This window comes from Armigeres subalbatus, chromosome 3 (genome assembly GCF_024139115.2).
Source record: "Armigeres subalbatus isolate Guangzhou_Male chromosome 3, GZ_Asu_2, whole genome shotgun sequence".
Lineage (NCBI taxonomy): Eukaryota > Metazoa > Arthropoda > Insecta > Diptera > Culicidae > Armigeres > Armigeres subalbatus.
In genome coordinates, this window is record NC_085141.1 from 369,644,478 (window position 1) to 369,716,566 (window position 72,089).

Sequence of the window (72,089 nt, forward strand, 5' to 3'; positions counted from 1 at the left end):
GATCCGATTTGCATGATTTTATCTTTAAACGAAAGCTATGGCTTTGCCATTGAACGCATTGATTTTATTTTGCAATCGGACATTTAGTTTCAGAGATATTCGTGAAATACGAATCTTAAGTGTATTTTCAGATAACTAACAAAATAATGTCACATAATCAACTCAGCCGTATGTGATCCGATTTGTACGCTTTTATTTTTATACGAAAGCTATTGCTTCGCGATAGAACACATTATTTTTTTCTGCAATCAGATATTGGGTTCCAGAGATATCTGTGAAATACGACCATAAACCATTAGACGTATTTTGTCACAACATTGGCAAAATAAAATCACATCATGATCTCAGCTGTCTGTGGACCGATTTGTACAATTTTATGTTTAAATGGAAGGTATGTCTGTGCCATTGAACGCGTTGATTTTTTTCTACAATCGGACATTTGGTCCCAGAGATATGTGAGAATTACGAACATGGAGCATATTTCCAGAAAATTAACAAAATAATGTCACATCAAGATCTCAGCCGTCAGTGGACTGATTTGCATGCTTTTATCTTTATACGAAAGCTATGGCTTTGCCATTGAACCACTATTTTTTTGCTATCGGATATCTGTGAAATACTAAAATGAAATATCCCTTTTTACCCTTCTTACACCCTAAGAAGGGTATTAAGATCACTTGAAAAATCGACTTTTTATCCGAGACTCGGAGACCCAAGTCATATATACCAATCAACTCAGCTCGACGAACTGAGCATGTGTATGTATGTGTGTGTGTGCGTGTGTGCGTGTGTGCGTGTGTGCGTTACAAAAAATGTCACATCTAGATCTCAGCCGTCTGTGAACCGATTTGCATGATTTTATCTTTAAACGAAAGCTATGCCTTTGCCATTGAACGCATTGAAATTTTTTTGCAATCGGACATTTAGTTTCCGAGATATTCGAGAAATACAAACATTAAGTGCAAAATAATGTCACATCAAGATCTCAGGCGTCTGTGAACCGATTTGCATGATTTTATCTTTAAACGAAAGCTATGTCTTTGCCATTGAACGCATTGAAATTTTTTTGCAATCGGACATTTAATTTCAGAGATATTCGTGAAATACGAATCTTAAGTGCATTTTCAGAAAACTAACAAAATAATGCCACATAATGATCTCAACCGTCTGTGATCCGATTTGCACGCTTTCATTTTTGTACGAAAGCTATGGCTTCGCGATAGCACCCATTAATTTTTTTTCCAGTCAGATATTGGGTTCCAGAGATATCTGTGAAATACGAACATAAAGCATTAGACGTATTTTGTTCACAACATTGGCAAAATAATGTCACATCAAGATCTCAGCTGTCTGTGAACCGATTTGCATGATTTTATCTTTAAACGAAAGCTATGTCTTTGCCATTGAACGCTTTAAAATGTTTTTGTAATCGGACATTTAGCTTCCGAGATATCTGTGAAGTACGAACATGAGGCATATTTTTAGAAAACTAATAAAAAATTGCCACATCAATATCTCAGTCATCTATGGTTCGATTTGAACTCTTTCGGGCTTCAACGGTTGCAAATCATCGGGCTTGGTTGCAAAGCAAATCTGCAACCTTTGTGCATTTTTATTGAAAATTTAAAAAAATCCATAAATATCCCTTTTTTATATTGAAGACGATAAAAAATTATCACAAGCGTTTCCTTAGCGACCAATGTTTGCTTTATGTTTATTTCGCTTTCTATTAATATACGACTTTCACACTTGTGTCTTGATGCTGCTTGAATTATTTTATTTGTGAAAATATTAAATAATATTTTTATAAAACTAGATTTTTTTTCCTTTTACTATTACCATAATCGCATACCTATCAACTCAGATCAAAGAACTAGATATAAAATGTGTATGTTACAAGATAGTGCCACTTCAAGATCTCAATAGTTTGCTATCTGATTGAGCTCTCTTAACTATAAGCGGAAGCTAAAATATTGCCATGAAATGCATTTTTTTCAATCGGATGTTGGATCCTGCTGATATCTCTGAAATCCGAAAAAAAATACCAACTGTAGATTCGAACTTTTTTTCGAGCATGAGCATGAGCATGATGACCGTGCATTTCGTAGTTGCTACTCCGTGATCGACCAGAACAATCGCAATTGCACAGGGAACCAATGGATGGAAGCATGGGATTTGCTCTCCAACCTCAATGTGCACAGTCCGAGAGCTCTAGTATTTTGGATAGTCGATAACGGCGCTGGCCACGTCCTCACGGTCATCGGGGATGGGAAGGAATTGATGATGCAGTCACTCGCCCACTGCAAGCCGAGAACACCTCTGCACTCGCCACGAGTTCCTGCGGAATTTTATTGGAATCTTGGGGTTAAGGTTTTATGGCAGAGGTTCGTCTTGGTTAACGGGTTGCCAATGTGATAGTTATGAAAGGGTGGTGTAGTATTCTAATTGGATGCCGAAACGAACTTTTTCGCTCATTTCGAATTCAGTTACCTGCTAGAACTAATCAAGTTGTAGGTATAGGGATAGAAGATGGAAACGGTATGAAAGCCCATTTCCCATATGACCCATATGAAAAGATACAAAGTAGGAGGAATGGAACGGGCCTGGGATTGAACCCATGACCTCCTGAGTATGAGGCAGAAGCGGTAGCCATATGACCACCAAGCCCGTTTTTATTATTATTATGTAGATTTTATTATGTAGATTTGAACTTTTTTCGAACATAAAACTTCATTTATTTGTTATCCAATCAAAGTTCATGTTTATGCAAATTGTAATATGCAGTGCACCCATAACCTTTCAAAAGTGTAAGAAGGGTTCCATTCACTGTAGGTGGATTAAGTCGGGTTTTTAATTAGGAGCACAATCGCCATTAAAAAATCTAGGCCATAATCAATTAGGCACATTTGATAAAAGTTCCTAGAATTTATTATTCACAACTATTTAGCGAACAGAACCAAATCCACGAGCCCACTACTATTTAGCTCTTCACATGTAGTAATACGCTGTTTGACAGTTGGCTGAGACTTTATTTCATTACCTCTTGCTATGTAACAGGAGAAAATAGAATAGAATTTCAATTCCAAGCCGGGTCAGGTAATACATAATTACGGTAATGGTAATTACAATACTGGAAAAGACTCAGAGACAAGTCAATAAAGTTTTTTTTTTCTGCATAATTCACATCAGTGAATTCAAAACCGCAGAAACCAATTTATTCATGGGACATTTAATATGTTAAATCGTATGGAAATTAGCAGATTTTTATGCAAATCTAATAACCCGGCGGACGGGTTTGGCCTACACATGCTGTGCAGATCGAGTACGGAGCAACCGTTTCACATGCACAAATAATTGCAGAAGACGTCTGCAAACACCGGGTCACCGATTCTTTGCATAGCTCAAATTTTCGTCTTCATGGCATGGTGCCGTATTTTTTTTTCGCGTTTATCAACCCAAACAATCCACGTTTGATAATGGTGGCTTGCGGATATGTGAGAATCAATCGATTATTATACTCTAGCAATAAAATTTAATATAAAAATTGACAAGAATGTACCATACTTGATGTTGCACGTTACGTTGATTAAGATATCACACAATACCTTTACAACTCACATCATTCACATCACTGATTGAAAAGCAATCGTAAACATTCCCAAACGCCTGAAATGCAATTGGCAATATGTAGGGTAACTATTCCCATTTCCATCTCGTCTCTTCTTTTTGCAAACATGTGTGCTCACTGATGAAAAAACACAAGAACTAGAAATAAAATTCCTTTTCATTACTTTGTTATTGTTGGGATCAGCATAGAAGCTTCAAGATGAATCCCAGGAGCAGTAACCCTCTAAAGTAATGACTCCAACAACCCTTACTGTTCGTTTTTAACCTAATTGTTGCTAACAAATTGTCCAAACGAAACTTATGGGTTTCCTGGTTATTGTTCTCTCTCTTGCATGCGCAACATTCGGTGCAGACATTGTGCAACAATTTAAACCTTCTCGCCTGCTTCGTTTTTCACTAAATACAAAAAGGCTGACATAATGAAACACATAGCGGCCTTTTTAGGTTTTGGTTTCAATCTTTGCTTGACATAACTTGTTTGCCTCATAGTTGTCTCTGCGGTAACCAGATCGAAACGACCAAAGTGAAAAAAAAAATGCAAAACACCCATCCAGGCAACCAAAAGAGCCAAAACCCGTGACGTTAATTACGAGCAACAACTATGAAATACGATAATCGGAAGCCGCATAAATTTTGCAATACCGGGCCGAGGAAATCTCTTTCTTTTCATCCACGTTGCGCCCTTCGAGTCTCGGTCGACATCCATCATGACAACGAAATGTCTGGGGCCCGTCGACATAACAACGAACACCACCGCCGGCTGCCTCCCTCTGTAGTCGAACGATTTTAAAATCCAAGCATCCAACAAGTAACCACAGCCAACCAACCAACCACCACCCCCACATTGCAATGCTCCATTGAAACGCTATGCAATGCCGAAACATGGTTTTCCTTCTACGCAAAACCAGTCGCAGCGCGCAGCACAGTCTCCCTTGAGTCGCTCGCCACGTCTGTACTGCAGTCTGCAGCAGCAGCACAGCACCGCATCATCCATTGCCATTCGTGGTTCATAATCGCGCGCTCCGATTAAAAGAAGTGCAGAAATGTTTGAATTCGATCCATGAATTGCATAAGATGAAAGCAGGGTCGAGAGAATTCAATACAAAGTGACATCTAGCATGTGTATTGAACTGGTTCCAAGAATATGATATAGCGTTTTTTTTTTTGCAACACTCTAAAACAGTCAGTTTACCATTAATTCAAGTTTCAAGTACCTGATCAACAAATCTCGAGTACATAAATACTTCCATTCAAGTTTAGAAAAATATTCTTCTTTTCATTCTTATGGAACATGTCAAGTTCCCATGACAGAAATGTCTATCTTTACTCAATTCCAACCATTCAAACCAACCGAATCTGATACAACTGTAACTGTCAAAATATGAAGAATTTATCGCTTTGTTATGAAACTTTTTCGAACGCACTAATCATAATGTATTGCATAACTCTTGAAGATCCCCACAACAACCAGGCAACAAAGAAAGAATGACACACCAAGTGATTTAAATCTATATTCTACCGTAAGCTCGTCTCCATTGGCTCATGGTCAACCGACTAACGGCTTCTTGGTGTGATCCCGCCCGATCGGCTTCATTATCATCCATGATATAACATAATATCTTATGATGGCACACCCCGCACCGCGCAACATGGATTGAAACCGAAAACTCCCAACCGAACCGCATAGCCGCCGCAATAACGGTTCTTCTGGCTGACCATGAATGATGCTGTTGTTGCTGCAGCAGCATTGAAGGCATAAAACAGCCGCTCTACGTTCCGTGCCGGTTTGTTTCACTTTCAGCAGCACACGCTAATTCATTTGTAGACGTAGACAGATAGGCAGGGGGCTGCTGTGATAGCGAACGGCCGCTGCTGTCCAGCAGTAGTGCGGTTCTGGATCTGGCTGGCTGGCTAGGAATTCCCTTTCGTTTGGAAGTTGTTGGCGATCCCTGATGTAGTTACCCGCTCGTCAGCGAGTGGAACGTGGGTTCGTGCACGATCTGGCAAAGTGTTGCATTTTATTGACTCGTGATAGGCATCTCACATGCTATACGTTTAATTTATATGCGACGTTTTGATATTCGAGAAATGATCAAGGAATGCCCGGTGGTCACTTATCTAGAGCTGTTGATCAGCAACAATAGTAAAAATATTACGAATTAACATATCCAACTATGACTGTAGTCAAGCTACAACTAGGATTCTTTTTATTGATTAACTGATTTCCAGCGTGAGTTCTATGTAGATAACTGTTTTAGCTTTTTCGTGTTTATATATAAACTAGTCTGTTGATGAAGTGCTCGCATTATTGAAACATATCCAAAAACACGTATCTTTCGTAGTCGTTAAGAATCCTAAGCAGGGTTAGATATTATGTTCGTATGTTCATATCATCTCAGTCGTAGTATTTTCAGATCATGGATGGAGGTTGGTTGCTTGTCAGACTTTTGTTTTTGGATTAATAGACTGTTGTCTTGCTTTCCATTAACTTACTTACTTACATGGCCGGGGTTCTGCCAAATCGCACCAAGCGCCAACAAAAAATTACCTATTTTTCTGCCCAAGCTTGCAGATTTAATAGATTATAAATTGTATTGAATTTTCCACTACCCCACAACTAAGGATATCCTACAACAGATGTGTGGATGAATTGATATGAAATAATTTCCGTTTTTCTCTTACGGTCAAAATATCACAAGTCATCCAATAAGCCGCTTTGTGCATTTTGGCAGAAACCCGACCACATAAATCAGTACTTCAAAAGAAACGTTTTTATTCAACCGACGTGCAGTATTGTAAAATTTTAGTAGAACGAAATTTCCAATTTATGTGTTAGGTACTTTATTTATCTGAAAATATGTAAATCTGATGCGAGGTTTAAAAATAACAAAACAAAAGATTGACCTGTTGACCTATTGTTGAATAAATAGATTATTTGCACTGTAAACGGAACCTGGAGGAATAAAATAGACCCCATTTTTCGGTCCTTGGCCTCTTACCCAGCAACTCCTATCCCTACCTCCTCGAGGCGCTGGCCGGGATACGAGCAACTTTAGGGAAGATCGGGTAACCAACCCCGGTGGGAACTATGGTCGTATGCTGACAGGGAAGGGGGATTTGCTCCTCTTCGGAGGTGCAAATCTGATCGAGCGTCTGTTCTCCATGTTATAAGCGGCTCACACCATCTTCTGTCCCCCATGTTAGAGGCGGTTGATCATCGTCCGAGTGCCAGCGATGGACTCTAAACTAAACTGTGCACATCATGCTGCATATACGGGCAGCAGGGGTGTGTTCCGATGGTTTAGTGGTATAGCAAGCGCTTCCCACCCCAGAGGTCAGCGGTTCGAATCTAGGTGAATTCAGCATAGAACATTTTGCTATTTTTTTGGGGCAGCAGGGACAGCAGGGACAGCATGGACCATGTCCAAGGGCTTGACGACCCCTCCCCAGCTGTCTGCGAGTCAGGGAGAACTGCCTAGGGCGTGGTGGGATTTAGCAGTGGGCTCTGCTAAAATCCCTCCCAAAAAACCACAAGTGCCCGTAAGCAGACTCTATCAAAGCGACTGTGTGCCGCTTCAAAAGCACAAGCCCAGGGAGTGCCATTTGCACATCAGGATTGATCCCAGTAAGATCCTGATTATGGTATACTAATTGCATGTTATTGGTCTTGTTTTGGATATTGAGATATTGTGAACGCGAGGGCTGGTAGTCTGGTTATTCTATTCTCTTAGTAAGGCCGGGTGACACCGACCTGAAACGGCGAATGGTCTAATGGCCAGGCTGTCTTCCGTCCCCTAAAACCGTGGCTGGCCTTGCAGCACGCGGTACAATTCTGTCGCTCAGCTGGCAGCTGAGTGGGAGTAAACTCAGATGCTTTTCCCTGACTAGCGCTGATCTGACTCTGAACACGAAAGTGTCAACCCTCGCATGGCCTCCCTGCATGTGCCGCTATGTATGTATAGGTTATCATGGGATCGTGAAGGCGACTACACCAGCAGGATTCGACAGCAGTCGCAAGGGGGACCCATCAGACATGAGTAATCCCAATAAAATAAAATCGACGAAAGAAGGAGGTGAAGCGAATGGTGGTAAGGAGAACCCTTTCACCAGACGTAGCGGCCTGGAAAGGTCTCCCCAAAGATCGCCGAGGGAAGGCGATGGTGAAGCCCGTGGAGGGTCTGAGGAGGTGCCGGTTGAAGTAAAGATGGACGGCCCTACCCTGACCCGCGTCATCAAATCTGTGATGGCGAACCACGAAGAACGCGGTGGTCACACGATGGAAGTAGTCACGGAGGTATCCGACGTGATTATGTCCTTCCTAGACAACCGGGTTAACTACAGCAAGGACTTGAAACTTGCTGTACATGCACTCTGTGCCCTAGTAGTTGAGGCCAAAACGGAGTGGAGGTCCCTACTAGAGGCCAGTAAGAGTGCGGAGAAAGAGCTCCGCAAACTCGTCAAGGAGCGGAAGCAGGCGGATAAGGACAAAGAGGAGGCGGAATTGAAAATTCGTCTCTTGTCCGAGGGCAAACGACTGGCGGAGAGCCAGGTCGAGGAACTCCGAAAAAGGATGGCTGTAACGGGAGCGACCCCGAAGCTGAGTAAGGTTACGCAGGAGGCGAACCTGAAAGCAGCTGTCGAGAATTCCGCAGCCCCGAAGTCAGCGAAAAGGAAGAAGGTCGAGCAGAAGGATGGCCATCCCAAGCCGTTGAACCCAGTGCCTCCACCAGTGAGGACCACTGAAGCTCGCCGGGAGGAAGACCTACCCTGGAGGGAAGTCGTGAACCCCAAGAAGGCGAGACGACAACGACAGCAGACCGCAGAGAAAGCGGCAGGCGGAGCGATACGCGCCACTGTTAAGAAGGGTAGAGCCCAGAAGACGACGGGTGAGCCTTCCAATGTCAGTGGTAAGCGTAAAGATAGAGGTGAGGCGATTATCGTCAGTACTGACGACAAGAGCTACGCCGAAGTCTTGAAGGCCATGAGAGTTAATGACAAACTCGCTGGCCTAGGAGAGGATGGCAACTGCATCCGAAGGACGCGGAGAGGCGAGATGATTCTCGTCTTGAAGCGGGATGCTGCTCAGAAGAGTTCTGAGTACAAAAAGTTGACAGAGGAAGTCCTGGGCGATGGGGTTCAAGTAAGAGCCCTATGACTGTTATAGTTACTTGCGCACCCCTATGCGCTCTGAAATGTCATTTGACGTTTGTCGCTCGGACAAACGAACTGAGTCGAAGGGCTCGAGTATATAATTAATAAAACCAGATAGTCAGTCTGTTCTGAAACCTCAACTGAAACAGTTTATTTCATTTCGCCGCTCTTGATCGAGGAACCCCTTTAGTGAAGTACCCTTATTCATTTTAAGTATCCTCTTTAAAAGTGGCGACGAGCAGAAGAACATAACGCGTGTGCAAAAAGAGACTAAAACCCACTAGTTTATTGATTGCGACGGTGCAAATTGGAAGCGAATAATCATCGGAAACTAGCAACCGCGCACATCGTTGGTGTAGCCATTGTGTGCTGAACTATCTCCTAACGCCGGCGAGAATTAAGATATTGAGTTTATTCTACAACCAATCATCCGAAACCCGCAGACGTCGCTGAATCGTAAGTAAAGTGTGTAGCTGAAAGAAAACTCAAAAAGAAAAGTTTTCTTTTCAGCGAATAGCTTAAAAGCGTGGAAAGATAGCGTCATTTTGGTAATCGCGGTGGTAAGAAGCGAAAAGGCCTTTTCACTGTATTGTGTGGTTGGAAATAATAGGGTGACCAGAATAAAAATCTTTATTCGCATTGACAGAACAAATGTTTTATTGTGTTGTCTTTTGTTTAACATATTGTTAATAGTTATTCTCTTTTATTGAATAAAGGTTTTTTTAAGCAGCGTGCTAAGCATCGAGCCTCGTTCCGGTATTTCAGGCAAAAGGGCTCAACGGAGTCGGATAGCTGGATTCGAGATAATTCTCTCCATCCGCTGAGGAATTCAGTCCCTTTGGTTTTCACGGAAATTTAGTGGTGTTCGACGGAATCTAAAAGCAAGCCGCAGACTGGTTAATTGTATTTCAGGAAACTTGTTGGCTTTGGTAGTTCGTACAATGAGCTCCAGTGTAGCCTTCTCACTAGAACCCTACCGTAGGGGAACATCGTTTAACGATTGGTTCACCCGGTTAAAATATTTCTTCAGGGTGAATAAGGTGAAGGAAGAAGATCAACTGGCCTATTTCATCACCATGAGTGGTCCAGTAATATTCGCAGAAATGAAGCTTCTTTTTCCGGGGGGAAACTTTGAACATGCAGCACTAGATGATATTGTGTCCAAGTTGAAGAATCGTCTGGACAAAACAGACCCTGATCTAGTACAAAGGTACAAATTTGGTACCAGAGTACAAAACCCAGATGAGTCAACGGAAGATTTCATTTTAAACTTGAAACTTCAAGCAGAATTTTGTTGCTTTGAAAACTTTACGGAGGTCGCAATACTCGACCGCCTTATTGCCGGCATTACTGATAACAATCTTAGGCAGCGCCTATTAAGTGAAGACAAATTAAATCTAGCAAATGCAGAGAAAATAATCGCTACATGGGAAGTAGCTAGAGCGAATGCAGGGACAGCTAATCAACCGAACTTAGTGCATCCAGCTATGATTGCCGCAGTTGCAAATAGGCCAAATGTACACATGGGCGTGGCGGCGACAAGATTATCCAAGGTTTATGATTTCGTTCGGAAAGACCAAGAAGGAAGTGATGATAGGGAAAGCAATAGCAGAGGGCCTGTAAGGAGCAGATTAGGGTTTCGACCGGCAGAGCGAACGCACAGAATCCAAGGATCGGAGGCATGGAATTTTCGGCAGCAGGGAGGACAGTTTGGAAGACAAAGACAGTGGACACGACCTGACTATTCACAAATGATATGCAATTTTGCGGTGTGAAAGGTCACATCCTTAAAAAGTGCTTCAAACTAAAGAACCTTAACCGTGATGCAGTCAACCTAGTTGAATCGTATAGACCAGGACCCTCCGCTGACCGTCACATTACGGAGCTGTTGGAGAGAATGCGTACTAGGGACGACGAAGATGATGACGACAGCGACTCAGGTAATCTTCAATGTATGATGGTGGCGTCTATAAACAAAATTAGTAACCCTTGTTTAGTAGAAGTGGAAATAGAGCAAAAATGTTTGAAAATGGAAATTGATTGTGGCGCGTCTGTGTCTGTTATTAGTAAAGACAATATTCGTCGAATTTTATCAATGAACTGCGTAAATACAATGAACCATTAATGGTTGTTAACGGAACAAAATTGAAAATTGAAGGGGAAGCAAGGGTTTTGGTAAAAATAAACGGTAAAGAGGCGGTAATGCAGCTACTAGTGTTAGATTGTGACAATGATTTTTACCCGCTTTTTGGTCGAACTTGGCTGGACATGTTTTACCCCGATTGGAGACATTTTTTTACAAATTCCTTACAAATCAACAGAATTGATGAATCCGGCGGAATTGCCGTTGATGATTTGAAAAACAAATTCAAAAACGTATTTATGAAAAACTTCACCACCTATCAATGGATTTAAAGCAGAATTGATTATGAGGGACGAAACTCCTATTTTTAAAAAAGCTTACGACGTGCCTTATAGATTGAAGGATAAAGTTTCCGATTATTTAGACAAATTAGAAAAAGAAATGGTTATTACTCGAGTTGATACTAGTGAATGGGCTTCTCCAATCATCATAGTAATGAAGAAAAATAATGAAATCCGTCTAGTCATAGATTGTAAAGTTTCTATTAATAAAGCTCTGATACCTAATTCATATCCTTTACCTACATCACAAGATATTTTTGCTAATCTGGCTGGTTGTAGAGTGTTTTGTGCCCTTGACCTTGAAGGGCATACACCCAATTAGAATTGACGGAGAGGTCCAAGAAGTTCGTGGTTATCAATACAATGAAAGGTTTATACAAATACAATAGATTGCCACAAGGGGCATCCTCGAGTGCCTCTATTTTTCAACAAGTCATGGATAAAGTATTGGAAGGTATCGAAAATGTTTCTTGTTATTTGGATGACGTTTTAATTGTTGGAACGACAGCTGAGGATTGTAAGATCAAGCTCTTGTTAGTATTGGAACGTTTAGCTAAGGCTCGCATAAAGGTAAACTTTGAAAAGTGCAAATTTTTTGTTAAGGAGCTTCAACATTTAGGACACATTATTAGTGACAAAGGGCTTAAGCCTTGTCCCGATAAAATATCAACTATAGAGAAAGCAAATGCTCCTAAAAATGAGTCAGAGTTGAAATCATACTTAGGTTTACTAAATTATTATCACAAGTTTATACCCAACTTATCTTCTGAATTATTTCCATTATATAATTTATTGAAAAATAAAGTACAATACATCTGGGATGACAATTGTCAGAGAGCTTTCTCCAAGAGTAAAAGTTTACTGATAAAAACAAATTTTTTAGAGTTTTACGACCCTAAAAAACCGATTGTTGTAATATCGGATGCGTCGAGCTACGGTCTTGGGGGTTTAATAGCCCACGTGATAGATGGAACAGAAAAACCGATTTGTTTTACATCATTCTCATTAAACAGTGCACAAAGAAAGTATCCTATTCTACATTTGGAGGCGTTGGCTTTAGTATGCACTATTAAAAAGTTCCACAAATATCTTTACGGACAAAGTTTTACTGTTTATACAGACCACAAACCTTTAGTGGGAATTTTCGGAAAAGAAGGAAAAAACTCGATTTATGTGACGAGATTGCAACGATTTGTTTTAGATTTGGCTATATATGATTTCAGCATTATCTATCGACCATCAAATAAATTAGGGAACGCTGATTTCTGTTCAAGATTTCCATTACCACAAGAAGTTCCTGATTATTTGGATACAGAAGCCATTAAAAGTATAAATTTTAGTAAGGAAATAACCATCGACTTTAAGTTAATAGCGGAAGCAACAAAAAACGACCCGTTCCTGCAGAAAGTTAAATGTTTTATGGTCAATGGGTGGCCCGAAAGAATAGACAAACAATTTTCAGATGTCTTTTCAAATTTTTTGGATTTAGAATTGGTAGACGGATGTCTCCTTTTTCGGGAAAGAGTCATTATACCCCAGGTGTTCCAAAAAAACATCTTAAAACTGTTGCATGGAAATCATTCAGGACTTATCAAAATGAAGCAATTAGCACGCAGTACAGTATATTGGTATGGTATTAATGCAGATATAGACAAATATGTTACTAACTGTGAGGCATGTAACAGTATGGCAATAGTTCATAAGCCAAAAGAAATATCTAAATGGATACCAACTACGAGACCGTTTAGCAGGATTCATATTGATTACTTACCTGTTATTGGTTGATAGTTTCTCCAAGTGGATCGAAATTGAATTGATGAGACGTGGTACGGATGGAAACAAAGTGTTAAAAAACTGGTAGAATTTTTGCGCGGTTCGGTCTACCGGACGTCTTAGTTTCGGACAATGGTCCTCCTTTCAACTCCAGGACATTTGTTGACTTTTTAGAAAAGCAAGGCATTAAAGTAATGAAAAGCCCACCATATAATCCATCAAGTAATGGTCAAGCAGAAAGGCTGGTTAGAACGGTAAAGGAAGTACTTAAAAGGTTTCTAATGGACCCAGAGATTTCGGAGTTGGATCTGGAAGACCAGATAAATTTGTTTTTATTCAACTTTAGAAATAATAATTTAACGAAAGATGGACATTTTCCATCTGAAAGAATATTTTCATATAAACCAAAGACTATTTTAGATTTAGTTAATCCTAAAAATAGTTTTAAACGTCATATGCACGCAGAAAAAACTACGTTAAAAACAAACATATTCTAGGTAAATCCAAACATAAATTCAGTTTGTTCTGGCATCAAAAATAAATATGTTTGGATCAAACATATTGCTGCATTTGAAGCAAACGAATACTTTTTATTGAATCAAATGTGCGTTTCAAGTTGTTTCAACCAGCTAAATGTTTGAAGCAAACATGGATATTATTGTTTTGGTTCGACCACTCGTAATATTTTCTTATCAATTCTACCAATTTTTATATTCTGGTAGCATTTGACTACCAGATTTCACAATTCCAAACGTTCGTATTTTATTCACTTACCTCTCTGTACCTGAAAAACATCCTAATCATCAATTTTGAAGCAACAAAACATATGCTTCTACTCTTGCTGCTATACTCCTCTGCTGACTTCGCTGACTTTCGATCGGATCCGATCCGAACTCGAGTTTTTGTTTACTTTTGCAAGAGCGAGCGAGGGGCTGCCCACTAGTGTATGTATAAAACAAACAGGGATTTAATTTGGTTTCAAAAATAAATATGTTTGATTCAAACATATTACCATTTTGAAAATAAACATGTATATTTTTGAAGCAAATGGATGAAATTTCTATCCGTGTGGAAGTACCACATGTAGATGATGAAGGTCATACAGAACAACAGAATAGAATTTCTCCTAAAATTTACCATGATGCTATTGACAATCTGATGACTGGGGATGAAGTGTGGTACAAAAATAATAGTCCCCAACATCAGACCAGATGGATTAAAGCCACGTTTATTAAAAAGTACTCTCAACATGTTTTACAGATATGCGTTGGAAACGTGGTGATAATGGCGCAAAGATCACAGGTCAGGATCTCTAAAGCAACAACTCAATGGCGAGGGCCGAATGTTTTGATTACGAGGGAGGAGCGAGCCAGCGGAATGAACGACGATATGAGTACCCCGGGAGACGAGCCGCCCACTGGCGATGTGACGAGTAGCCCACTGGCCAGTGGCGAAGTGGAAGAGGAACAGGCTCCGAAGGGAGGGAGGAAAAGAAAACGTCGAACTTCCGAAAGTCGTCGGGTGGTGGAGCTCCGAAGATCTAAGCGCCCTAGGAAAGAACACCGTAGTGCTGATTATCATTATGATTGAATTTTGGAAATTTTCGGATTAGATTTAGTTTTTCAATGATTTGAATTCGATATTTGTTCTTGAATTGTTTGAACTCTCGTGGATTTATTTCGCGTTCCGATTATTGTTATAACATAGTAAAAGGGAAGAATTGTTATAGTTACTTGCGCACCCTATGCGCTCTGAAATGTCATTTGACGTTTGTCGCTCGGACAAACGAACTGAGTCGAAGGGCTCGAGTATATAATTAATAAAACCAGATAGTCAGTCTGTTCTGAAACCTCAACTGAAACAGTTTATTTCATTTCGCCGCTCTTGATCGAGGAACCCCTTTAGTGAAGTACCCTTATTCATTTTAAGTATCCTCTTTAAAAATGACCAGTTTCGAACATCCAGTGCAAGGGCCTGGATGAAGTAACCGAGGCTAGAGACCTGGTCGACGCACTGAGAGATCAGTGCAATGTCGAGATCCAGGAATCTACAGTTCGGTTACGCAAGAGCTACGCGGAAATGCAGGTTGCCTCATTCCAAGCACCTCAGGCTGAGGCCAAAAAGGTAATGGATAAGGCTAAACTGAAAGTGGATTGGTCGGTATGTCCGCTGAGCATAAGCCAACCACTTCAGCCCTGTTTCAGGTGTCTTGGCAACGGTCTTAAGTCTTATGACTGTAAAGGACCTGATCGCAGTAAGCCATGCCGTAGGTGTGGAGCTGAAGGCCACCAGGCTCGCACCTGTCAGGCTGCACCAAGGTGTCTGATCTGTCCCCAGGTACAGACAACAGACACCTCACCGGTGTCCAGGCTTGTCCGGCCTCTAGAAGGACCCAGACACGCAGGTAACACAGCTTAACCTGAACCACTGCGAGGCGGCTCAATTGCTGCTACAACAGTCGGTTACTGAGTGTAAAGCTGATGTAGCCTTGCTGTCCGATCCTTACCGCATCCCTGCCGGTAACGGTAGTTGGATTGCGGATAAGTCGCAGATGGTGGCCATCTGGACTTGCGGGCGATATCCCATCCAGGAGATAATATCATCACCTGACGATGAGGGTTTCGTTATAGCAAAGATAAACGGTGTTTACTTTTGTAGCTGCTACTGTCCTCCCAGGTGGAGTATAGTGCAGTTTACTAGGGTAGTAGATATTCTTGCAGCAAAACTAACTGGCTTAAAACCGTTAGTTGTAGCAGGCGACTTCAATGCGTGGGCAGTGGACTGGGGATCCCGGTCCACAAACGCCAGAGGTCATATCCTGCTAGAGTCGCTAGCGGTACTAAACGTAATCCTGCTGAATGAAGGCCAAGTGCCAACGTTCAGGGGACCGAGCGGTGATTCATGCATCGATGTGACCTTCTGCAGCGCGGGATGGACGGTGGAGCCAGAATGGGAGGTTCATGAGGGGCATACCTCCAGCGATCATCAGGAAATTCGTTTTATGATCCGGTATACCCCCGTAGCAACCAGAAGGCAGATCGGCAATGCCGATCTAGGATGGCGCACCTCGCAGTTCAACCCAGAACTCTTGGAGGAATCACTACGATGGGAGACGCGAACAACGGGATTAAGTGGCGACGAGTTAATCGATGTACTAACCCGTGCATGCGATGTGACGATGCCTAGGAGGACCAAACCTCCCGGAAACCGGCAACCTGCGTACTGGTGGACTGACACCATTGCAGACCTTCGTAGAACCTGCCTTAGAGCAAAGAGAAGGCTGCGACGTGCCAGAACAGACGCTGAAAAGGTCGAGAGACGCAGGGTCTTCCAGACAGCGAGCAGAGCTCTGAACTACGAGATCAAATGTAGTAAGAGAGCCTGCTTCGAGCGGCTGTGCAGGATGGCAAACGACAATCCATGGGGAGATGCATACAGGATGGTGATGGCTAGGACTAATACCACGCCACCTGAGAAATCTCCGGGATGTTGGCCAAAATAGTCGACAGGTTGTTTCGAGGCATGAATCATCGAACTGGCCCGCTACTCCGTACGAGTCAGTTGACGTGGTACCGCTAGTGACTAACGAAGAGCTTATCGTAGCAGCAAGAAAACTTAAGCTCAATAAGGCGCCAGGCCCGGATGGTATTCCAAACCTGGCCCTTAAACACGCCATTCTTGCCAATCCAGATATGTTCAGGAGCTGCCTCCAGAGATGCATGGACGAAGGAAACTTCCCAGATCGATGGAAACGGCAGAAATTGGTGCTATTACCGAAGCCTGGCAAACAACCGGGGGATCCTTCGGCATACAGACCAATTTGCCTACTCGACACAGCTGGAAAGCTGCTAGAGAGGGTCATTCTGAATAGATTGTCGGCCTATACAGAGTGTGCTGGTGGCTTATCTAGCAACCAGTATGGCTTCCGTAAGGGCCGTTCTACCTTCGAAGCAATTCGAGCGGTAACGGATACGGCCAAGATAGCGAGAGGTCTAAACAGAAGAGGTATTAGGTACTGCGCGTTGATTACACTCGATGTAAAAAACGCGTTCAACAATGCTAGCTGGGCAGCAATTGCTGACTCCCTGCACCGATTGAGAGTTCCGGATTACCTGTGCAGGATACTGAAAAGCTATTTTCAGAATAGGGTGCTGTTATACGACACTGATGCCGGTCAAAAGTCGATCGTAGTGTCCGCGGGTGTTCCACAGGGATCGATCCTCGGACCGGTTCTGTGGAATATTATGTACGATGGAGTATTACGCCTAAGTCTTCCGGCCGGAGTGAAGATAGAAGGCTTCGCGGATGACGTAATGCTAGAAGTAGCAGGTGACACTCTCGACTAAGTCGAACTGAAGGCTTCATACGCGATTGGCAGAGTGGAGGAATGGCTCAACTCGAGGCGGTTGTCCCTTGCACATCACAAGACGGAAGTCGTGGTAGTGCATAACCGTCATGGGCTGCAACAGGCGAGGATAAGAGTAGGGACCTGCACAGTTAACTCCGTGAGGTCTCTCAAGCATCTGGGCGTGATGATCGATGATAAGCTCAATTTTACGAGCCACGTCGATTATGCATGTCAGCGGGCTTCATTGGCGATAAAATATTTATCACGAATGATGTCCAACAGATCGGCGGTGCATAGTCAAGTGCGTAGGCTGATAGCTGGCGTAGCATTGTCTATCATCCGTTATGGCGTGCCGGCATGGGCCGTAGCACTAAAAGCCGAGTACAATGTAAAGAAATTGATCAGAGTACACCGGCTGATGTGCTTACGTGTCGCGAGCGCATATCGCACCATATCATATGAGGCGGTGTGCGTTATAGCTGGAATGATGCCGATCGACACACTCTTAGAGGAGGATGTGGAGTGCTACAACGAAAGGGACTCGGTGCAAGTGCGACGTGTCAAGAGAGCAGCTTCGTTGCTCAAATGGCAAAGAGCATGGGACACCGCAGTCAAAGGTCGTTGGACCCACAGACTGATTCCAGATGTGTCCAACTGGGTTGATAGGAAGCATGGTCAAGTCAACTTCCACCTAACACAGGTGTTGTCTGAACATGGCTGCTTTAAGAAATTCCTACACAGGTTTGGCTTCGCAGATTCTGCGAAGTGTCCTGAATGTGTATGTGAGGTAGAATCGGCAGAGCATGTGATGTTCGCATGCCCGCGATTCGAGGTAGAACGCAATACCATGCTGCTTATTAGTGGTATGGATACAACCCCGGACAACCTCGTCGAGAGGATGTGCCGGGAAGAAGCTATATGGAATGCGGTGAACACAGCATCTCAACAGATTATGTCGAAACTGCAGCGGTGGTGGCGTCTTGAACAAAACCAACGAGTGCAGTAAGGGCACCTGTGATGCAGTGAACACTTTGCTCACCCGACAACCAACATGTCGCGGGTGGGCTGCGGGGACCTCAGTATGTAGATATAGAGGTCATTGCGGTTCGCGCGCGGTGGTTGTTGTCGGGGTGCTCGTCTCCAACGTGAGATTATGATACGGACCGTTAGGTTACTATCATAGCTTGCGATCGACGGGTGGTGAGGTAGCCACCCTTGAAGTCGATGTTGTGTGTATTGACGTCAAGTGCGATAGCATAGGCGTGAGCGTTCTCAATAGTCCCCCCCTGATGTATTGCTTTATTGCGGGCCGGGGGTACGGACTGGCGAAAGGGTTTTGGTTTTAGTGGGTCGGGTAAGAGTTACATGACATACCCATCCCCACACTACCTGAGTACCTCCTCAGGTGTCTGGTTGCAGATTTCCGTTTACCCTTGCTCAAGAAAAAAAAATACGGGCAGCAGGGATTTTGTCCAAGGGCTTGACGATCCCTCCCCAGGCCATCTGCGAGTTGTGGGGCTTGCCTAGGATGTGGTGGGGTTTGACAGTGGGCCCTGTTAAACCTCTATAAAAAGCTGCATGTATCCGCAAGTAAGTAAGCGACCGTGTGCCGCTCAAAGCGCACAAGCCCAAGTCCTGGTGTTAGGTGGGATGCTAAACAGCCCTGACACGACGGCCCTACGACGAGACAGGAGGTTTGCGCAGGCCCAATAAGCCGCCTGGAAAACCAATAATTACGAACAATATAAGAGATAATGCGAATCGATATAATCGGCAAAGACCTAGGCGACGAATAAAGGATCACGATTGGAAGCTTAGAACATGGAACTGCAAGTCGCTAGGTTTCGCAGGTTGCGACAGGATGATCTACGATGAATTACATCCCCGCAACTTCGACGTCGTGGCGCTGCAGGATATTTGCTAGACAGGACAGAAAGTGTGAAAAACCGGGCATCGAGCGGCTACCTTCTACCAAAGTTGTGGCACCAGCAACGAGCTGGGAACCGGCTTCATAGTGCTGGGTAAGATGCGCCAACGCGTGATTGGGTGGCAGCCAATCAACGCAAGGATGTGCAAGCTGAGAATTAAAGGCCGTCTCTTCAACTATAGCATCATCAACGTGCACTGCCCACACGAAAGGAGACCCGACGACGAGAAAGAAGCGTTCTATGCACAGCTGGAGCAGACATACGATGGATGCCCACTGCGGGACGTCAAAATCGTCATCGGTGACATAAACGCACAGGTAGGAAGAGAGGAAATGTATAGACCGGTCATCGGACCGGATAGTCTGCACATCGTATCGAATGACAACGGCCAATGATGCATAAACTTTGCAGCCTCCCGCAGAATGGTAGTCCGAAGCACCTTATTTCCCCGCAAAAATATCCACAAGGCCACATGGAGATCACCTAACCAAGAAACGGAAAACCAAAAAAAAATCTTCTCCGGCATCACGAACGTCCACACTTACCACAGTGCGAATATTGAATCCGACCACTACCTCGTTGCAGTATGTCTGGGCTCAAAACTCTCGACTGTGTACAACACGCGTCGAAGTCGGACGCCGCGGCTTAACATTATTGGGCGGCTACAAGACGGTAGACTAGCCCAAGAATACGCGCAGCAGCTGGAAGTGGCACTCCCAACAGAAGAGCAGCTAGGCGCAGCGTCTCTTGAAGATGGCTGGAGAGATATTCGATCCGCCATTGGTAGCACCGCTACCGCTGCACTTGGCACGGTGCCCCCGGATCAGAGAAACGACTGGTATGACGGCGAATGTGAGTAGTTAGTAGAAGAGAAGAATGCAGCATGGGCGAGTTTGCTGCAACACCGCACGAGGGCAAACGAGGCACGATATAAACGGGCGCGGAACAGACAAAACTCGATTTTCCGGAGGAAAAGCGCTAGCAGAAAGATCGAGACCGTGAAGAAACGGAGCAACTGTACCGCGCTAATAACACACGAAAGTTCTATGAGAAGTTTAACCGTCAGGTTGCTTACTTGCTCGGTAAAATTTATATCCTTCTCGGAGACGGATACGCCGCACAGTACACCGTTCGGCTATCCATTTTTTCGCCAAATCATAATCCAAGATGTTGGGATCAGCCTTAATTTTCCGTATGACCTTCGGCCGTAGTTGACGATCAGCAGTTCCACTTCGATGCTTAATTTGCATTTTGCGGGCTTTTTAATCACACGCGCCACAGTACACTGATCCCACATATATGGGTCACTTTGTAGCAATTATTAGTCACTCCATTTTGCATGTTGATAAAATGGAAATGACCCATATTAGTGTGAGGCCCATGATTGTGGGGTCAGGGTACTTTTAGGATAATCCGGCTGTTTTGCTAGTTCCCGAGTTGAAGCAGACGGATTTTGCAAGTAACTGTGCACAATTATTTTTCTCTTCTCTTCCTGCATGGTGAATATCTTGGAACCACGTAGTTATTAACTGTGAAACACATAGGCAGACCAGAACTGTTTACAATGATTTCATCATGATTATTCATGAGTTATTTTCGTGTAACGCAACCAATGCGTTACGATTTGGTTGTTGAGATCGAAAAATTTAAAAAAAATAGTTTGGATTTGGGGGGATTTGAACTCGAGTACACCGAGTGAGAGAGTACGGCGTGCTACCTGTGTTCGAAGTATAACCGGTTATGTATTTTGTCGACTGATGAGGATTGCGTAGTACCATGAATAATGTTCCTGAAATCATGAATTATGATCATGGTTTCATGAACTGACCTGATTCACGATTTTTTATTCATGACCCGACGAGCTTCGTTTTGCCTAAAATATATTTATTCTCTGATTAGTTCTCGAGTTACCGTCGTCGGGGGTGACAAAATGGGTCAAATGGGGGTGAGAATGAATCACTGTTTCAACTACTTAGAATTCTTGTAGAATGGATTGAATGTAACTGAGGGAAAGAAGACTAAAATATAAGAGACCTTATTGGACGATTTTTCTCTACGACCTCCAGGCTTCCGGTGAGAGCGATGACCCATTCTCACCCCCAGGCCCATTGTCACCCCTGATAGCGGTATGCAAAAATGTCTGTTTTATTTGTATGGGAGTCCCCCTTTCCAAAGTGGGAGGGGTCTCGAACCATCTTAAGAACCTTCTCCGGCCCCCAAAACATCTGCATACAAATTTTCACGCCAATCGGTTCAGTAGTTTCGAAGTCTATAAGGTTCAGACAGACAGAAATTCATTTATATATCTATACAGATAGATAGATAGATAGAAGATAGATTGTGGGTATGCATTTGTTTCCGTGTATGGGAAAACGTACATTTTCACATTTTTGCTCTTAGCGGCTTCGATTTATCGTCAATCACGTGACTTAATACGTTAGCATATAGTCTGAAAGATGCCGAAACACTTTGCCGAAGAAGATACGTAACTGGAAGGTCTCCAAAAAATGTTATAATGCTTCAAAAATTGATTGTTCAAACCATATGCAAGAAATCAATGTTTCTGCCAGCACTACCAGACAACCTTTGGTTGTCAGAGATCTAAACCCATCTTCCTTTTTGTCGGAATTTTTACTTTGTGAAATCATTTCGAACAACTCCCATTAGATCCATAGCCCCTTAAGATCAATATTTTTGAATAACACCTACTTAAAGTTTTTTTTTTACTAATTTCCAAACTTCAAACGTGATGCCCAAATTCTGCACAGTTCTTTAGGACCCAGAATGGCTTCAAAAAACCATAGATTTGAAAAAAAAATGGCCATGACACCCCATTCTGTTATTTATAATATATCTCTTTACAAAATGTCTGGAGCTTATAAGGATCAGAGGGAATATAATGTAATATGACATGTTCACCATTGTTTTTAAATTTTAATTAAAGTAGGAAGAGCTGTAGCCAAAACTCGAAGGAAATCTTCAAGAACATATTTCAAAATAAAGGTATTTTATTACATTTGATTTTCTACTAAAGAATATTGGATGATGCAATTTATATGACCTGTTTGTCCAACTGTAAGAACCACATTCATCCCCCGATAACAGCGCCAACGCAATGTGCTGAACAATTCAAAAACAAATGTTGAAAATATTAAAAGTATCGCCTTCACATGATAAACAAAATGCTGACCTTCGAGCAGGCGGTGACACTGAAACGATTATGAGAACGAAACCAGAACGGTTCCCGCATTCAAAAGTGACTTTACACCAGCTATCACCGGCACTATCAAGTTACCATTACAAAGTTGGAGAACCCTGAGAGGTTATCAGAACGATTGACGGCAGCAGCAGCAGAAGCGGTCTCCGGTTCATGCTGATTCGGTACTTTGCCGCCATTGTTAGTGCGATGACACGCGAGCTGGCGTCAACCTCTCACAAAGACGAAGAAATTCGCACAAAACGCCAAAGTTTGCCGGCATTCTAGCTATCAGTTGTACAGCAGTATTATGCACACAGCTCGACTTCCTGGAATTGAGTCGACTAACTTGAAAATTAATATTACCCGTGGTTCCGTGATGTGGTCTTCGATTTGGTGTAGGGTTATGCACTGATTTTCTTATTTTCCAATAACGTAAATTTTGGATGCAGTTGAAACCATGTAAAAAAGGAGAAACTGATGGCACTGAATTTAGTAAACTTGTTTGTTATCACTGAGCACATTAACGTAAATTCTAATGTTGGATTTCGGCAAAAAAATTTCACGCATGGGGACCAAGAACATCGCATAACCCATTAGCAAATTTTCCAGTTACCGCCACCGTGGCCATTTAGTGGTCGTGCCACACAGATGTATGATTTATGCGACGATTGTCCCCGGTTGACGGTTGCTGAGAACGCTGCTGGTCATACACTTCTAGAAACGAACGACGGACTGTTCTTTGTTCGATTCGCTATGCCCTTGATGGACGGATGGACGGTTTGGGGCCCCCAAGGCGGTCGGTTAGACGGACGGACGACGGCGTCGGACAGAAATGGCAGTTATTTATGCCCATATCGCCTATCCCGTCCGTGTGTGGACCGGTATGGAACACTCGGTGGAGACCCCCAGCAAGCAACTTGTTTGAATATGCAAATTCCGTCAGAATGTTTGCGATGGGAACATTTTTCCCCAGCTCCATTAAATGGTATTTAGTCGCTATTTGTCGCCCGACGGGTCGCGCGATCAGCTTTCAGCCTTCGGCATTGGGCGCGGAGCGTGGGCCGCCGTTGATACGCAGATTGCCTTACTGTAGACAAACAACAACATCCACAACCCTACTGTTGTTGAGCAAACACAATGAAGGTTCTGTCGCGATTAAGATTTTCTCACATCATCGTCACAACAACGAGGTTGAGTCGGTTGATTGCGTTGGAGGTCATATGAAGCGGATGACCGTTTGGAAAATATTCGCTTGAAAAACTGGACACAGCAATGTGCTTTTTATTCATACAATTCGTTACTTTCATTACTATTCCTTTACTATTACTATATTATTCGTTGGGACCTTCCTTAGCCGTGCGTCAAGATGCGTAGCTACAAAGCAAGGCCTTGCTGAAAGTGGCTGGGTTTGATTTTCGGTCTGGTTTTGGAAATTTTCGGATTGGACATTTTCTCGACTTCCCTGGGAATCAAAGTATCATCGTGTTAGCCGAACGATATATGAATGCAAAATGTGGCTCAGAAACCTTAATAGCAGTTAATAACTGTGAAAGTGAACACTTGCTACGTGGAGGCAATGTCCCAATGGGTGATGTAATGTCAATAAGAAAAATAATCTATTGGGACCATATGAAACTCCTGGAGGAACTTTCGGAGGAATTCCTGAAGGAATTTCCGGAGGAATTCCTGGAGGAACTTCCGGAGAAATTCCTGGAGGAACTTCCTGGAGAAACTTCCGGAGGAATTCCTGGAGGAACTTGCGGAGAAATTCCTGGAGGAACTTCCTGGAGAAACTTCCGGAGGAATTCCTGGAGGAACTTCCGGAGGAATTCCTGGAGGAACTTTCGGAGAAATGCCTGGATAAACTTCTGGAGGAATTCCTGGGGGAACTTCCGGAGGTATTCCTGGAGGAACTTGCAGAGGAATTCCTGGAGGAACTTCCGGAGGAACTGGAATTCCTGGAGGAACTTCCGGAGGAATTCCTGGAGGAACTTCCGGAGGAATTCCTGGATGAACTTCCGGAGGAATTCCTGGAGGAACTTCCGGAGGAATTCCTGGAGGAACTTCCGGAGGAATTCCTGGAGGAACTTCGGAGGAATTCCTGGAGGAACTTCGGAGGAATTCCTGGAGGAACTTCCGGAGGAATTCCTGGAGGAACTTCGGAGGAATTCCTGGAGGAACTTCCGGAGGAATTCCTGGAGGAACTTCCGGAGGAATTCCTGGAGGAACTTCGGAGGAATTCCTGGAGGAACTTCGGAGGAATTCCTGGAGGAACTTCCGGAGGAATTCCTGGAGGAACTTCCGGAGGAATTCCTGGAGGAGCTTCCGGAGGAATTCCTGGAGGAACTTCCGGAGGAATTCCTGGAGGGACTTCCGGAGGAGTTCCTGGAGGGACTTCCGGAGGAATTCCTGGAGGGACTTCCCGAGGAATTCCTGGAGGTACTTCCGGAGGAATTCCTGGATGTACTTCCGGAGGAATTCCTGGAGGTACTGCCGGAGGAATTCCTGGAGGAACTTCCGGAGGAATTTCTGGAAGAATTCCTGGAGGAACTTCCGGAGGAATTCCTGGAGAAACTTCCGTAGGAATTCCTGGAGGATCTTCTGGAGGAATTCCTGCAGGATCTTCCGGAGGAATTCCTGGAGGAATTTTCTGAGGAATTTCTGGAGGAACTTCCGGAGGAATTCCTGGAGGGACTTCTGGATGAATTCCTGGAGGAACTTCCGGATGAATTCCTGGAGGGACTTCCGAAGGGATTCCTGGAGGAACTTCCGAAGGAATTCTCGGAGGAACTTCCGGAGGAATTCCTGGAGGAACTTCCGGAGGAATTCCTGGAGGAACTTCCGGAGGAATTCCTGGAGGAACTTCCAGGAATTCCTGGAGGAACTTCCGTAGGAATTCCTGGAGGAACTTCCGTAGGAATTCCTGGAGGAACTTCCGTAGGAATTCCTGGAGGAACTTCCGTAGGAATTCCTGGAGGAACTTCCGTAGGAATTCCTGGAGGAACTTCCGTAGGAATTCCTGGAGGAACTTTCGGAGGAATTCCTGGAGGAACTTTCGGAGGAATTCCTGGAGGAACTTCCGGAAGAATTCCTGGAGGAACTTCCGGAGGAATTCCTGGAGGAACTTCCGGAGGAATTCCTGGAGGAACTTCCGGAGGAATTCCTGGAGGAACTTCCGGAGGAATTCCTGGAGGAACTTCTGGAGGAATTCCTGGAGGAACTTCCGGAGGAATTCCTGGAGGAACTTCCGGAGGAATTCCTGGAGGAACTTCGGAGGAATTCCTGGAGGAACTTCCGGAGGAATTCCTGGAGGAACTTCCGGAGGAATTCCTGGAGGAACTTCGGAGGAATTCCTGGAGGAACTTCCGGAGGAATTCCTGGAGGAACTTCCGGAGGAATTCCTGGAGGAACTTCCGAGGAATTCCTGGAGGAACTTCCGGAGGAATTCCTGGAGGAACTTCCGGAGGAATTCCTGGAGGAACTTCGGAGGAATTCCTGGAGGAACTTCGGAGGAATTTCTGGAGGAACTTCCAGAGGAATTCCTGGAGAAACTTCCGGAGGAATTCCTGGAAGAACTTCTGGAGGAACTTCCGGAGGAACTTCCGGAGTAATTCTTGAAGAAACTTCCGAAGGAGTTCGTGGACGAATTTCCGGAGGAATTCGTGGAGGAACTTCCGGAGGAGTTCGTGGAGGAACTTCCGTAGGAATTCCTGGAGGAACTTCTATGGGAATTCCTGGAGGAACTTCCATGGGAATTCCTGGAGGAACTTCCATGGGAATTCCTGGAGGAACTTCCGTAGGAATTCCTGGAGGAACTTCCGTAGGAATTCCTGGAGGAACTTCCGTAGGAATTCCTGGAGGAACTTCCGTAGGAATTCCTGGAGGAAATTCCGTAGGAATTCCTGGAGGAACTTCCGTAGGAATTCCTGGAGGAACTTCCGGAGGAATTCCTGGAGGAACTTCCGGAGGAATTCCTGGAGGAACTTCGGAGGAATTCCTGGAGGAACTTCCGGAGGAATTCCTGGAGGAACTTCGGAGGAATTCCTGGAGGAACTTCGGAGGAATTCCTGGAGGAACTTCGGAGGAATTCCTGGAGGAACTTCCGGAGGAATTCCTGGAGGAACTTCGGAGGAATTCCTGGAGGAACTTCCGGAGGAATTCCTGGAGGAACTTCGGAGGAATTCCTGGAGGAACTTCGGAGGAATTCCTGGAGGAACTTCCAGAGGAATTCCTGAAGGAACTTTCAGAGGAATTCCTGGAAGAACTTCTGGAGGAATTCCTGCAGGATCTTCCGGAGGAATTCCTGGAGGAACTTGAGGAGGAATTGCTGGAGGAACTTCCGGAGGAATTCCTGGAGGAACTTCCGGAGGAATTCCTGGAGGAACTTCCGGAGGAATTCCTGGAGGAACTTCCGGAGGAATTCCTGGAGGAACTTCCTGAGGAATTCCTGGAGGAATTTCTGGTGGAATTTCTGGTGGAACTTCCGGAGGAATTTCTGGAGGAACTTCCGGAGGAATTTCTGGAGGAACTTCCGGAGGAATTTCTGGAGGAACTTCCGTGGGAATTCCTGGTGGAACTTCCGTAGGAATTCCTGGAGGAACTTCCGTAGGAATTCCTGGAGGAACTTCCGTAGGAATTCCTGGAGGAACTTCCGTAGGAATTCCTGGAGGAACTTCCGTAGGAATTCCTGGAGGAACTTCCGTAGGAATTCCTGGAGGAACTTCCGTAGGAATTCCTGGAGGAACTTCGTAGGAATTCCTGGAGGAACTTCCGTAGGAATTCCTGGAGGAACTTCCGTAGGAATTCCTGGAGGAACTTCCGTAGGAATTCCTGGAGGAACTTCCGGATAAATTCCTGGTGGAACTTTCGGAGGAATTCCTGGTGGAACTTCCGGAGGAATTCCTGGAGAATTTCCGCAGGAATTCCTGGAAGAATTCATGGAGGATTTTCCGGAGGAATTCCTGGAGGAACTTCCGAGGAATTCCTGGAGGAACTTCCGGAGGAATTCCTGGAGGAACTTCGGAGGAATTCCTGGAGGAACTTCCGGAGGAATTCCTGGAGGAACTTCCGGAGCAATTCCTGGAGGAACTTCGGGCGGAATTCCTGGAGGACCTTCCGGAAAAATTCCAGGGGGAACTTCCGGAGGAGTTCCAGGAGGACCTTCGGAGAAATTCCTGGAGGAACTTCCGGAGAAATTCCTGGAGGAACTTCCGGAGGAATTCCTGGAGGAACTTCCGGAGGAATTCCTGGAGGAACTTCGGAGGAATTCCTGGAGGACATTCGGAGGAATTCCTGGAGGAACTTCGGAGGAATTCCTGGAGGAACTTCCGGAGGAATTCCTGGAGGAACTTCGGAGGAATTCCTGGAGGAACTTCCGGAGGAATTCCTGGAGGAACTTCCGGAGGAATTCCTGGAGGAACTTCCGAGGAATTCCTGGAGGAACTTCCGGAGGAATTCCTGGAGGAACTTCGGAGGAATTCCTGGAGGAACTTCCGGAGGAATTCCTGGAGGAACTTCCGGAGGAATTCCTGGAGGAACTTCGGAGGAATTCCTGGAGGAACTTCCGGAGGAATTCCTGGAGGAACTTCCGGAGGAATTCCTGGAGGAACTTCGGAGGAATTCCTGGAGGAACTTCCGGAGGAATTCCTGGAGGAACTTCGGAGGAATTCCTGGAGGAACTTCCGGAGGAATTCCTGGAGGAACTTCCGGAGGAATTCCTGGAGGAACTTCCGGAGGAATTCCTGGAGGAACTTCCGGAGGAATTCCTGGAGGAACTTCCGGAGGAATTCCTGGAGGAACTTCCGGAGGAATTCCTGGAGGAACTTCCGGAGGAATTCCTGGAGGAACTTCGGAGGAATTCCTGGAGGAACTTCCGGAGGAATTCCTGGAGGAACTTCCGGAGGAATTCCTGGAGGAACTTCCGGAGGAATTCCTGGAGGAACTTCGGAGGAATTCCTGGTGGAACTTCGGAGGAAATCCTGGTGGAACTTCCGGAGGAATTCCTGGTGGAACTTCCGGAGGAATTCCTGGTGGAACTTCCGGAGGAATTCCTGGTGGAACTTCCGGAGGAATTCCTGGTGGAACTTCCGGAGGAATTCCTGGTGGAACTTCCGGAGGAATTCCTGGTGGAACTTAAGGAGGAATTCCTGGTGGAACTTCCGGAGGAATTCCTGGTGGAACTTCCGGAGGAATTCCTGGTGGAACTTCCGGAGGAATTCCTGGTGGAACTTCCGGAGGAATTCCTGGTGGAACTTCCGGAGGAATTCCTGGTGGAACTTCCGGAGGAATTCCTGGTGGAACTTCCGGAGGAATTCCTGGTGGAACTTACGGAGGAATTCCTGGTGGAACTTACGGAGGAATTCCTAATGGAACTTCCGGAGGAACTCCTGGTGGAACATCCGGAGGAATTTCTGGTGGAACTTCGGAGGAATTCCTGGTGGAACTTGAGGAGGAATTTCTGGTGGAACTTCCAGAGGAATTCCTGGTGGAAATTCCGGAGGAATTCCTGGTGGAAATTTCGGAGGAATTCCTGGTGGAACTTCCGGAGGAATTCCTGGTGGAACTTCCGGAGGAATTCCTGGTGGAACTTCCGGAGGAATTCCTGGTGGAACTTCCGGAGGAATTCCTGGTGGAACTTCCGGAGGAATTCCTGGTGGAACTTCCGGAGGAATTCCTGGAGGAACTTCCGGAGGAATTCCTGGTGGAACTTCCGGAGGAATTCCTGGTGGAACTTCCGGAGGAATTCCTGGTGGAACTTCCGGAGGAATTCCTGGTGGAACTTCCGGAGGAATTCCTGGTGGAACTTCCTGAAGAATTCCTGGTGGAACTTCCGGAAGAATTCCTGGTGGAACTTCCGGAGGAATTCCTGGTGGAATTTCCGAAGGAATTCCTGGAGGAAGAATTCAGCTGCCGATCGATAGAACTTAATGTAAAACAGAACAGCACATGGGGAGATTGTTGCCTGGATCTTTTGTGCCTGTCTTGGCACGGTGGTTTCCAAATCTTGAGAGCATCGATAACTAATTTTGTTGTTGTGAAATCGCCTAATTTTGATAACATGGGTTGATGTCCTTTTGGTCGTTTTATCGGTAAAAAGATCAAAATCTACAGCAGAAAAATCTTACTGTGACATCAAATCGAAAACTATTCCTGCTATCGATGACAGCAAATCGAAAACTAATTTTGATATTGGTTCTGATAAAAAAAATAAGTACACAGTTTGCTGTTAGATCATACAATTTAGAAATCTACAGCAAAATGAGATCAAAATATGTAATCAATCATAATCATTGATATTTGAAAACAAATTATGATTTCAATTTGATGTCAAAATCAAAATATGTTTTCTATATGCTCTCATTATGTTTTCAGACTTTGCTCGGGAAGCCGTCCATAACCAGGACGTTAGGCAAAAAGATTCACGCTTCGATTGTTGTGCTGTTCAATAGATGATTTTCATGCCTCGCTGTCACACTCTATCGTTTCATACTTGTTCGCGCCCTAGCGAACGGCTTTCAATCTGATGATTTTCAATTATCTTTCGATTATCTACTCCCTTATGCTTTGAGTAGAATTGACCGATAAAGCCGATAAACAAATCATTCAATATATAATGATGAATTATATACCGAATTTAGACCTGGGTTTTACTTCTCAATCTTCTCTTGAATCTTCATGCTATTCTTCGTGCTTTGCTATCAACATGTTAAAAGCGAAAAGTTTTGAGTTATGCTCAGTATTGCAGTGATGTTATCATCACGGATAAATTTGAAATTTATCAAATTTTCACCTCTCGACCATTATGGGCGGACACTAAAAGTATTCTAAACAATTTTGAGTCACTTTCTTAGTGTGGTCTGTCGATCCGTCTCTCAAGTGTGACGGCGGTTATGGTTCACGTGTATTTTTTCTCTCACCACTTTCCAACCTACAAATCGAGTTTTGCTTGTTTTCATCAAGGAAAACCTCAATCCAAAAAGCATGCATGCAATCAAATCAACTAAACATCACTCTCTTACTCGAATCGAAGAGATTGCTAACAACAACGCCACGCGGTTCGCCAATCTTGTTTTGCTAAGTTTCCTTCTCCTGCCGCGGCCTTCGCTTCAAAGCTCGACTGACTGCACGCCTTCGTAGATTTGGGTTGGAGGGTCGCTTGAGACTCTTATTTTTCCTCGATGCGTCTCACTCTCACTCGCCGTTTGCCTACACTCGGACCACTTGCATTGATTTACTTTCATTTTCACTGGAGTATCGGATTCGATAGAGGAGGAAAAGCGTCGCTCACGGCCTTAGTCGGTGTATTTAACCGTGTTACAAATATTTCCTCCGATGCAACCTCCTTCATCCGTACGTAGATAACACAGCAGCGCATGTGGATTGAATCATAGTGGAACAAGGAAGACGGCAACCAAACAAGCTCCGCAGTCAACCAGTCTCACTCAACCATCATCATCATCATCGCAATCAACCCAGAAGTACCACCGCGAATAGATATCTTCTATGGTGCTGGAGTACATGTCTGTAGTACACACGTCAGTGTTTCTCACTCAAAATCAGGTTCAACGGAAGCCACATAATGAAAATGAAACCAAGACCTGGGTAAGGTACAAGTAAGATACTCAATGTCTAAAGATTGGGAACCCGTTACTTGTTACCACGGCAACGTGCCTAGCCTAAGCGCGATGATGGATCAGGAAAAGAGAAGCTCGTTTTTCCCTTTCAATTTCATATGAGGTAATTGCGGGCTTGTGGTGGGCTACCCGTCGAAATGTTGTTTACGGCAGTTGTAGAGACCCTATGATGCTGCTGAGTGGCTCGCGCGACTTACATACTACAGGAGAAGGAAAAAAAGCCTATTCAATGGCTTGAGTTTCTGGTTTAGCCGTCGATCGCCATCGTATTACTTATTTTGCCTAGTTCGAATGCACTGCGACTGCATCCAGTCAGTCAGCCAGCCAGCTAGCCAGGGCAGTGCAATTGCACACCACGCGAGCTCTGCCAATTCCATCAAACCATGCCATCATGGCAGTAAAACTTAACCAACTACCTCTACCTACTGTTACAGTGCCGTGGCTGCCGGAGTTGCCGTGTGTACAAATATGGAGTGTTGCATTTTTTTCATGAGGGATGGATATGGATGTGGAAAAATTATGATTATACAATAGATTAAAATCGTTACGGTAGTTACTGTTTTACTACGAGCACTTGCATTGCTGTGGCCAGTGTGGAAGCGAGCATGTGTGTACATTGTGGATGCCACATATGGGACACGAATAAAGTTGCATCTATGGGGCGATAACACATGTAATGAATGGTTGTTGATTTGTGTACATATTATTGGAATCTGATCGATCTACACTGAATGAAGGTGCAGAGGTACGTAATTTACGTGTTTTAGAAGGTTCGTAGATTGCCTATTTTAATATCTTATTAGGTAGAGAGCTTACGTAAAAGTTACTTATTCAGTTGATGGTCCATCGACCTATCACTAGTCAATATAAGATCGCGCCTAGAGATGAAACAGAGAAATAAGCGGGGTTGGGGATAAGTTTTGTGACCGTGGTTGAAAGATTTAAGAGAATGGAACATAGACTCCAAATTTGTATGTAGAACAATCAGATTTTTCAAACACGGCATTTTGGCTGTGTCGACACATTGTATAGAATAATCATATTCAGGGTTGTTACGGAGATCCTGAAATATTTTCCGCGCCAAATTCGCACCGACTAAAATCAAATCCGCGTGATTTCCGCGCAGAATGTAATCAATTTCGCGCGACCCAAAACTAAATTCTAGACGAATACACGTGAAATAGAAGTTTTAGTTACCTCATTTTACTGAATATGTTGTCTTCAAGTCCGTTTCCATAATAGGATTACTGATTTTTAATATTATTATTATATTAAACTGCAACTTTACACATCTTGGTACCAAATGGAAAATTGGACTAAGAAAATCACAGTAGTATTACACCACCAGAAGTACTTTTAAGTAAATAGGTATAGGTAAACAATGTTTGGTTCATTCAACTATTTCAAAAAGCACCGCTGTTTAGATGAGATGATGGATTTGACCAGTTATTGTCAGTTGGATTTGATTTTGGTTTATCGAACGTTATGAAACTCGGCACAAGATGCATGGATACAAAGAATGCTCCGGCAAGGGCGTAGCCAGAAAGGGGCAGGTCCCCCTCCTAAATGGTGCAAAGATTGAACGGGTACTGAAATGAATTCCCATAAACATGAGCACTTTACAATCCAATCATATTCAGAAATAGGTGATTGAAATTCAAAAGATTCCCAAAAACTTATTAAAGTATCCAGGATCCATAATATATGAAAGTTCAAAACAACTCGAAACATTTCGGGCTCAAGAATTCTCCTTAAAATCCTTCTAGAAGCTAACTTAGAAACTTCTTGATTCCTCTGAAAAACGTTCGAAAATCCTTCTCATGTAATTGTAATTCCTCCTTATCTAGAAACCCCTCACTATTTTTGTTAAGGGAATTCATGAGGAAATTCCTTGAAGATTTCTTTACTTCTCTTTAAGTTTTACTTCTAGACATTTCTTCGGCTATTCTTCCAGAAAAATCTCCGGCATTTCCTTCAGGAATGTATTCGAGAGTTCCTTCCAGAATACATACGGAATTTCCTCCCGAAATTCCACCAGAAGTTTCTTCAGAAATTTATGACAGAAATTCTCCGATTTCGCTCCATAATTTCACTTGTAAATCTATAAGAAATTCCTTCGGAAATTCTTCTAGGAACTTCTCCGGGCATTTCTCCAGGAACTATTCCTTTAATTCCTTCGGGATAACTTCCAGGATATTTTCCGGGAATACCGCCATAAATTCAATAGCGAAATCCTTTAGGATTGCATTCTGGAACTCTTTTCGCAATTACTTCAGAATATCCTGTGGGCCCTCCTTAGCCGTGCGGTAAAACGCGCGCCTACAAAGCAAGACCATGCTGAGGGTGGCTGGGTTCGATTCCCGGTGCCGGTCTATGCAATTTTCGGATTGGAAATTGTCTCGACTTCCCTGGGCATAAAAGTATCATCGTGTTACCCTCATGATATACGAATGCAAAAATGGTAACTTGGCTTAGAATCCTCGCATTTAATAACTGTGGAAGTGCTTAAGTGAACACTAAGCTGCGAGGCGGCTCTGTCCCAGTGTGGCCATGATGTAATGCCAATAAGAAGAAGATACTTCAAGAATTCCTCTAGAAATTTCATTAAGATTTTCTCCTGGAATTCGTCCAAGTATTTCCCCGGAAATTCTTTCAGGTATTTTTTCTAGGAATTCCTTCAGGTACTTCTCCAAGAATTCCCTCAGGAATTACTCCGGAAATTTTTCCGCGGAATTGTCCTAGAATTCTTTCCGGACTTTACTCCAGAATTTCATTCGGAAATTAATTTGAGAGTTCCTCCAGAATATCTTCCAAGTGTTCTTCCAGGAATTTCTTCAGAACAAACCCCCGGGAATTCATCCGTTAATTTCTTCAGCAATTTATCTGGGAATTTCTGTATTAATTCCTCCTCGTATTTTTTCCGGGAATTACTTCAGATATTTCTCCAGAAATTCCTTCAGGAACTTCTCCAAGAATTATTTCAGGACTTCCTTGTGGGAATTCCTCCGGAAGTGCTTGTGGGAGTACCTTTGGGAGCTCCTCCAGGAGTTTTACCAAGAGTTCCTCCGGGAATCCCTCCAGAAATTTCACAAGCAATTCCTGGATTCGAGGTAAGCCAGCTCTTGGAGGATATTTGGCAGAAATTTTACGGGAAATGGGATTTTAGAAGTTCATCTAGAAATTCAACTCCGGATATTTAATCGGCTGTTCCTCTGAAATTTCCTCCGGGAGTTCCACCACCTCTGGGAATTTATTTAGGCTTTCTTTCAGGAATTCATTTAGGCTTTCTTTAGGAATTTATCTACAAATTCCTCCAGAAGTTCCTCCGGTAATTACTCTGGAAGATCCCGTAAGAATTCTTCCAGGAGTTCCTCCTGGAATTTTTACGGAAGTTTATTTGGGAGTTCATCCAAAAGTTCTTACGAGAGTTCCTCCAGGAATTCCTCCAGGATTTCATCCGGAAATTCTTCCTGTAGTTCTTCAAGAAATTCCACCAAAAGCTCCACCGGCAGCTCCTCCGAGAATTCCTCTGATAATTTCTCCGGGAATTCCTCCAGAAATTCCTCCGGAAATTACTCTGAGAGTTCCTCCGAGATTTCCTCCTCTGAGGTGGATCTCCCGGAGGAGTTCCCGAAGGAACTGCCGGAGGAGCTCCCGTAAGAACTCCCGAAGGAATTTCAGGAGGAATCCCTAGAACAATTCCTCCGGGAAGAGGAACTCCCAGAGAAACTATCGGAAGAACTCCAGGAGGAATTTCTATGTAAATTTCTGAAGAAAGCCTAAATGATTTCCTGGTAGACATACTGGTGGAACTCCCGGAGGAATTCCCGGAGAAACTCCCGGATGAATTGCCGCTGGAATTTCCGAAGGAGCTCTCGGAGGAATTATCGAAGGAATTTCTGAAGAAACTCCCGGGAGAATTTTCAAAGGAACCCCCGGAGGAAATGCCAGTGAAACTATCAGAAGAATCCTCGGAAAAATCGTGGAAAATTCATCTTATAGACAAATCTTGTCTAGCTGAAACCTTTGTAGGGGTATATAGCTGGACCATTGTCATCGTCAGAGGACATCCCGGAAAATTCCCTGAGGAGCTTCCAGATAATTCTCGGAGGAGCTTCTGGGTGAATTTCTATATAAATTCCTGAAGAAAACTAAATGAATGCCAGAAAGAAAGCCTGAATGAATTCCCAGAGGAAATTCTGGAGAATTTCCCGGAAGAATTGTACTAGTGTCTTGTACTAGTGTCTTGTACCAAGTCGAGTCAAGTACAAGACACTGAAGACGATCACACAGTTGTGGTCGAAATACGTATCTGCAAAGATAACGAAAATTTAACTGGTGGAATTAAATGGACAGTACTTAATTCGTCTTAGACGGTTTTATAAATTTGTAAAAATATGCAAACTTTTGAGCATAAATTTAATTAATTTCCGCCCATTCTGTCATGAATGCAACCTTCCTACAATCTCCACTAGAATAAAAAGGGGTCATGTTTAAACTGCAGTTTTGAGATTCTCAATCTTATGAGCACTGACACTCAGAACAGAAAACATAGAGTATGTAAACATTTCGTTAACTCCACCTTTCACTTCCCCAGCTGCCTATTTCTGCAATCGAAGAGTTTATGAGAGATATGATGGCTGGAATTAATGTGCATTCATGAAGAAGCCACAACAGAATTAATCAACTGCGCAATATACAAGTGAACCAAATAATGAAGCATCCTGAATAGTAATCCGAGTGGAGAAGGAGTAGGAGAAAATCAATTTGATAAATTTTCAGCGTAGTGCGTTCTCCAGAATTTTGTCTCTGAAAATACGCTTGTTACTTTGTTGTACACTGCCCTTATTCGCATAAGAGTCCCATGTCATTTTCGCCGACTTGAGTAATATGCCGTTGAATTTATCAAACTTGTTTTACATGGAGAAATACAAAAAAAATCTAATAAATTGAAAAAATGGTATCTTTCCAAAAAATTGACATAATATTATTTATCTGTATTTATTGCTGTGGGACAATTAAATGTACCATATTTAAGTTTTTTTTTTGTGTAAAAGAGTAGCTATCATAATCTGGAATCTAATTTTTATGCGAGTAAATATCAAGATGAAACAACACTTCAAATTTCTAGAACGAAGCCTACTATTTTATTAGTTTTTCTTAAACAGGAGACAATTTCAAGCTATTTTCTGAAAGAAAATCAAAATCGTCAAAAATTTACATGGACGGACGCAATGAGAAAACAGAACTGTGCAATAAAAATCCTATTCGACTAAATGCTGATGTCATATTAGAAATTTGGAGACACTACTCGTCGATAGCAAATCCTTCCGCACGCGATGGCATATGAGCAAGTCAAACCACCTTCCTTTTGCCAGTGGAGATATATCAGCCTTCACACTGATATTCTTCCCTTCCCCTTCATACTGGAGCTTGGCAGAAGGAAGGTCGTTGTCGGGGCCGAGCGAATATCCTTAGGACATCCGTCGAATATCTGAATTATCATGGGCTGTGTACTCACATGTATGCTCTGACAGAACGAGTAGCTCTAGTGATACATAGAAGATGTACCCAATATTCGAATTAGTATCGTCTCGTTCTTTGTTTTGTTCTGTCAATCGAGTTCATATTCGTGTGCTAATGGGCGCCTACTATTCGAACGCCGATTGCTTCGATTTAGAAATTCAAATCTCATTCAAATAATCCATGCTTTCATTTCGTATCTCCGATTATTATTTTAACACAATCCGCTACTACCACAATCCCGCTCACCTCTACTCTTTTCTATGATTGTATTTGGTTTAAAAAATCGCAAAACAACACTTTGTTGAATTTTCAATTCTCTGACATGTTAGTTATCTAGTCCCAAAAACATCTATCAAACAACAAATTCAGAAAATCTTCAACCATCGTTCTTTTCATTGCATTTCATATTATTTTTGTGGCTCTACGTCTATCTCAAGCAAAGGCCAACTGTTTCCTTTCTTTCTTTCTTTCTTTTTTTTGTCCTTGTGCTCTGTCCATCACTACCAAAATTCAAAACTGTGTTTTCTTTTTTTTTTCCTTTTTTTTTTTTGATCATCTTGTACTCTTGCTTCTCCGTCTATTTCCACCGGAGAGCATTTCTCAATTTCTTTCATCGCATTTTTCTGTTTTTATTTTCTTCTTCTTTTTTTTTTATATCATCTTGTACCGTTGCTCCTCCGTCTATTTCCACCGGAGAGCATTTCTTATCTCTTTTTCTTACTCCTCCTACTTTCTCTCTTTTACACAAAAAAATACCCCGAATCATGACCAGCTACCAACCGCGCCATGTCGGGGCCGAGCGAATATCCTTAGGACATCCGTCGAATATCTGAATTATCATGGGCTGTGTACTCACATGTATGCTCTGACAGAACGAGTAGCTCTAGTGATACATAGAAGATGTACCCAATATTCGAATTAGTATCGTCTCGTTCTTTGTTTTGTTCTGTCAATCGAGTTTATATTCGTATGCTAATGGGCGCCTACTATTCGAACGCCGATTGCTTCGATTTAGAAATTCAAATCTCATTCAAATAATCCATGCTTTCATTTCGTATCTCCGATTATTATTTTAACACAATCCGCTACTACCATAGTCGTGTGATATGTGCCATCACAAATATTGCCCTCCGCTCGCTTTCAAATCGACTTCTATAAAAAACATTCTTCATGCCTGCCGTATCCTAACGGAACTATCAATTCTATACTTTCGCCTCTAATGCTATCATGAACATGTACGTCCAAGTTTGGAAGATGATATTAGCATTTCCATATCATTACATGGGACTGTTATGCGAATCCTGACAGTATTATAGTCCCCTTTACAACCTCGTGCTTATTGAGTCTCACTGAGTACATACATTTTGTTATTAATACGGAAAAATTAGCTTACGTCTGAATATAACGCAGTGTTTCAACTTGCCCCGATTCGCGGGGCAAGTTGAAATGATGCACATAAAAAAATATTTTAAATATTAAAAACATTTATAAAAAAGTTTGTTAAGGTTGTTTGTTTTTTATGTATAATATTTGGCCCGAACTAGCAAACACCGCAAACGGATTCAAAATATATCAAAGGGTGATTTTTTTACAGCACTTCGAATTTCAACTTTGAAAAAACCGTTTCAACTTGCCCCGGTGTACCTTATAAATGTTCGGAGGAATTCCAGGAGAAATTCTTTGAAATTTTCACAAGAAATTATTTGAAACTTTCAGGGAAAATTTTATGGAATTTACACAAGAAATTCGAAGATTTTTTGCGAAATTCTCAGGAATGTTTACTGGCAGTGCTGTGGAATTTCCACGGAATATTCTTAGAAACTTCACGGTGCAATTTTTAAGAAATTTTTATAAGAAACAGCACGAAGAATTATCGGAAGAAATCCCTGCAGAACTTATAAAGGAGCTCGTGGAAGATTTCTTGGAGTAAATAATGGTGAAATTTTGGATTAATTCCCGGCAAAATTAATGGTGAAATTCCTGAATACATTGCCGAAGAAGTTGCTGGAGGCATTCTTAAAGAATTCCTGATAGAACTTCGGATAGAATAACTGGAGCAATTGTCGGAGGAATTTCTGGAGGAAGCTTGCATATTGTTTTTCTGCCTATTTGATAATAAATATTATTTCAGAGCGGATTTGTTTAGAAATTCAAATATCATTATTGTTGTTTAATAAACCCACAAAGCGAACGTTGCATTGTAGGCATGAATGCGTCACGTTTATTAGCGTTGCGTTCTAGTACAAAACGCTGACTTCAACGCCCAGCGCAACGTGCTATTGTGATCCAGCCTTTACTGTTGTTAACTACGAATTAGAAGACCCAAAAAGTTGCCCCCCCCCCCCCCACCTGATCGAAATCCTGGCTACGCCCATGATCACAAGTTAGTACTGCTTGTCGATTGCTGTTCGGCGCGTCAGATACTCTGCAAGCTGCAGGCAATCTGAGTGGTTGCAGTCGATACTGCGTTCCACTTCTCCACCGCTTGACACATCCTCTGGATAAGGTTATCTTGAGCTGTGTCCCGGCCGCAAACGTCTAGCATTGTTCTCTTTCGACGTCGAAGCGAGGACATACGAACAGTATGTGCTCCGCAGTTTAGTCAACACCTGGGCAGTCAGAGCAGACGGGGACCTCCGCGTGCCCAAACCTGTGGTGGTACTGTCGGAAACAGCCATGGCCTGACATGAATTGTGTCAGATGGAAGTGAACCTCCCCATGGGGTCTCCCCACCCAGCTTGATATGTTAGGAATCAGCCGGTGGGTCCACCTACCTTTCGAGGAGTTATCCCACTCGCGCTGCCATCTGGCAACCGAAGTCACCCTGGTACGCTCGCGGGCTCCTCTGGTGCCACGTAGCTCAAAACACTCCTCATCTTCCCGGATGACCAGCCCGACTGGCATCATACTCGCTATCACGCAGGATGCGTCGTGCGATACCGTGCGGTAGGCCGATATCACTCTGAGACACATCAAGCGGTAGGTGCTCTCCAGTTTTTGCAGGTAACTTGTTACTCCCAGTTACCCCCAGGACGGGCCACCGTACCTAAGGATAGATGTGGCAATGCCTGCCAGTAGCCTACTTCTACTGGCGCACACCTTGGAGCTGTTGGACATCATCCTCGATAATGCCGCCACAGCAGTCGAAGCCTTCTTGCACGCATATTCGACATGGCTACCGAAGGTGAGCTTGTCGTCTATGATGACCCCAAGAATCTTCAGACTCCGCTTTGACGTGATCGCGACGTCTCCCACGAGGTTTAGAGTGGTCTAGATTTGATCAAGTGACTTTGACCTTCCGGAACTCGCAAGAAATACCACGTCACTTGTAGTTTCTTGATAAGATTCGGTGTAAGGTTACCATCGCAATGCCTACTAGTTTATTCAGCAAACTTTAACTTAAAAACAAAACGAATCAGTAATAAGAAAATAGAGTTATCCTGAAAAAATAAAAAAGCTACTTGATAACCAAGCCCGTTTTCACCTAATAAATATATGCGAATATCTGTTCAGGCCTCGACACTCCACGTTACCACATTGTCGATTTTGATGACCCTGCATCTATCAAACGCAGTATAACTGTAAATTTGTATACATATAGTTTGGAGTTATTATTTTTTGTTTCGTCTGTCTTTTGCTTCTCTGGCTTCTCTGCTCAACTGATAGCTTATTTCGACACGAAGTGGTTGACATTCAGCATGTCTGACATCGGCAGTTTTTTTAGCCACGCTATTAATTTTCGACTACTCGCTGCGCTGGTCGTCGATAACAATTATAAATGGGCGTTTTTATAGCGCTCGCTCAGCGCAGTCGAAATTATTTGTCAAGGTCTAAAAGAAAATTATAGGGTAACGGTACCAATAGTAGAAGTATAATTGGGGGACTCTGAGCATTTTCGATAAAAAAGGGGAAAGATGCCACCCAAAGAAACGACTCTATCCACCCTCCCCTAAATTTACAAAAGAGAATTATATGTTTAAACTTATCACAATTCAAAGAAAATCGCATTAAGACTCTACTTCCGCCATTTATACTCCCGCTAGTAAAGGAACGACTACCCTTCGATTTTTAGCCTCAGGAGTTTGATTTGCCTTAGTGTCGTCTAGTATGGAACTAACTCGCCACTTGCCTAATACCTATTTTGGGTTGGTGGAAGTTGTTTTGTAAAACTCCTTCTGTTCAAGGCATTTCAACGCATTTTGTTGGCAAAGCGCGTGTTTAAAGCGGCGCGGCATCGCGGCGGTCAGCTGCTTGTTCGTCATTATAATTTTATGGTTATCAATATTGACTGTGATGGTGCCCGCCTAGTAGAGTAAAATTTTAGACAAACACACGTCCGATCCGAAACACGTGATCGTAACCATGTAAGACCCTTTTTTCGGATTGACGAACACCGGTCATAATGAGGGTCCGCGGTTGATGGTCAGGTGTAGAATTGAGCTTGTTCGAGTAGCTCTATTATTATGTATAACCAAATGCTGATCGGAATATAAAAATAGGTTTCAATACACCAATTAACTTGAACATGTGTGAACTATAATGTTGTCATCGGGGTGATGCCGCGCAAACAAGATTTGTACTGAATTCCGAATCACACAATCAAATATTTATCCTTCGATTGGAAAATACAATTGGATCACCAACTACATATAAAAAATTACTTCAACTCCTTGGAGAACAAAGGTACACATAGTTTACGGGAGTTCGGGTAATATCTACTTGATTCCCCATTAAATCTTTTCCATTGCAAATGTCCTCACTATTGCAACTCTAGCGTCGAGTTGGATATGGCCCGATGTCAGAATTATCAAAATCTTAACGTTGTTAAATCAGATTATCGTGGATTTTGGCATAGCGAAAGCTATGTGAACGATTAGTTGACGACGAAAGCTGAATCCTTATGGCTGATAAAACTTACGCCTTAAACGAATCAAGAACAATTTACACGAAATAACGATAGAAAAATTTGAACAGAATCATCAATACTTTTCACAAAGGGCACAACAAACTCTGAAATTCATCAAAAAGAATCCTTGAAGAAAAGGTTGCTGTCTTTAAACAGAAAACTTCTCCACTCTTCATCCCGGATTTGGTATACGCGCATCTCGCAGTCTATTCTGCAGTGGTCGCTGTGGTATTCTAGAATAAGAGTGTAGCACATGAGTGAGTGGTGAGTAGGTGTGAGGTGTGCAAGTGGCACGTTAGTGTGTAAATAAACAGTGATACTTTGAGGAATATTATATACTATTAATCGGTGAAGAGAAATACCACATTGGCGATCCTGCCATGATGAATTGGCGCTGGATGAAAGGCGAAATATATTATGTGTGCAGCTCAAAACCGAATTTTTGAACTCACGACAATCAATTTTCTCCTATTAGTCGCAAGTTTCATTACTGCGCATCTGGTGCGCTGTATAGCGCATCCGGTTGCGAACAATGTGCACTAGTTGCGCAATGATGCGCTATAAGTTGAACGCAAATAAAATCGATTTTCGCAAGTTCGAAATTCGATTTTCAACTGGAGCCATAATACCTGGACGAGAGAAGCAGGAAGGATTTTATTTTCTTGTTTTTGGAACAGCGGTACACGGATAAAAAATAATAATCTAAATTGATTAAACTCTAATCTAAAACCATATTCAGTCTATCCACTCACTCTAATGATTATTTTTAGGATAAGCTTTCCAATGCTTAAACAGCGTTTATTATTTTTAAATGCTTATTCCCATTTTGATATTCGTGAGTCTTGTTTTTTGACAGGTTTGTTTTTCCAAGTAAACAAAAGCAAAAAAAAATCAAATCGGATTCAGAAAAGAACAAAGTGAACTATTCGAAATATATTAGACATTTATTGCATAAATATATCATTAAAAACTAAGATTTAGGTTCCGTTGGATGATATTCCGCTAAAGTGGCGCTGGCAGAACACCGTAACACTGCTTCCTACTTGTCAAAGCAGGATAGCAAGCAAGAATGGCAACTTCAAATTACCGCTATTTGACCAATGCACTGCGCTAATCACTTTTATTTTAGCACGCTTTTTTATTTTATTATTTTTTCTTCAACTTCCGATTTTTTCTGGATCTTGCATCTTCTGGGAATATTGCCCGGTCGGTATCGGCCGAGCTATTCTCCATGCAGGAACTGTACTTTTTAGCTGGAGAAATATGGAATTGGTAAATTAATTCTATTTTAATTTAGAAAAATTCTGTTAATTAAACTTACTCTTGGCGCCGGGAATTTTCATCAAATATTATTTTGAAACGACCCACTTGCTCTACTTATTACGACCGAAAAATGTGCAAGTCCAAATTTGACGTTTAGGGGTAAGCCAATAAATGATTATTTTATTAATAATTTTAGCTAGCCTATAAACTAATATCGCAGTGCATATTATTTAATCTTTGTAATACATAAAAAAGAAATAAGCAAGTATAGTATTAAAATATAATCAATAAAGGTTATTCAAAGTTCTCCGTGTAAGTTGTTCATTTTTTTCTTTTTTGTTATTTAGGGTCTGTCTCAATTGGATAATTAAACTGAAATTAAACTTAAAAGTGACATTTCAATAATTATCAAATAACCCTGCTCGCAGAGCAAGATTACTTTTGACAGATATCGAATCATTTTCTATCGATGTCCTATTGGAATTGCTGGGTAGCACCAGCCATTCTTGTAACGGGGTGATTTTTTAATTTTCGAACTGTCACTTTTAAGTTTAATTCTCCAAATGAGACAGACCCTTAACAGTGGGTGACAGCAGACACCACCGACACTGAACAAAGAAATGAATTCGACTATATACACGAAAAAAAAATAAAGAACCTAAAATAAGTTTCAAGTAAATAAAAATAAAACAGCCGAAACTTTTAACTAAAAATTCAGAAGCTAGCATAGTCTGGATTGAGTGAAACGAACCCAAACATGGGTTGATTTGCGGTTCTTTGTATCCTGTTAGAGGTGTGGTAGGGGAAAGAACAAAAACTAAATTACCCGTGTTTTTTTTTTTCAAGTCGGAAGCAGGAATTAATAAAACATTCGATTCAACATTATTTAACTAATTGTTGGATGCTTTTATTTTGTGAATGAAAAATTGATGTAGATTTGTTTTGGTTTCCGTGAGAAAACAGGAATGAAAAATGTTGAGTAATAATACTAATGAGATGACTACATAGCAAGAACGATATCGGTATAATTTTGTTTAATTTATAATAGTTAATTGAATTTCGAACCTGAAGTACTATTAGAAGAATACATCATGTACTTAATTTGAAATGCGAATCTGTATTGAAGCGACAATCAAAGCCTGTTCTAATTCGTACAATGCATCGCAAGGTCATCTGATGCTTGTTCAAGGAGAGCGATGAGTCGGGTTAAGCCCAAGGCCATCTGGTGTTTGTTTAGTAGCGGAGAACGATGAGTCGGGTAGAGCCCAAGGCCATCTGATGTTTGTTTCATCAAGGAGAGCGATGAGTCGGGTTAAGCCCAAGGCCATCTGGTGTTTGTTTAGTAGTGGAGAACAATGAGTCGGGTAGAGCCCAAGGCCATCTGATGTTTGTTTCATTTAGGAGAGAGATGAGTCGGGTTAAGCCCAAGGCCATCTGGTGTTTGTTTAGTAGTGGAGAACGATGAGTCGGGTAGAGCCCAAGGCCATCTGATGTTTGTTTCATTTAGGAGAGCGATGAGTCGGGTTAAGCCCAAGGCCATCTGATGTTTGTTTTATCAAGGAGAGCGATGAGTCGGGTTAAGCCCAAGGCCATCTGGTGTTTGTTTCATTTAGGAGAGCGATGAGTCGGGTTAAGCCCAAGGCCATCTGGTGTTTGTTTAGTAGCAGAGAACGATGAGTCGGGTAGAGTCCAAGGCCATCTGATACTTGTTCAATAGTGGAAAGCGATGAGTCGGGTTAAGCCCAAGACCATCTGGTATTTGATTAGTAGCGGAGAAAGATGAGTCGGGTAGAGCCCAAGGCCATCTAGTGTTTGTTTCATAGCAGTGAGTGATGAGTCTTGTTAAGCACATGGATACTTGGCTTTTGAGCACAAAATTAAAAGAGATCAGGTTGATTAACACCAAGGCTATTGTTTCATAGTCGTGAGAGATAATTCAGATTGCGCCCAAAATCATGTTAGAAAAAAAGTTTACTACATATTCAATGCTTCCAGTGAGCATTTTGCTCTTCAAAAGAAGCACCACATTATACAACATAGCTTGAGTTGTGTTTGAATAAATGAGACGGGTAAAGATCAATGGCATTTGCAAGAGTAACACACTATAAGGTAAATATTAAAAACAAATAAATCAGATGAACCCTACACTAGCCGATTACTTTTCCATGAGGACTATTACGTGGCAAATTCTAGATAAAGGGTAGGATGAAATATTCGGCTAGCATGATTGATTTGAAAATGCATTTAGCTGAATTCTGATGCTCTACTTTTCTGAATCGTTGTGAAATATATAGCCACGTTACATTTGATATGTAACTCTACAAGAGTTCGGTCCAATGTCTAAGCAAAAATAGTCAAAAAACTAGAATAAGGCGAATATAGAATTATACATTAAAAATTATAAACCAGACGCGTGAAAGGTAAAAATTAGATATTTAATATGTACATGTTGATGAAGAATATAATAGAACATCTTGAAAGTCATGGCGTAATATTGTTCAACTACATTTTTTTTTGTTAGAAAGTCGTTTGCTCGGACAGTCCATTATCAAATTGTGTTCCCCTATAAAAAGCTGATTCTACTTAGCAAAACCGTTGATTCTCTTATACAATATACATACAAGCTGCATCTCATATCATCAAGTTTAATTAATGTATAGGTATAGAACACAAAAATCCAAGCTTTTTTTTGTCAAGGGTTCATAAATCTGTTATACAGACGCTTAATGTTGGTAATTGGTATTGGCCGTTGCATCAATTTTTAGACTCTGGCGCAACATCGTTTTGCTATGAATTTTTATCGTGCACACCAATACATTCGAACTATCTCTGTAATTGTTTTGTTGTTGTCATTTATCGGACACACGTGTTTTGTTGACTCAAACAAATAGCAATCAGTATTAATTCATTTATGTGTATGACACGGGGAAAATATTCACGCAAGTAATTTTCGCACAAGGCTCTAATGAGGCGGAATCTGCGCAATTAGGTTATGCAGCGTCTGAACGTAACCTCAATCTGGTGACAGGTCAGTAGTACTTCTTGATGGACTCAGGGGCAGCCAACCAATCACGAACTCGACCCTTGTCGGAGTCAGTCGAAAGTACTACTGAACTGTCAAAAAAGTTCATTCGACGAGGACCGAATTCATTCGTGACGTCATGCTACAGAACCTAATAATTGATGCTTTATTAAAAAGTATAGCTTGCATGACTTTTGATTGGGTCTAGGAAAGTTTTCGAAAAATGAAAAATGTACAATAAGTTATTCTACACCATAAAGTTAAGCCAAACCATTCAATTGAATACACATTGAACAGTGAATTTCACATGCCATGTAAGATCTGTTCATATTAAAAGCAAAACTTGATTAATCAACCTAGCGGTTTCAGTGCTTTTTAGTGAAGTATAAGTCAAATAGTATTTTGAAATAACTTCTGAGCTGCAGGCGTTTGTCAACAGTTGCCTGAGGTACATAACTCGTGCCTGGTGGCCTCACAACTGGATCTCAAACAACGACAGCTTGGTATGCATTAAGGTGAAGGAAAAATGGGACCAAGTGAACATCTTTCCAATAGAATCGCAACCGACGGTGCGTGTTGGTTTTTTTCTCTTTCTTTTCTTTCTCTCGCAAAATTATAACTGTGGTAATATAACACTGAGCAACAGCACGAAAACCTAGTAAAATTTTTTTTTTTGTTAATTCAACTTTAAATTATGTGCTTTAAGTTATTGCAATAGCAATAAAAGTGACAATATACCTGTTTGGCGGGGGGAAACCAGGATTCTAAAAAAATCACAGTTCAAAAAAATTTAATTTATTTTATATTATTTTATTACATTATTTACGTGATTCAGATATATTTATTTCCAGTCTTTTATGTGTTAATTGTGTATTTTTTTTTGCAGCGTATCCAATTTTACTTTCTTTTCCATCGGTGAGATTACTTTAGAAGGCACCAATTATCATTTTACAAGTTTCATCTGCTCTGCTATATATCGGATAAGTAATTTCAACTGCAAGGTTTGGCATTTTAATGTTTGTTTGTAAGAAAACCTGAGTGAAAATCGTAGTAGTCGAACTGTCACAAGCAAAAGATAGCATAGGTTCAATGATGGAAGACGGTACACGGAGGAGGCTAATGAACTACGAGTTTGCAATAGCTGTTGGGAGAACCATCCATCGTTAACGCCGCGAAAATCGAAAGACTGCGGTGGGCCGGGCATGTAGCCAGAATTGCGAACAATATCCCGGTGAAAATTGTTATCTATAGCAATCCGACGGGCGCAAGACAGCGAGGCACGCAGCGGGAAGGTGGATCGATCAGATGAGGTACGATTTGCGGACGCTCCGTATACTGCGTGGCTGGCAACGTACAGCCATGGACCGGCTAAATAGAGACGACTGTTATGTATTGCACAGGACACTCCGGCTTTTGACAGAATAGATAATAATAACAATAATAATAAGTGCATGTTAGGTGCAGGAATTGATTTTAATGCTTTGTTCTTGGTACGCCATTCGCTATACGCTGGGCATAATTACGAATTTCTACAATTAGGAATTGCAAGGGTATACCTCGAAGGCTGTGCGGCCTTTTCAGGATTCTCTTCTACAAATTACTTTGGTTAAACTCAGGCCAATGTACAAGCATGGTTCCAATAAAGCAAATTAAATAATATTAAAAGAAAGCCGGAAAGTAAGTGACCTGAAATATAGTGTTGAAAAATTTCTTTAATTGAATTATAACTTTATTTTTACTTGTTATGCTTTTTTTCATATATTTTTGTTCAGTTTTTTTTAGTGTCACTGGAGGAAGATGGGTCTGAACATAAATACCAGCGGATTCATAAACACAATTGAATGGATAACCGCACCACATGGGCAGACCGACCACGTTACCTTAGAGAAATCAACCATACGGACTCAAGAACGATTGGACAGTCGGACGATTGAACTTTACAATTACGTTATTCATTTTGTAAATTCATATTTCTGTCAGGGGAGGATGTGGTATTCTAGAATAAGAGTGTAGCACATGAGTGAGTGGTGAGTAGGTGTGAGGTGTGCAAGTGGCACGTTAGTGTGTAAATAAACAGTGATACTTTGAGGAATATTATATACTATTAATCGGTGAAGAGAAATACCACAGTCGCCAGCAATCTAATTCATCGCGAGCAACATCAATCCACCAAATTGCCCGCAGCTCCGACCTATTGAGTGCTGAAGAAACTGATTATGACCATTTTGATTGACATTATACAAAATCATTAAACAATTATCGAACGACTTTACGAAAGGCGATTCTGCAGTCAAATAAGCGTACGATGGAACTGCGACTCTGGAACAGAAAAAAAACTTGGTTTTATTGACCTCATTGAGGCGACTGGACCAATGCACCACAGTGACCCGGTCCGGTGCAGCAGACAGCGAGAGACTCCGAGTCGAGAAGAAAAAACAAAATCGAAATGTAAAATATAGTTAAAGAAAGAAAAGTAACACAGTGGGATGAAGAAGCAGGTCTGGTTAAGATTACGTAACCGAGAGCCCGCATGTCTTTCTAGGCAGTCAGCCAACCAACGGTATAAGCGCAGAAGCATTTTTCTTGGCCGCCGTAGACGGCAGAGGTTTCGTTCACCATTCAAGGCAAACATGAGGCAGATCTGACCGCTTCACGCCAGTCAGTCAGTAGTGGGCATTTAGGTACACGAGCTTTCGATAAAAAGGCCGATTACTCGCACCCAAACAGAGTGTTGATGACCGATCAATTTAGTATGGAGAGGAGAGGCGCTCGGCTCTGGGGGACAATGATATTGCGCTTTGGCCGCTGAGAGAGGCGTAGTATTTTGAATTTTGATGGACATGTCTCACCTGAGACGGTGCGCCGAAGTCGCGTTCAATGACTTTTATCTGCGTTCGAATCTGAACCCCAATCCCGAAATCGTGCCTATATTGCAGAGCCTTCGCTTGGAGCCAGTTTGAATAATGACTAATGAGGCAAATTTAAAAAGCAAATCTTATCACGAATGCTTCATCACCATCATCAGCAGATTTAGATAGGCACCGGTTTGATGGGTAATGGCATAGTGTCAAAGGCAGTTATTATGACGACTCGCTCTCGCAATATCGACGTTGGACGATGGATCGAGAGCTATAATAGCGATTCGATTCTATTTACATTTTAATAATCGCCTATGTTGTTCCCTGGACTGGACCGACGTCACAATACGATGATATACGTTCCATCGCTGTCGAAGTGATTCTAACGAGCGGACAGCGAGAAGCTTGTTCTTCCGCTTGTAGATACAGGATGAGTAGGCAAAAAATCCAAGAATTCGCCATGCGTTCTTAAGAAGCGATGTCTGTACCCAAGTAACACAACCTGTTCTATATGCGTTTAAAATAAAAATATCATACATATTATCATGTATTTCGTCAAAATAACTTTACCTAATTTCATCACTGATAATATTGTATGGCGAAATAACGTGTAAATCCAGTCCCAAATGTCAAAATATAGAACGAACGATCAAATTGAACTTCATGAAGAATAATAATGAAAAACACGTTGAATTGCCACGAATTACTTCTGTTCTTTCGTGGATAAACACCAGAATGTATCCTTTCAGATTATTCATTAATGTCGAAATATTTGTAATTTGCTTATTTTAAAACAATTAAACGCATTTATAGAACCTGCGGGTTGGAACATTTATTTATTGAGGCCATAGATGTGAATGGTCACTTGTCACTTGTCATGGTCACTTGTTTTGAAGCATCTTTGATGCTTCCGAAGTCATGGTGTAAAGTTGAAAAATTTCCGCGGGATTTACGGGCTTTTCTCCCTGAAATTTATAGATGGTAAAGTAACTCATAATAAAGGTATTACCAAGTATTACCTATTGCCGTAAAAGTATCGTATTACTTAGCGGGTTCATATTTTTACGCCTCTGGACCCTGGTCAAGAACAAGAGGAAACCGAAGACGTCAAGGGCCGAAAAGAAGGCCCAGGCGAATGAGGGTAGCAAGAAGTCTAGGGTAGGCGCCAATCGCTCCAGGGGCGATACCCTAGTCATCAAGACGGACGAGGCTAAGTACTCGGACGTCTTGAAGGCGATAAGGAGTGACGTCAAGCTCGGTGAACTCGGCGCCGACGTACGTCGAATAAGACGTTCCCGGATGGGCGAGATGATCCTCGAGCTGAAGCGGGGCGTCTCGCAAAAGGGCGCCGCCTACAAGAAGTTGGCGGAGGAAGTCCTAGGCGAGACGGTCAAGGTGAGGGCACTCACGACGGAGGTGAATCTAAGGGTTAAAGACCTGGACGAGATCACCGAAGTCGAAGAGCTCGCCACGGCACTGCGGCGACAGTGTGAAGTGGAGACGCCCACCGCAGCCGTTCGGCTACGGAAAGGTCCGGCAGGGACACAGGTAGCATTGGTTCGGCTATCTGCAGCGGACGCCTCCAAGGTAGTCAAGTTAGGGAGCGTCAAGGTGGGGTGGTCGGTATGCCCTGTGGGCATATATGAGCAACCCGAAGTTTGCTTCAAGTGCCTGGAACCGGGGCACAAGCAATGGGACTGCAAAGGCCCTGACAGAAGCAAGCTCTGTCGACGCTGCGGATTGGAGGGACATAAGGCCCAATGCTGGCACGGCAATTGGTGGGTAAAGCGTACCATTGGTACTTCGCGTACCTGAAAGAATAAAATAGACCCCATCTTGCGGTCCTTAGCCTCTTACCCAGCAACTCCTATCCCTACCTCCCCGTGGTGCTGGACGGGATACGAGCAACCTTAGGGAAGATCGGGTAACCAACCCCGGTGGGAACTATGGTCGTATGCTGACAGGAAAGGGGGGAGTTTGCTCCTCTCCGGAGGTGCAAATCTTATTGAGCGTCTGTTCTCCATGTCAGGATCGGCTCACAACAGCGTTTGTTCTCCATGTTAGGGGCGGCTGATCATCGTCCAAGTGCCAGCAAGGGACTCTAAGTGAAACTGTACACCATGGTCCTCCGGAAATTTAGGGGGCTTGGTGTCAGGCCTTGCAAGCCAGCCAAAAAAAAACTAACGCAACGAACAATCAACAAGAGAGTACGGACCGAAACCATCGGCGAAGACCACTGCGACGAAAAGGGACTAGCGATTGGAAACTCGGTTCGTGGAACTGCAAATCTCTCAACTTCATCGGGAGCACACGCATACTCGCCGATGTGCTCAAGGACCGTGGATTCGGCATCGTAGCGCTGCAGGAGGTTTGTTGGAAGGGATCAATGGCGCGAACGTTTAGAGGTAAGCATACCATCTACCAGAGCTGCGGCAACACACATGAGCTGGGAACAGCTTTCATAGTGATGGGCGATATGCAAAGGCGTGTGATCGGGTGGTGGCCGATCAACGAGAGAATGTGCAGGTTGAGGATCAAAGGCCGGTTCCTCAACTTCAGCTTAATCAACGTCCATAGCCCACACTCCGGAAGTACTGATGATGATAAGGACGCATTCTACGCGCAGCTGGAACGTGAGTACGATAGCTGCCCAAGCCACGACGTCAAAATCATCATAGGAGATTTGAACGCTCAGGTTGGCCAAGAGGAGGAGTTTAGACCGACTATTGGGAAGTTCAGCGCTCACCGGCTGACGAACGAAAACGGCCTACGACTAATTGATTTCGCTGCCTCCAAGAATATGGCCATTCGCAGCACCTACTTCCAACACAGCCTTCCGTATCGGTAAACCTGGAGATCACCACTGCAGACAGAATCACAACGTTCCACGACCACGTTCTGATTGATGGACGGCACTTCTCCGACATTATCGACGTCAGGACATATCGTGGCGCTAACATCGACTCTGACCACTATCTGGTGATGGTTAAACTGCGCCCAAAACTATCCGTCATCAACATTGTTCGGTACCGACGACCGCCGCGGTGCGACCTAGAGCGACTAAAACAACCTGATGTCGCCACTGCATACGCGCAGCATCTCGAGACAGCGTTGCCGGAAGAGGGTGAGCTCGATGAGGCCCCTCTTGAGGACACACGGACGAACGTGTAGTGATCGAGCTTATCAAGATGGGCCCGGAAAAGCTAGCCACTTGCCTGCACAAATTGATAGTCAGAATCTGGGAAACTGAACAGCTACCGGATGAGTGGAAGGAAGGGGTTATATGCCCCATCTACAAGAAAGGCGATAAACTGGAGTGTGAGAACTTTCGAGCGATCACCATCGTTAATGCCGCCTACAAAGTGATATCCCAGATCATCTTCCGTCGTCTGTCACCGTTAGTGAATGAGTTCGTGGGAAGTTATCAAGCCGGCTTCGTTGACGGCCGCTCGACAACGGACCAGATCTTTACTGTACAGCAAATCCTCCAAAAATGTATACCAGGTCCCAACGCATCATCTGTTCGTTGATTTCAAGGCGGCATACGACAGTATAGACCACGTAGAACTATGGAAAATTATGGACGAGAACAGCTTCCCTGGGAAGCTTACCAGACTGATCAAATGAACGGTGGATGGTGTGCAAAACTGTGTTTCGGGCGATTTCGGGCGAACACTCCAGTTCGTTCGAATCGCGCCGGGGACTAAGACAAGGTGATGGACTTTCGTGCCTGTTGTTCAACATTGCGCTAGAAGGTGTCATGCGGAGAGCCGGGTGTAACAGCCGGGGTACGATTTTCAACAGATCCAGTCAATTTATTTGTTTCGCGGATGACATGGACATTGTCGGCCGAACATTTGCAAAGGTGGCAGAACTGTACACCCGCCTGAAACGTGAAGCAGCAAAAGCTGGACTGGTGGTGAATGCGTCAAAGACAAAGTACATGCTTGTGGGCGGAACCGAGCGCGACAGGGCCCGCCTGGGAAGCAGTGTTACGATAGACGGGGATACCTTCGAGGTGGTCGAGGAATTCGTCTACCTCGGATCCTTGCTAACGGCTGATAACAATGTCAGTCGTGAAATACGAAGGCGCATCATCTGTGGAAGACGGGCCTACTACGGGCTCCAGAAGAAACTGCGGTCAAAAAAGATTCGCCACCGCACCAAATGTGTCATGTACAAGACGTTAATAAGACCGGTAGTCCTCTACGGACATGAAACATGGACAATGCTCGAGGAGGACTTGCAAACACTCGGAGTACTCGAGAGACGGGTGCTTAGAACCATCTTTGGCGGTGTGCAAGAAGGCGGTGTGTGGCGGCGAATAATGAACCATGAGCTCGCCCAGCTCTACGGCGAACCCAGTATCCAGAAGGTAGCTAAAGCCGGAAGGGTACGATGGGCAGGGCATGTTGCAAGAATGCCGGACAGCAACCCTGCAAAGATGGTGTTTGCTTCCGATCCGGCAGGGACGAGACGACGTGGAGCGCAGCAAGCGAGATGGGCAGACCAGGTGCAAAACGACTTGGCGAGCGAGGGGTGTATTCGAGGATGGAGAGATGCGGCCTCGAACCGTGTATTGTGGCGTCAAATTGTTGATTCAGTGTTATCTGTTTAGATGTAGACTAAATAAATGAAATGGACGCACAATGCTGCACGAACCCTCCCAACTGTTTGATTTGCTCCTGCAAAGCTGCGAACAGCAAGCACCCCATGGGGGTAAGAAGTGCCCGGAGTTTAAGCGTGCTGCAAAATCACAGTGCAGGTAACGCAGCTAAACCTGAAACACTGTGATGCACCCCAGCAACTGCTGTGTCAGACAGTTGCTGAATGGGGGACGGATATCGCCATCATAGCAGATTCTTACCGGGTACCCGCCAGGAACGGTAATTGGGTCACCGATGGGTCTAAAATGGCGGCGATATGGACAACGGGGAAATACCCAGCCCAAGAGTTGGTGTCTTCGACGCACGAGGGCTTCGTCATTGCCAAAGTCAACGGGGTCTTCTTCTGCAGCTGCTATGCGCCTCCTCGATGGTCGATCGAGCAGTTCGGTCGTATGCTACATTGTTTGACGGGTAACTTGATGGGGCGTAGGCCGGTGGTTATAGCGGGGGACTTCAACGCTTGGACCGTGGAATGGGGAAGCCGAATCAACGGGGGCAGATCCTGCTGGAATCACTGGCCATGTTGGATGTGGACTTGGCTAATGTCGGTACCAAAAGTACCTACAGCTGGAACGGGGCCGAGTCGATTATCGACGTTACGTTCTGGAGCCCTGGCCAAACGAGTAGTTCGAACTGGAGGGTAGATAATGGCTACACTCACAGCGACCACCTGGCGGTTCGCTACAGTATCGACTATACGACCAGCATTCAGCGGACGGAATAAGGGGCGAGGCCTAGCCCTCGTATGTGGAAGACATCATACTTCGACGACGAGGTGTTTAAGTAAGCGCTCCGCCGCGAGCACAATACTCTCGGTCTGAGCGGCGAGCAGCTGGTAACAGTACTCTCGCGTGCATGCGATGCCACCATGCCTAGGAAAGTCCACCCTAGGAATGGGAGACCACCGGCTTACTGGTGGGCTCAAGCAATTGCGAACCTGCGCCGCGCCTGCCTACGGGCAGGGAGGCGGATGCAGCGAGCACGCACAGAAGAGGAGCGTGTTGAATGACGGGTGGCGTTCGTGACTGCTAGAGCCGCTCTGAGGACTGAGATTAGATCAAGCAAAAAAGCCTGCTTCGAGGGCCTGTGTCAAAGTGCCAACGCGAATCCATGGGGTGACGCCTATAGGGTCGTAATGGCCAAGACACGTGGGGCGATGGCCCCTACAGAGCGGTCTCCAGAGATGCTGGAGAGGATCATTGCGGGGCTATCCCCACGTCATGACCCAAGTCCCTGGCCTCACTTTGTGGAGCTGCCAGGGGTCAGGGTGGCCGACGATGGAAGAGTAACTGTGGCGGAACTTGCGGGGATTGCACAATCCCTTAGTGTAGGTGAGGCGCCAGGACCGGATGGCATTCCGAACCTGGCCATCGAAGCGGCCATTGCTGAGGCTCCCGAGATGTTCAGATCTGCAGAGAGGCCTGGACGAGGGAGTCTTCCCTGAAGCACGGAAAAGGGAGAGCTTGGTCCTATTGCCAAAGGCGGGAAAACCACCGGGGGATCCGTCGGCATATAGACCAATATGCCTGCTTGATACGGCGGGGAAGGTGCTCGAGAAGATCATCTTCAACAGGTTGTTGATACGCACGGAGGGTGCGGATGGTCTATCGAGTAACCAGTTTGGCTTCCGAAAGAGTAAGTCGACCGTAGACGCTATCTTGTCGGTTACCAAATCCGCGGAGATAGCTATCCAGCGTAAGAGGAGGGGTGTTCGTATTGTGCAGTAGTGACTCTCGACGTGAGGAATGCATTCAATAGTGCCAGCTGGGCAGCTATTGCGGATGCGCTCCTGCGTCTTGGAATTTCGAATACCTGTACAAGATTCTCGGAAGCTACTTCCAGAATCGAGTACTGGCATATGACACGGAGGCGGGTCGGAAGTGTGTTGACATAACCTCATGGGTTCCGCAAGGTTCCATACTGGGTCCGGTGTTATGGAACGTCATGTACGACGGTGTCTTGAGGTTGAAGTTCCCGATGGGCGTGGTAATCGTCGGCTTCGCTGACGATATTACGCTGGAGGTCTACGGCGAATCGATCGAAGAGGTGGAGTTGACTGCAGCCCACTCGATCGCAATTGTGGAGGAGTGGATGAGTTCCAGGAAGTGAGAACTGGCTCACCACAAGACTGAGGTGGTTGTTGTTAACAACCGAAAGTCGGAGCAACAAGCGGTGATAAGGGCAGGCAACTGCACGGTCACCTCTGAAAGCTCCATCAAACTCTTGGGGGTAATGATCGACGATAAGCTCACCTTTGGTAGCCACGTCAATTACGCCTGCAAGCGTGCCTCCACAGCTATAGTGGCATTGTCCCGGATGATGTCCAATAGCTCTGTGATTTATACCAGCAAGCGCAAGCTTCTGGCTAGTGTCGCTCTGTCCATACTGAGGTATGGGGGTCCAGCTTGGGGCACGGCCCTGCTACAGAACGAAGTTAGAAAGTACGTATATGCTCATGTGCCTAAGAATGGCGAGCGCGTACCGTATACGCATACCCGAGCAAAGGCAGATAACTGAAATGATATCAAACTGATAATACGGTAAGTTATCCGTATTATCATTTTGATATTTAGTTATCAATCATGTGATTAACTGATAACTGAATAACAACAAATTTTGTTATCAATACAAACTTGCTAGGTTTTTGTTTAATTTTGCATTATTAAATATCGAACCAATCATATTATTTCAAATATTCTAATCTGTAACTGAATATAGCCGGGCCTTGGCTGAAATCAAACTCTTCATACATACATTCAAACAAAGCCCAAAACGAAAAGAACAATCATTTTGATTCATGTTTGAGATTACAAGTAAACAATAAATAGAGAACAAAATTTATAATAAATGGCCATTCTTTCCATACTTTGCGTAATATCTATAAATATTTTGCTGTTGTCTGTACAAATGGGAAAGCAAAGGAAAAACTGTCACGCAGATACATATGTAAATACATCACAGGAACCGAAACGAGATTCTCTAAGTCGGTTCTTCATTTTATCCTATTAAATATAAAGAAATGGGTTTTTATAATTTACTAGCAGACCCGACGAACTACGTTTCGCCTAAAATTGATTTATTCTCTGATCGGTTTTTGAGTTGTGCACGGTGAGGGGTCTCGAACCATCTTAAGAATCTTTCCCGGTCCCAAACACTCCAGTATAAAAATTTTCACGCTGATCAGTTCAGTAGTTTCCGTTTTCCGAGTCTATAAGGTTCAGACAGACAGAAATTCATTTTTATGTATGTAGATTACATATATTTACAAAAGTGGGTGAAACAAAACTAATCGTTTTGACTAAATTCGACCAAGAAAGCCATACAATAAAACATTACATTTTTGCCTTTCTCGTACAACTAAGTACAACTAAGATTTTCTCTCAACAAGTTTCATTCGTCAGGGGCCTTGTTGATCACTATTGAATTTTATAACGATCGGTCATTGCGTTTAAAAGTTATGAAGAAAATGATACATCGGATCAAATAAAGCCCATATATGGTTGGTGTCTTAACTAAATGCGAGAAAGGCACCACTAACGCTCGGTGGATTAATCTGTTTTTAAACCGAAGCAGTCAACGAAATAAAAGGATTCTTTCAAAATGTGTTGTAATTAAAAAAACCCAAATTTATCAACCAGTGGTGATTATGCCTTTCTTTATTCATTATGTTGAATTCGAATTAATATAGTAAATGCAACGTAAGTTGCCTACATTTTGGCGGTTAAAAGCTTTGATGCGATTTTATCACGCTGCTTGAGAATTACTCAACTATGAAAGTAATGGATTGCGTCACGGCTAAATCGATTCCCGGGGCTACACACAGACGGACATTTGCTCAGTTTTTCGAGCTGAGTCGATTGGTATATAACACTATGGGTCTCCGAGCCTCCTATCAAAATTTGGCCTTTGGAGTGAAATTATAGCCTTCTGGTACAACTTTGTTGTACGAGAAAGGCAATTAACATCATGTTCGTTCACTGCTCGTAATTCAACCAAAATGATAACAATTCCAGTTATCAAATTAACCGGATAATAGAATCTGTTATCGATAAGTTATAATAACTTGCTCTCTGTTCAGCTGACCGCATCGATGCGACGGCCGTGACGTCAAGATCTGAATATAAACCCTTTAAATGCAAAAGTGAAGAAGGCGTAGCACTCTTCATTCCTGCTTCTCAAGCAAGCTTAACTGGATGGATGTGTAGAGACAGCGCCGCTCAACCGCTCGATTATTTAGTTAAATGACATGTATAACAAAATGTGTTATCAATTTGGTATCAGTGGTATCAGTGATAGTTTCATTTGGTTATTTCAGGAACGAAATTATGTTATCATTTTTGTTATGTTGGTTGTTAACTCAGCCAAAATGATAACAAGTTTAGTTATCAAATCGACAGATAACCGGATAATAGAATTTGTTATCCATAAGTAATTCTACTTTGCTCGGGTATACCGTGTCGCACGATGCACTTTGCGTCATCACCGGTATGATGCCTATTGACATCGTTATCGGTGAAGACATAGAGTGCTTCGAAATGCGCGGCACGAGAGGCATCCGTAGAGGACTGTCAGGTTGGCCTCAATGGTCAAATGGCATCGTGCGTGGGACAGTTCCACTAAGAGAAGATGGACACATAGGTTGATACCGGAGATAGGTACGTGGGTCAAGAGGCGTCATGGGGAAATCACTTTCCACCTGACCCAGGTCCTTACAACCCAGGTAACCAGTAAGCATTATATAAAGCATTTAAGTGGCATTATATGCGCCTTTATTGCAAAACATTAAATGCCAATAAGCCCTGTAGTCGCTTTTAATGCTATTTTAATGCAGGTTTTGGCCCAATATATGGCTGCTTAAATGCTCAATCCTACTTTATCGATAAAGTAGAAATTTTGCTGAATAGCATTTATTCAGCATCCGCAATGCTGAATAAATGCTTAATTTTTAAAACAAGAAAAAAAGTTTTTTTAATGGCATTTTTTTCTAATTCTTTTTTTTACATAGTTTTTTTTTCATGTTATATCGTTATTGTATTTTCATATTTGAAATGGAACATAATTTTTTAACTTTCTTCGAGCGGGATTTGAACTCGCGCTCTTGCCATTTCGACGCTGTAGTTGTCATCGCCCTTCCCAACATAAACAAAATCCCCTTCAGGAACATTGAAACTAAATCTAACTCATCTCAGAATGCAACCGTCACAAACGTCATACCCAGTTGCAATGAAACAGCTACAGTAGTGCTGCTTTAATGCATCCATCGAAAATAGTGCAATGGAATAATAAAATGTAGCTAAAATATGTAATTAGTGATAGGGTTAGGTTAACGACAAGTACTCCTGTCAATGGCCGGAATAGAAAAAACATTCTGCACGTACCGATTTCTATTTTCAAATGTAAGTTCATTGGACAAATAGTCCCCGCTATATGGTTCCATATTGGAAAACGTTTGACGTATGAACACTAAAGGCCTTAAAGTGGCACTAATGTAGCTGTTCCATTGCACTTAACGAAAAACAACATTGTGCATTCCAAATGCTATTTTAAGACTATGCATCTCATGATTGCTTTGAGAATGCTTATTTAGAACAGCCAGGTTTTCGAAATGCTTATATACAGCATGGAGCATATGCAATGCCAGTATAATGCTACTATAGTGCTTACTTTAATGCTTATTGGTTACCTGGGAACCCATGGTTGCTTCAGACAGTATCTACACCGGTTCGGACACTCGGCCTCGCCTGGGTAATGTTGTCCTTCTGACATCAGCTAGAGTGAGTGAGTGCGACCAAAGGGACCATCGTCACTAACCCCTAATCCCAAGGTGTTAAGCAACCCGTGCCGAAGGGATGCATGGCCAGGGAGAAATAATGAGCTAGGCCTTTAACGGAGCCTGTGGGGTACCTGGGCACCCTCCACAGTAATTGTCCCTTACCGCGTCTAGAGGTGTGCGCCGCCGCCGACATTTTTGCATCGGCGCGCCGCCGTTTCAAATTTTCCACGCCGATTCGAATGTTCAGTGGAAACTCCAAAGATTCAGTGCAATTTCCATATAATTTCCTGATACAACATCACGTTGAAACTCCAGGGAATTTTTCGTGAAGATACCAATTATTTCCATGAAAATTCCATACAATATCTTGTTAAAATTTTGAAAAGCTCTCCGTAAAAACTAAGCGTGAAAATTGCAAAGGAGTTCCCGTTGAAATCCAAAAAAAAATCTTACCGAAATTGAATTTTTGAACAGAAAAGAGTCGTTCGGCAGAAACCCACAAGGCTGAAAATTGTTAGGTCGAATATGTCGTTTAACCGAAAAGACTATTTCGTAGAAGCCTTCCCGAGCAAACCGACAACCTTTTTTTAAATGTTGTGAAATCATCGATTATGTTTACTTAATTTGTTATCTTTTTGGTCGTTTTAACGGTTAAAATAACAAAACGTAATGGCAGGAATATCTTACTGTGACATTCAGTCATAAACTATTCCTGCTGTCGATGAGAGCAAATCGAAAACTAATTTTGATATTGGTTTCCGATAACAAAATAAAAGGCCCTCCTTAGCCGTGCGGTAAGATGCCAGGCTGCAAAGCAAGACCATAATGAGGGTAGCTGGGTTCGATTCCCGATTCCGGTCTAGACAATTTTCGGATTGGAAATTGTCTCGACTTACCTGGGCATAAAAGTATCATCGTATTATCCTCATGATATACGAATGCAGAAATGGTAACTTGGCTTAGAAACCTCGCAGTTAATAACTGTGGAAGTGCTCAATGAACACTAAGCTGCTAGGCGGCAATGTCCCAGTGGGGGATGTAATGCCAATGAAGAAGAAGATGAAGAAGAACAAAATAAAACACAGTTTGATGTCATATCATTTAATTTAGTAATCTACAGCAAAATGAGATCAAAATATGTAATCAATCATAATGTTTTATACATTTTGAAAAACAAAAACGACTCCATTTGATGGCAAAATCAAAATATGATCTCTATATATCTCTATATGATCTCATTATGCTTTCAGACTTCGCTAGTATATGCGTTGCGTTGCGTTGTAACGGAGTATTTCGTAGATTGCATACTGATAGTTGTCATGTATATTCTTTACCTTTCTTACCCCAATTGCTTATGGATTTCCATTTAGGATTCAATGGAAATCCAATTGGGGGTCCAAAATGATAAAACATGAAAGCTATCTTTGCCGGCCACGCCCATCTTCTCCGTTACTAGGAAAGGGAAGGAAATGATGATATGACATCTACTTAACGAGAGGCCAGCGACTCACCGACGCCCTCATAGATGTCAAGGAATTGGATGGTGGGTAGGGTATGTGGTTTAGGAGTATAATTATAAGCAAATGTTAGAAAATTTGTGGAAATACGTTGGGAGTGACTTTGCTAAGAAATTTATGTCACTCCATTATCCTTGCCGATGATTTTCCTCGGATGGGGCGAAGGTATTAGCCTTGCCCTGGCTAATAGCCTAGGTTTAAGCGCCTTTGCTCGCTCTCTGAAACGAAAAAAGAGCAAAAAGAAATTAAATTCCCTTCCCCTGATATGATAATGATTTTGATCAACAAATGAATTCTAAGTGGATGGATAAATGATCAAACGGCTGCAAACAAGCCTCTATTGTCGTAGCAGAAGCAAACCCGCCTCAATACGACAGGCAGAAGCACATGTTTGTGATTCAAACGCGATCGACTGTTGTTCAATTTCGATACACATAGGGACACGGCAGGTATTTCCGTCCATCGTCATAGGGGCTAAAACCAACGAAAGCAACGTACATTTGCTAGAACTCAACTATAGCAGAACGTTTCTCCTGAGTTTACGATTTGGTACGTATGAGTTTTTCTAAAAAAACGTCTCTTTTATTGGTTTTCGAGACTATGACGAACAGACGAAAATACCTGCCGTCTCCCTAGTTGGGTAGAGAGAAAAGATGTGAAATATTGCTAAAGTAGGATTCGATGGATACGGGGAATTGACTCATATGCCACCGTTATTAGCTGGTTATGGGACAGCTTTCTCGCAAGGGCAGCTGTTGTATAATTGGTAATACGTCCGTGTTCTTAATGGAATAGTGCGGGTTCAAGTCCCACCCTTCCAGGCCAGTCAGCACGTGCAGCACTTTTTCGGTTTTTGTTTTTGATTTCTGAGATGGTCGGGGTTCAGCCAAAGCACACCAAGCGCCAACGAAAAATTACCGATTTTTCTACTCAATTTTTCGCTTATCAGATTTAAGCGATCATAAATCGTATCGGATATCCCAACCTCATAACTTAGGATATCCCACAAGAAACGTACATATGAATTGATATCAAATGATTTCCGTTCAAGTTTTACGAATAAAATATTACAAGTCAGTTAAAAAGCCGCTTGATGCGTTTTGGCAGAACCCCGGCCAGATAGTCATAGGCTCAAACAAATATGGGTTCTTCGGGAAAGCCGACCTTAAACAAGAAAGCCGACCTTAAACATGATACAGCTTTTGACGGGAATTTGGATTGATTTTGGATACGTGACGCTCTTGACAAAGTTCGTATGGCTTCTATAATAAATGTAGGCAAACTGAACCTACCTGGTAAATGTTTATTTTTTTAGGATCTCCAGTCTTGAATTAACCGTCACGTTAAATCAGCTTTCCTCGAATTAGAACATATAACCGAAAGTGTCAGTACAAATCCTTTATTAATTAGCCACGTCTGGAGGAACTGACCACTGCGCGCGTTGATTGGATAAAGATCAAGGGCCCAACATATCACAAATTCCTCTATGTACTTCAAATTTTTCTCTTCCATACACTACACATCAATCACAGAATCTTCATGTAACTTTTTTCTAACACTAAACACTATACTACTCCATTTGTACATCTATTTATTTCAAAATATTTCACTTTTTTATGTATTTGTTTTTTCTATAATTATAAATCAGTTGTCGAAAATGTCGTTCGGCTGAATTGGTCATTTTGGATATTTTCAAGACAATAACGGGAGTATATCTTGATTTTCGCCTCAAAATTATAACGAAAGATTTCCAGTTTTTTCAGAATAGTTATTCGAAAATTATTTTCAGATTTTCCACGGAAACTACTTTCAAGTATTGAGAACTCTTTGGAATTACCAAGAGGAGCTCTTTGGATTTACATGAGAATCTCTTCAGATTTTTCACGAGAAGTTGTTCCAAATTTCTATAGGAAAATGTTCGGAATATCCACGGAATGTTCCTATTGAGTTTCTGTTGAGTATTCTTTGAAATTCACACAGAAAATTGTGACTGGTAAAAGAGATGCTTTACATTGACTTCCCCAATCTAGATTATATAAGACGGTTAGTTTTTTATCCTTTATTAGAGTGTTTTTTCACAGGGAGAAGTTCACCACTAAACGGCCAAACTAAACTTTAAAACATCGATTTTTTTTATTTCTTCAGAAAATTCTTTCTATTTTCGATTTTTGGAAACTCTTGGTAAGTTCCATTGAACGAAAGCGACAGACGGCCGAACTGGCCTTCTTCTTCTTCTTCTTCTTCTTCTTCTTCTTCTTCTTCTTCTTCTTCTTATTCTTCTTCTTATTGGCATTACATCCCCACACTGGGACAGAGCCGCCTCGCAGCTTAGTGTTCATTAAGCACTTCCACAGTTATTAACTGCGAGGTTCCTAAACAAAGTTACCATTTTTGCATTCGTATATCATGAGGCTTGCACGATGATACTTTTATGCCCAGGGAAGTCGAGATAATTTCCAATCCCAAAATTGCCTAGACCGGCACCGGGAATCGAACCCAGCCACCCTCAGCATGGTCTTGCTTTGTAGCCGCGCGTCTTACCGCACGGCTAAGGAGGGCCAGAATGGGCCATTTGGCCGAAAAAGTCATTTGGTCCAACGGGTAATACGGCCAAATTTCAATGACTGATCCTCGTACTGAACGGGTAATATGGTCAGAAATGGCCATTTGTTTGGCGAAATGGTCTTTTTGTCTATTGACCATTGAACAAAATTCCGTGGCCTCTCTATTTTTAAGTCGATACTGGCCTTTAGGCCAAAATACATCTAACCAGGTACCATTTAGCAAAACTAAACGTTTCACGGAAACTATTATCAGGTCAAAACTGGTTTGATCGGAAATGTAGTTTGGCCGAAAGCAATGGCTGTGGCAATGGCAAAAGGAAAATTTTGGCAGACTTAGTACAGAAGAAGTACAGGGACGGATACACTTTTAAACCCTTAGAGCCGCCATTACCGTGCGCGAAAAGCTGGATTGGCTAAATTTGCCGTTTGGATGAAAAAGTCGTTTGACCGAATATAGATCATTTGACCAAAAATGCCGTTTGGTAAAAAATGTCATTCTGTTGAAAGAGTCATTTGGCCCAAAAATGTACTTTCTGCAACCTTCTTTGAAAAGTGTTGTTTTGAATTGGCTGAATTGATCATTTTGCCAAAAAGACGTTTATCCGAATATCAATTCAGCTTAAAGGGATTTGGTTAGATGGCTTTTGGCTTAAAGGCCAGTACCAACTTAAAAAGTAGAGAGCTTACTAATTTCGTTCATTAGTCGTCGCTTGACAATTAACCTTTTCAACGTAAATGTTATTGGGCCAAATGGATGGATATTTTGGATTAAATTACCCGTTCAGTTATTGTATAACCTGTTGGACTAAACTATATTTTCGGACAAATATTCCATTCTGTTCCATTTCATTCATTCTGTTCCATTCCGCCAAACGATCATTTCGGCCAAACAGCATTTTTGGGCTGATGAACTATTCGGCCAAATGACCTGTTAGGGCAAACGACTATTTGGGCCAAATTACCAGTTCGGGCGTGTGTCGCTTGCGGCCAATGGGATTTTCCAACAATTTCTTATGGACAATACATAAGTCCTTCGATAACTGCAACATGTTTTCGTTTCAGTTAGCCAATGGCGTTCGATAACTGTGACGCAGACGGCAAACAATTGTCAGACGGCGTCAGAACAGAAGTGCACCTGATTGTTCAGCGCTATGCAGCTATCATCGACATTGACATCGTTTTGAAGCTCAGCTGTCCGATAACTGCAAAACTGATGTAACTATCGAAATGCTGTTAAAAACATTGCAGTTAAATTACTTTCAGTTATTGAACGTCTAATGTACAAAGAATTGCCCGTAGAAACCCAATAATTTCAAACAATTTTTCGTGGAGACATTTTAAACAATCCTCCGCGGTAATTCTAAAGAAGTTTCTGTTAAACTTACGGACAATTTCTTTTGAACATTCCAGAGATTTTTTCTCGAAAACTCTTTAGTCTCCCGCGGAAATTCTTAAGAATTTACTGTTTTATTGTTGGCCATGCCAAGCTAGCCGTCTTTACTCTTTATTATTCTAGACTGAGAAAGCCAAAGGTTAAACACCCATTCTACCAACCTCACTCTCCTATAATTATCAAGAATTTTCTGTGAAAATTTCGAAGAATACTCAACAGAAATTGAACAGGAACTTTTCGTAAATTTCTGAAGTTTTTCCTGTAGAAGTTAAAACATTTTTTTGTGAAAATTCTGAAGTTTCTCATGCAAATTGCGACGATTTTTCTGCTGAAATCCCAAACAATTTTATTTGAGAATTACAAAGACCTTCTCTTGGTAATTCTAAAGATTGCTCGAAAATATTTTCTAAATTTTGGAAAACCTTATAGATTTTTTCGGAGAAGTTCATTAAATTTTCATGCGAAATTCAAAAGATTTTTCTTTTAATGTCTTGAAAATATCCCGAAAAAATGCAAAAAAAATCTTAGAAAATCGTAATGAAAAAATCGCCACGCCGATTCACGCCGCCGCCGCCGCCGGCTAAAATGGCTTCCGGCGTGACGCCGAAAACGCCGCCGCCGCCGATCAAAATTTTGACAAACGCCGCCGCCGACGAATATCGGACCGGCGCACACCTCTAACCGCGTCATGCTGGGCTTTGGCGTTGTGGACCTCTTTTCCCGAGCAACTCGTGGGACCAAAATGGAAAAACAAGTCAATTCTTCAATTAGTGGTAGTAGTGTAGGCGACAACCCCTTCGCAAGAGGTGGGTTGTTCAGGTCTCAGTTCGGTGCGGAGCGCCAGCGTGGGTCACTTAACCATCTCCCAGGCTACGCCGGTAGAGGTTATGGACGGCCCATGGCTTGTGGAGGCGATGAACCGCAAACGCGATGGGCTTTCGGCTTTCGAGGTGGCGACGGAACAGCTGGATGCCATCATCGACTTTGCGTCATCGAAGCATAATATCAGTAAGGACCTCAAGAGGAGCTTGCTGAAACTTTGAAAGTCGATGTTGGACGCCAAGCTGGAGAGGGCGGTCGGGACGGCCAAGTGTAAACCCGTGAAATCCGTGGAGTCGAGGTCTACCCAGACTGAGGCCCAAGGATTCGCGGACTCGGGCAAGGTCGAATCGACCGAGGGCGTGCCAGCGAAGACGGTGGTGCCAAAGTCTACCCAGACTGAAGCTCAAGTATTTGCGGGCACGTCGGGGGTGACTGCTCCAACGGAGCAGACACAAAAACGGGGGAGACAGTCTCCAGAGTATGAACTCCCTGGGGGCCGCTCCAAAACGCGGAGGGTTACTACCCCGGACAAGGGTGGTGGGGCTGGGAAGCTGAACCCCGGCCAGGTACCTCCAAAACCGGGGGAGGAAGGACCTGAAAAGGTCCGTCCACCCAGGAAAGACGGTAGTAAGGGGTTACAGGAGGTGGACTCGAGGAATGGCTAGTTCAGGCGCAAATAAGAGATGGTCCAAGGGTTCGGAGTCGGCTTCATGGGTCATACTGGTACCCTGTGGTCGAACTCGATCCTTTTATCGAACGAGTGGCCGCCCGAAGAACAACATGGTATCATTGCTTTCGCGGCGTCAGTCAACAGGGCGGATTCCGAGCCCGAGGACGGAAAAAAGTCCTCGTCAAGGCTGGGGTAGGCGTAGGCACCGCGTCGGTAAGTCCCTCTGTTCGTTGGCGCATAGGCCCTATCGCAGAAAGGTCAATTTGGGGTGCACGCGGCATAATCATTCTTGATACCAGCCGTGCAGAGTGAAGCAGAAGTCGACCCTTCCCACCTTCCGAGGACATAGGGCGTGGTAAGGCCACCTGGAAAACCGGCAATGCGCTGGTACGATACCATAGTGTTCTTCTAAAAAAACTAGTCACGATGTTCGGTGCTGCAAGGACACGCAGCTAACCTCGAGGGTGCGTTGTGCACTGGCCCCCCTTTGAAGCATTACTTTCTGGTTGTACCGAAGGGACGATGGGCTTGGGGGCAATGGAAACGGTTTAGCGGGTCGGGTATGTAGTCCTACCTCCCTCGTTTGCTGATGGAGGTGGTCCCTAACCCCGCACTTCCTGGACTTCCCAGGATGTCTGTTGAGCAGATTCCCCCTCTATTGCTTAGGAAGAAAAAAAAACACACAGACACCACTTCAATTCGTCGAGCTGAGTCGATTGGTATATAACACTATCCTATCCTATCTCCTATAAAAAGTTCGTTTTTGAGCGAACATATAGCCTTTACGTATACTTAGGCAAAAATGAGAAATCCTATAAAAAATCATGTTTTCATTAGTCCACCCTGTATCTCGAAACTCCGTGTTTCCAGGTTGGCCCGGCACCGCAGAACGACAACGTCGTTGACGGCGCAATGCTAAAAAGGCAACAATATTCTCAAATAACAGATTTGTTGATTTGAGCAAAACTTGCGGGACAGGTTTTTAAGCCTGCGATCGTGCTGAACGCTGCAAGCAAGCGAAGAACCGCGAGAACCCGCCACTGCTGGTTCTCGTCTCGTCGTCTCTCGCATGGCTTAATGCTACCGCATAGCGAGTGAAGATTGTTGAGTGTGGAGACTGTGGGGCAATTGATCGATCGCTTGATCGCAAAACCTGATCGGTCGGCGACGCACGAGACGTTGATGGCACTTCTGAACCCGGACTTGATTCTTCCCTACTTGGGCGAGAAACGTGGTGCTGGGCACGATACCGGTTCTCCGGTAATGTACGGAGTACTGTTCTGACGTGTACGACGACGAGTACATTTATCAACGGTTGAGGTTTAATAATACAGAACAGGAAGTTTCGATTTGATTAATCTGCTTGCCGAAATGAATTTCAAAGTTCGATACATTGATGGGATCTGGTGTACATATGGAAAATCAAACAAGGGGAACCGAAAAGTTAGCTGTAGATAGTTTAAATACAATCGCTTATAATTAATCGTTGACTGTATCAAATACTGGAAATCCAACGCGGAAGGTTGTTTTATTAGTAAGACAAGACAAAGATCTGTGATTCTCTATATTTGTAAGGTTTGACTTGGGGCAACGTCTCTTAATATTATAAGATCCCAGGTGGCCATTGAAAGGTCTTCCGAATAACACTTCTGTTGTTTCTAGAGAGAGATTTCTCAACAATTTATTGAGCTCGCCTTATGGGGAGGGGCGGGGTAGTGTGGGGTAATTTTTTTTATGGAACTGTATGCATCATGTTTCAAGGATATTGTGTCAAAATCACAAAGTCTATCTAAAATTGATGAAGTTATGATTATACTCACAACTCTGGATTTTCATACCTGCATAACCCGAGCGCATCATTGTTACCATTGGTACCACAACTTGCGTTTTCAAAATCGGTATCTTTCATAACATTAAGGCCACTGTACCAATTATTTTGAAATTTTAACACAATTTCTGTACAGCATTTACGTACGAGTTAACGCTGGAGAGTTTTTTTTTAATTAAGAATTTTCTAAAAATTGCGTCTGCCCCTGCAACGTGTTGCAAAAAAGGTTGAAACAAATCAATTCCAAATCACGACGAATAAACTGCAATAATAATTTGAGATCGTGATTAGTGGTGAATGGTGATCAAAAACACTTCATGTACTAGTATGGGATTAAAGAAAGTCGAACATTCAATAGAATATGTTGTGTCCTCTAAACTTTTACCGAAAAATTGTTGAATAAATTTCTACATATTTCCCCACAATTGAAATATTTTCTATAACAATATCAACCAACAAGAAAAATAATCACTATCAATCGAGCGATAACTTGCTTAATCCATCTGTAATAAATGCAAAAATGCAACGTAGATAAGGCGTGCGAATTCGAACCAACTCTTGCTTGCCAAGGCAATCATAACTTGACTCGTTCCCGCTGACATTCGGGCTAGATCCGGTTTCTGGACGGCAAAGCCATTCTTGGCCTACCAAAGTCCAAAGTAGCAGTCCGTCCGAATGAAAAGCGAAACCGCCGCCGTGTTCAGAATCAAAATGCTATCATCAGCAGCCCGACCGAAGTCGTTTGCAGTCGAATTGACGACGTTGCACGCGCAGAAAATAAAGGGGACAAACCCCAGTCCATCAAGCCGGGCGGACACCGCTGCTGAAGCTATATTAATGAAAACGGAGCGCAGTTTGATAAGAACTCCTCATCAGAATGTCGCGCTACATTTCGCCGAGTCAGATGAAAGCGAATACCGGTTTGGATTGCACTCGGACGATAGGGTAATGCGCTCACTTGCGCTTGAGACCTGTTTTCGGACATAAATATCTTTTGTAATTTTAAATATTTACTTTTTAATACATATTTTGAGAAATTTTGATTTGACGTGACATTCATATGAATTTTTACTAGCCGTTCATCTCAGGTCCTTCATATAGGCCTTTTCACGAGACGTTTGAAAACAGCTGATTTTACGTTTAAAATTTGTCACGCCGCTGATCTATAGTTTTCCACGCCGATTCAAATTTGAAGAAGTCCGCAGAATTTTCAGTGGAAATTCCGGAGATTCAGTGGAATTTCCGTAGAATTTTCTGATTGATCTCTACAATATCACGTTGAAGCTCCAGAGAATTTTTCGTGAAGATACCAATGATTTTCATGAAAATTCCGTACAATTACTTGTTGATATTTTCAAAAACTCTCCGTAAAAACTTTAAAAAAACTTGTGCGGAAATTGCGAAATATTTCCCGTTAAAATTTAAAGAATTTATCGTTGCATTTTTGTACGGAAAAAGATCGTTCGGCAGAAAGCCATTTGGCCGAAGACCAGTATACTGCCGTAATCTGAAAAAGTGACGTATACGCCATTTTCCAAAAATGGTGTTAACGAGTACTACTCATCGAGCTCTTTAACAGAAAAATGGAAAACATGCATGTTGTAAAATGGCTGTTACGTCACTTTTCCAGATTACGGCAGTATAGCTGTTTGGTCCAAATTGTCGTTTGACCGAATATACCATTTGGTAAAAGACTATCTAGCATAAAGTTATTTGACCTTTGTCATTCGGTAGAACAGGCTGAAAAAATCGGTTAGCCGAATAGCTCAATTGGCCGAATTTGCCATAAGGTCGAAATGACATTCGGTCAAAAGTGTCGTTCGGCTGCAGCCCATTTTGGTTATTTTCAAAACATTAACGGAAGAATGTTTTGAATTTCGCCGGAAAACCCAGATAAACTTCCCCGGAAAACTCTATATTTTTTTTTTGAGAATATTCATTTGACAATTATTTTCTACGGGAACTAGGGTTACTGCTCCTGGACTTCATCTCATAGCTCCGATATTGGTCTCATGAAAAACAAAGAAATGAAAAGGTATTTGGTTTTTGTTTATTATTTTTGTGATTTTTTTCAGCAGTAAGCACGCATGTTAGCAAAAAGAAGTGACGAAATTGGTACCGTATTTCTTTGTTTCGCGATGAGATGAATATATGTTCAGTGAGATGGAAAATGGAACAGTTCCCCTACTTTGAAGTGTTGAGAATTCTTTGAAATTACCGAGAAGAGTTCGTTGGATTTGAATTCATCGAATTTTACATGAAAGTCTCTTCAAAATAGGAAGATATTCTTCGAAATTTGCACAGAAAATTCTTCATAATTGTAGGATCTTGTGACTGATAGAAAGGATGTTTCCACGTTGACTTTCTCAATCTAGATTAATTAAGACGACTAGACTAGAGCAACGTTGAAACAGAAATCCACGGGAGACTCTTTGGAATTTTCACGACGAAAAATTCTTTAAAGTTTCAGCGGAAGATTGTTCAAAATGTAGATTTCAATAAAAAAAAATCTAAAAAAACGGAAAAATGCTTGGATCTTTAGGATTTTTTAAAAAAATTTACAAGATTTTTTTGTATTGTCTATAACAGCGGTTCTCAACCTTTTTCTTGATAGGTACCACTTCGAACTTTTGCATGATTTGAGGTACCCCCTCTCGAAGGTAGGCTTCCAATCCTCTTGCAAACATAATTACGAGCCATTTTGAAGGAAAGTTCCTTTAAGCTTTTGAGTCCCTTTAGAGTAGGCTTCCGCGCCTTTTTATTAGGGGCTTCTGAGCCTCTTGTAGAGAGGCTTCCGAGCCTCTAAAAGGCGGTTTTTGAGCCACTTAAAAGGAAAGAGGCTCCTGGAAAGAGGCTTTCGAGCCTCTAGAAAGGCTCTTGAAAGGAGCTTTCCGAGCCTCTTGAGAGGAGGCTTCCGAGCCTCTTGAGAGGAGGCTTCCGAGCCTCTTGAGAGGAGGCTTCCGAGCCTCTTGAGAGGAGGCTTCCGAGCCTCTTGAGAGGAGGCTTCCGAGCCTCTTGAGAGGAGGCTTCCGAGCCTCTTGAACGGAGGCTTCCGAACCTCTTGAAAGGAGGCTTCCGAACCTCTTGAAAGGAGGCTTCCGAACCTCTTGAAAGGAGGCTTCCGAACCTCTTGAAAGGAGGCTTCCGAACCTCTTGAAAGGAGGCTTCCGAGCCTCTTGAAAGAAGGCAGCCTAACCACTTGAAAGAAGGCTTCCGAGCCTCTTGAAAGGAAGCTTTCGAGCTGCTTGGAAGAAGGCTTCCGAGAGGCGTAAAAGAATGCTTCTAATTCTCTTGCAACGAAGCAGCCGAGTTTATGGAAAAAAAATCATTTTGTGCTGGTTGTGGAAGGCATGATTCAATTGGGATTTATTGATCGCATTATATATTATGTACAATATAAATTTTTGAAATAGAAAATACACAATTATCAAAACTTTATCAATGAATTTTGATTGAAATTGTAATATGTCCGCCATTACGCATTTTTGTCCGAGGTACCCCCTAGGGCCAGCGAAGGTACCCCCAGGGGTACATGTACCCCAGGTTGAGAACCGCTGGTCTATAAGAAATTCTTGGGAAATTCCATTGGCCGAGCTGGTAATAAGTCAAAGACGTTTGCCCTAACAAGTCGTCTGGTCGAATCGATCGTTTGGCCGAAGAAATCATTAGGCCAAAAATGCCGTTTAGCCGAAATGTCATTTGACATACGGCCAAATGTCAACTACTGAACAGATCATGTGTTCATAACTGGCCAGTCGTTTGTTTAAATGGCCTTTTGGGCAAATGACTATTAAAAAATTCCGTAACCTCTACTTTTTAAGTCGATACTGGTCCTTAAGCCAAAAATCTAGTCGAGCCGAACTGATTGTTTATCCGAAAATATTATCAGTTCAACAATGGTTTGGCCAAAAGCGACATACAGCCAAAAAGAAGATTCGGCTGAACTGAAAAACAACCATTTCGGCCAAATGGAATTTTCTGCGAAAAGTGTCGTTCGACTGAATTGATTATTCGGACAAAAGGTCGTTTTGCCGATTAGGTCATGTGGCTAATGCCATTTGGCCGAAAGGATTGTTTTACAGAATGGACATTTCCGAGCCAAATGGTTCTTTCTGTGAAATGGTCATTCCTACCAAACGGCATTTTCGGTCAAATGATCTATTCGGTATATCGATTTTTAACCAAATTACCAGTTCG

General features: G+C 43.0%; 1 protein-coding gene across 1 annotated transcript; it reads left to right on the forward strand.

Annotated features, from left to right (window-relative positions):
• Positions 1 to 10,601: 10,601 nt before the first annotated feature.
• Positions 10,602 to 14,682, forward strand: LOC134223563 (uncharacterized). The gene is made up of 2 exons (XM_062702745.1): positions 10,602 to 10,718; positions 14,236 to 14,682. Exons 1-2 carry the CDS (start codon positions 10,698 to 10,700, stop codon positions 14,563 to 14,565), a joined length of 351 nt encoding a protein of 116 aa, XP_062558729.1. The 5' UTR covers positions 10,602 to 10,697; the 3' UTR covers positions 14,566 to 14,682.
• The last annotated feature ends 57,407 nt before the right edge of the window (positions 14,683 to 72,089 follow it).

Coding starts and splice junctions, on each gene's coding strand:
- LOC134223563 (XM_062702745.1), top strand. CDS start 10,698: ATGATGACGACAGCGACTCAG. Junction 10,719..14,235: donor TGATGACGACAGCGACTCAG/GTAATCTTCAAT, acceptor CATGTTTTACAG/ATATGCGTTGGAAACGTGGT.